The sequence below is a fragment of the Lepisosteus platostomus genome, chromosome 16 (assembly GCF_059453375.1).
Source record: "Lepisosteus platostomus isolate fLepPlt1 chromosome 16, fLepPlt1.hap1, whole genome shotgun sequence".
Lineage (NCBI taxonomy): Eukaryota > Metazoa > Chordata > Actinopteri > Semionotiformes > Lepisosteidae > Lepisosteus > Lepisosteus platostomus.
The window spans coordinates 7,565,254-7,637,342 of NC_142626.1; the positions used below are offsets into that span (position 1 = coordinate 7,565,254).

General features: G+C 39.8%; 1 protein-coding gene across 1 annotated transcript; it reads left to right on the forward strand.

Annotated features, from left to right (window-relative positions):
- Positions 1-4,150: 4,150 nt before the first annotated feature.
- LOC148646791 (cytosolic phospholipase A2 gamma-like) lies at positions 4,151-30,263 on the forward strand. The gene is made up of 12 exons (XM_088609467.1): positions 4,151-4,199; positions 4,781-4,834; positions 5,365-5,396; positions 7,424-7,538; positions 9,300-9,442; positions 9,782-9,980; positions 12,160-12,271; positions 19,993-20,116; positions 23,201-23,370; positions 24,237-24,370; positions 25,043-25,211; positions 28,807-30,263. Exons 2-12 carry the CDS (start codon positions 4,820-4,822, stop codon positions 28,977-28,979), a joined length of 1,386 nt encoding a protein of 461 aa, XP_088465593.1. The 5' UTR covers positions 4,151-4,199; positions 4,781-4,819; the 3' UTR covers positions 28,980-30,263.
- The last annotated feature ends 41,826 nt before the right edge of the window (positions 30,264-72,089 follow it).

Below are 72,089 nucleotides of genomic sequence, written 5' to 3' on the forward strand. Positions count from 1 at the left end.
GCGAAAGAATTTCAAAAATGGAAGACATGTTTTCTCATGAGCAAAACATATTTGGCAGGAACAGGAAAAATAGGTGAAAATTGCATTATCCCATTGAACAAAGCTGGTAGGCACTTATCCAAACCAGATAATAGTAGTTACTGTGGCTAAAGGTGTTTCCACCAAATATTGACTCAGGAGGCTGAATACATATGCACAACATATTTTCACTTTTGCAGAATTTGTCAGTTTGAGTATTCATGGTTTGTTTAAATATATTCACTTTAAAAATGTGTACACATTATCTGTAATTCAACAAAACAGGACATTATAGGAAAGAGATGAATGTTATTTTAAGACACTGCATGCTAGGTTTTCTTAGTTACCAACAACTAAAAGCTCAGTTCTGACAGGTGTACAGTTGCTCTTCTCCGCCTCCATTAAGATTCAATCATGATGGCTTGTGGTTCTGGGAACCATACAGTGCTGCTTCTTACACAAACTCCATTATGCTAAAGACTGTGTTTCTTCCTGTGGGAGAATTCTACTCTGTCTAGATTTCACACAAAGAATGATGACTTTCTGTAACATGTTTAATGTCGCGGAGCCCTGTCACACAATTAAGGGATTTAGTGTGTTCTAAAAATACATTTTTTCTCTCGTAGCGGTCATGTCCTATATTCTAAAAACTAGCCGTGGGGTGGAGGGAATGTTTTGTGGCCTAAAGTTCCATAAAGTAAAGCTGTAGGATTATATTTTAATTTATATTTGTAGTTTTATACTATATTTCTGGTTAATAGTATAGTCTGCCACATCTTTTTTAGGTATATTGCATATTAAAATGTTGACATGTGTTGACATTTCTGGCATAAGACATTTTTACAGGAAGAACAGCCAGCTAGACCTTATGTGCTCCTGTGGCACAGCAAAGCATAATTTTGTTTTTCTCTTAAAGTTCTGCTGTAAGCCCAATGTTATTTTCCTTTTTTCTATCCTTTCACAGCTGCGCGAGACTGCAATTTCGGCGCCTCTATAAGAATTCTTCACTCTGCCACAAGGTGTACATTCGCCCAACCTCACTAAGAGCTCCAGAGCTAAGGCACATTTTTCTCTGCTCTCTCAAAGCGCCTGTAATTCAAACACTCCAAGCATGCATTTTTGTTTCTTCTCTCCCTTTGCTTTGGAGCACATTTATTGCCTACAAAATTGCCAAGCTGATCTCACACCACTACCTCTGTTCTCCTCTCGAGGGCATTGACTCAAGCCGCTGTTCATATTTCTTTTTAAAGAAAACATAACCTGTAAGTGAGATCAAAGAGCAAACAGCTCTTATTTGTCCTGAGGATGTTTATCTTTTGGAATTTTAATTATTCTTCCTGGGAAGTACTGTAGCTCTTTAGCAGTTAGTATTGTTACAAATGGGGAGTTACAAAACTGGTGAAAATCAGCAATTGACCGAGCAGTTTAGTCAATCAGTGAAATAATTATTCATAACCCCCAACTTTTAAGTGATTTCTAGCAATAAACCCAAGTGGCTGGTATAATTAGAGGCACATGAATTATTTGTTCTCCGGCACACCTTTGTTCAGAGGAGTGATAATCCCTGCACACTTGGTTAAAAAAAAATATTTATTATAATTGCAAAATACAAGCTACACTACACAGAACATACAACAAACAAAGTTACTTTATGTACAGTATTTACAAACAAGGCGTTTCAGAGGCCTAACATTCTGGTCACCCAGAAAACCCCAGAATGTTACTATGTATTAAGCAAAAGAGAATCTTCTAATTTTCTTTAAAAATATATTAATTTCAGCATTCTTTGTATTTTTTTATTTACAAAAAGGGTAACTAGAGTAGACTGTTAAGATTAAAAAACACAAAGCCCAATGCATCATGATTTCAATCTTGGACAAAACAAAATGCACAGACTTTGCAATAGGATGAATTATTTTGCAAGGCAAATTTGTACTACAAATAGAAACTGCTTGAAGATAAATATTAAATTAACACACTTATAAATACTATGTTATATAATATATACTACGTTATATTATATATTTAAATGGTTGTTTGAAAATAAATTATACATAAAATCCATTTCTGGATGCACATCCATACTAACAATAAACATCTGCAGAGTTCATTTGGTGTTCTATGTATCTGTGCTTCAGCTAAAAATGGAAAGAAATAAACTGAATAACACTACAGATTTACCTACAATACTATCTATTCTATAGCAGTGTTAGGAAATGTTTACACTATGAGTTGGTTGAGGTGCTCTTTCAATAACTTTTAACCCTACCAGTATGGAATCATTAATGAACTGGATATGTATTACCAAAGTAGGAGAGAACATTGTTAGCCTGAGGACCCCACAATAAACAAATTCAAAATTTTCTAAAATAAATAGGGGACAGGCAGCACTTTGAGTGATGATTTTTCACTGATTTTACTGCCAGGTTTTGGGTACTGCCTGGGGTCACTACTGAACTACTGTGTATAACTAGTCTGACTTAACTCCATCTGCTTATTGAGCACCAGCACCAGGCCATTTAGGATGCCATTTGAGTGTTTACTGAGGAATCCTGGTCACAGCTGGTAATGACACAACTGATCAAGGTCTGAGGAAGTGATATGAGGGGTACAGGGCTCAGTCTGTGCTTTGACAAAATGCCTTTAAAGTTTCAGAAGTTAAAACACATAATGAGATTTTTTTTTCTTTTTATATTGTTGATATTCAGTGAAACTGCCACTGCTGTGATTCTTGTATCTGCAGCAGAAGAACATGAACACTGTGGAACCCCTATGCTGTTTGTTGTCATCCTGTTTGTGAGCCCTAAAGAGACCCAGCCAGCTAATTATCAGAGGGTGAAGTGGATCTGAACAGGCTCTCAGGTGTTTGGGACATTGCAGTGGTCACTGTTGTGTGGACAGCTGAGGACACCACTGGACAGTTTGGAGCTGAAAACATGGCTATTGGTGCGGCCAGTTTTAATCGTATATTATTTTAATTAGCTAACTGCTGTCACAATCAAGTTACTGGCAACGTTTTACTGATATGAACAAAGATTGGGGATATGTGGTCCAAGTCAGAAGACTCAGACTTAATTCCTTTAAAACCTACTGAGTTCTATTTTTTTGTGCCACCTGGGCTCTCAGTTACATATTTGGACTAACTGTTAAATCAACAGCATCATTGTAATACCTACTGTATGTGTACAATTAGGTTGTGTTCTGTTTTATCAGTAACTGTACCTTTAATTAAGTTAATATTTAGAAGAATCATCTGTAAAAGATTTTAAAATACATATTTATCTGGGATAACATTGAGGTTAATCTTTAATTGACAGTTTGTAACAGAGAAAAATAAAAGATGAAACAGGAAATACTTCTCAAACTAGGCTTGTCTTTTTTGTCACATATTTCGGTGGAATCGAGGTTATGTTTCAAATGAAATGCTGGCTTCCAGCCACGGACCTTGGCCTTTTATCTTGCCGTCAACTGTAGACATGAACATTGTATGTAAATATGGAGAGCACTGCAGCCTCCAGATGTATAAATACTCTGTGTGGAACAGTTGGACTAGTATACATCTCCACACTGAGGAACATCTGAGACAGGTGAGTATGTACAGGACACATTACGGTAAACTGCTAGTGTAAAAGGCCTAAATATGAACTAACTTCAACAATATTATTGAGGTTCTAGTGTGTACTAGTATACACTGAGGAGCGGTGGCACTGTGGCTAAGGATCTGTGCCTGTGGCTGGAAGGTTGCTGGTTCAAATCCACAGTTGGCAGAGAAATCCTACTCTGTTGGGCCCCTGAGCAAGGCCCTTAACCCCAACTACTCCAGGGGTGCTGTACTGTACAATGGCTAACCTGGTGCTCTAACCCCAAGCTTCTCTCCCTGTCTGTTTCATGGAGAGCAAGCTGGGGTATGCAAGAAGATGAATTCCTAATGCAGGAAATTGTATATGGCCAATAAAGTGATCTTATCTTATCTATCACTGTATTTGATAATATACACAACTAGACTATCCATACTTATTCTATAAACTTGTGCATGAAACCTTTTTTTTAATATCAGCTACTGTGTTGCATGCAATCGTAATAGAGAATTATAAAAATATTCCTTTGTTTAACCCTTGGATCACATTTCTTCCAGTATTGCACAGGATTTTAGGGAATTCGATTTAGAAGAAATCTTTAAGGTGAGGCTCACATTGCTTTAAAACAGAACAAAAAAATAATGTCTTTAAATATACTAATAATTGATTTAAATGATGGAATTTGTTAACAAACTTGTTAATTGCAGGAAGACATTCCCTTCTATCATTTCTGTGTTATTGTAGATCCAGGTATCGGTTGTGGGAAAATAATATTTTTACAATCTGACTCAGGAAATTAAGCAGTACCTGTACTGTATATTCCAAAAGTGAATGCGTCTGGCGATTTTACATAGTAGTTTTTCGTTATCTGATAATTACACTTTAGAGACATAAAATAATGTCAGTTTTTCATGTGAAAGTAAGACTCAGGCTGCCAGAAGACACTTTTCCTGCTCCAGTGAGCCATCTTGACTGAAAGTTAAAGGACATGACAGGGAAGCCCATCTTGTAAATAACTGGTCCTTGCTCATTTCAGGTGATATGTCAGGATAAACTGGGAACTATGTGGCTGAGAATCACTTTCAGGAGGCCTGTGCCTCTCTTTAGTCTGGACTAGTACAACCTATTCTTGGGTGTCTTCTTAATGTGAAGAGTTTTCTTCTGACATATTGTTTCTTTGACAGATCCACTGAAGCAAGTGAATTCTTCACAAGAAAGACAGCATGGACCCCCACAAGGTAGATGAATCTTAATATTGATAAGTTAGTATTGGAAACCTGATTGCTGTTGAAAAGTGTTGCCTAATAAGCAATGGATCAAATCAGTTTGGAGGCTTAGAAGGTGATAATTAAATTATGACTTGCAGCTTCTGCCTTACACTGGTATATGTTTTACTAGTAATCCCCAGCAGTGCTCTTTAATTATGTGTTGCACTCATGTGTTATTTGTTTTTGAAAATTTAGTATCATGACACAGTTCAAGCCTGCAGGTAAATCAGTGTGTGTAAGTACTCCATCAGAGGACTTTTTATTTTTCAGTAAAAGCAAATGAGCAAGCAATTCTGAAAAGCAGAAGACTACATTCCTAAAACACTCAGACACTGTATTGGGTAGCAGTTTGACATAACATAGGTACCTGTATTCTCATCAGAAGAACATAAAGTTTGAAACTGAGAGGAGTCCATTCAGCCATTCAACATGTTAACGTCTTTTTATGCAGTCATGTTAATAAGTCTTGTCAATGTTTATTTATTTATGTACCTTTACAGCCAAAGAGAAGGAGAACTGAGGAAACTGAAAAGTAAGTTTCTTTAAATCTCTTTATTAAGATATGGGAAACTGTTACCTGGGAATAAGGCACTGTTCCTAAACTTCTTTATTGACACAGCGAACATTGGTATGTCAGGAGGGCTCTCTCTAAATACCTCTACTGAGACCCAGAGAAGTTTTGCCTCTCAGGACAGCTCACTTCAAACATCTATGACATAGATATTTAAAGAGAGCTCTAAATCACACATCGTTATTTAAGGAGTGTTCAAAATCTATGTCTAAATATCTGTGAGATATACATTTTTATTTTTTGACAAACTCTAGATTATCTGGCTGATAGGTGAGCACTGTATCTAAATACCTGTGTTGAGGCACAGAGAACACCAGTGTGACTGAAGGACACTCTTTCAAAATACCCATACTGGAGCACGGATACAACACAGCTGGCTGTGTGACCTCAACCAGTCATGTAGATGGGCTATAAACAATCTGTAGTAGTTCAGGTAGGTAGCTGCGTCAGCATGCTCGGCTGCAAGGGAACAAGTAATAGGTTTATTCCATGCTGCAAAAAAAAGAAGAGAGAAAAAACACAACGTTTCAGCCGTGGAGCCTTCTTCAGGTGTGAATAAACAATCTGTATGAATACTAGAGCACAAAATGACCAGGAATTTCAGAGTTCCTTTTCTAAACACTCCAACAAAAAACAACAAAACTAGCATACTGTAAATCTGGTTACGAAAGATGTAAATTGCATATTTCGGATAATAGCCTTGATACCAAACTGAAAAGAACACAAAAACACCCATAAAACAAAAGCAAAAGAAGAATGGTTTGACACAGACTTCAAAAACACCAGAAAGGCACTGCGAGAACTTTCAAACCAAAGACACAGACAGCCACACAAAGGAAATCTGCACCTTGGATACTGAGAGATGGTACAACACCGCAAACACATGGTTTAGAAGAAATGCCCACAAACATTCTCCTGACTATCCAGTCTTAAAAAGCAATTTCGAACATCTCTACAAGCTGAATTGCTGTATTCCCCTAAAAAACACACACACGAGTTTCTGACCAGGGTAAGAGATACCAAGGAAAAACAGACCCAGATCAAGTACAGGTTTAGTAACCACAGTCAGGCAATAGATACTGGCTGCCAGGAGAGGACAAGCTCCCACTGCCAGCAGGGATAAGCAGAGACAGATGTATTTTCTTCTCTACTGTGAGAAATACTCTCGAATTAGACAAACATTCTTCCATGAAATAACACATCTAAAGCCAGAATTCCCACAGCTGCCAGAAACAGCACAACATCTAAACCTGCTAGGTAGGTAGGTTCTCTTTTCAGGTCACGAAGGCCTACAGGGGAATGGGGAGGTAAGGGCCACCATTTTCTTGACCATCTGACACAGGAGGTGGCCTATTACCTCCTGGTACTCATTTGGAAAGCAGGCTAAGTGGACCTGGGAGCCACCTGGAAGGAATTAGAGCAAGTTACATCGCTTTCCCCTACCTGCGATTGAACCCAGGACCTTCCAGTCAGGAGGGGGACACCCTTGCCGTCTGAGCTACCATGGCTCCAATCCTGTTAGAGGAGGAAATTAAATAGATCCTAGTATGTGATCCTGTCAGACAAGGGATATAATGTCACATACTGTATAGTAAATATATATACTGACACATAGAAGATATGTCTAAGATGAGTGCACTCTTCCTAGATGCCTACACTGCAGCACAGAGAATGTCTATCTGACATTAGATAATTTTAAGCTCCTTTACTGAAAATACCACTGAAATCCCCTGTATTAAAAGAAAAGGTTGTGCCATACAGTTAAGCAGGATCAGTAAAATGAAGCACAGAAAATGACTTTTCAGCATGAAGAATGAGCCAGGTTTGTTGTTATCAATGTGCTATCATGTGTGTGTGTGCAGTACATCAGACTCATGTCACTGTGTGTGTGTGGTATATCACAGTGAAGTGAAGGGAAGTTTGTGTGTTACACATGTGATAGTTAGGCATCCCCAATATCTTCTCAGTCACTTCACTCTTTCTTTCAGGGCTTCTTACATCCGAGTTGCTCACACTCTTTGTGAGGGGGAGAACAAGGACATTCAAAAGAGAAAAATCAAAATTCAGAATGCCCTGAGGAGCCTCCAAATTCCCTGTGATGCGGTACAAGTTCTGATAAAACAATATAATGTGTAAAATTGGAATATCTGATATATACAGTATAGTCTTGCAGTTATTGATATGTGATATAGATAATGAAGTGTAGTGATTTGATATAATCTCTTGGAAACATATTTAGTCTCACAGTATCTTGAAGCCCAACATCAGAAAGGTGTTTTTTTTTTTGTTATTTTCAGTGTGGAATTCATCTCTACTTATACTACAGTATATTCTTATATAGTGGTCAGTTGAAATTAGACAGCCTGACAGATTATATTTGAGTTCATTGTCCTGAAATATGATAGTGAAAATTGTGGCAGTGAAGTAGGTCAGGAAGGATGCAAAAGAATAGCTGTGAATATGCATGTAACATACAGACTGCTAATTTATTTGAATGTGAAATTGCCATTGGACTTAAGAATTTGTGAGAATCATGATGATGAATATACACTTTAATGTCAAAGACCTCAAGGTCTAACAACAGCAATTATATGTAATGCTTTACAGCTACAGCTATAAACCGCAATAATACTACACCAACTTTATTCATATTAGTCCAAATATAATAGGCACTTAATGCAACTACATTCTTTTTTTAATTAAACGGAGCCCAAATAGAATACTACCTTAAATCCACTGACAATCCACATTGCTGCATCTATAAAATACATATACGATTGTAAATAGAAACAAAACACTAGTAAAGACTCGTGGAAATAGCTGTGCTCATTTTTATCATTATCACAGGGATTGGTGTGAGAGTTGTAATTGTGGAAGATTAAAAAATCTTACTACCAGTTTTAATGATTTAATCTGAAATGTCCCAGTGCATACGTCTGCCACATTTGGAATTAATTGGCTAAACAGATTTCAGCAGCAGCTCAGTGGGCATGCTCTCATCCTGGTTTCTAAAGTGTTAAGCAGACGAGAGACCACATGACTCCCCCAGGATGTGATGCTGGTCTGTCACAAGGCATTTCCCCAGCAGTGCTCGTAAGTCTAACTGAACAGGAGCAGTGCTGGTGCCCACTTATACAGTTGGGTGAACCGGAAGAACTGGAGAGATGTACCTCATTCAAGGTGCAACAGCAGTGTCTGCAAGGGGCACTCAAACCCTCTACACTGCACCGCCCCAAGCTGTATGCAGTGATGTAAAGTCCACACTCTAGTCTAACAGCTGCTCAGGCTCAAACTCACGCTGCTGTCCTGACTGATGGAAGGTCTGAAGGTTCTCCTCCTGGACTGGAGGCCAGTCTGCCACAGAGTCACCCTCAGCAATGCTGCATTTGTACAGCTGGGAGGACTGGAGCAGTACAGAGGAAGTGTAGCAGGACAGCACAGCAATGGGACAACGATCCCACAACCCTCTGTTTGCAAGACCAGACACTTTACTGCTGCACACCGTCTGTAAGAGAAATAGACAAAATTATCTTTCAGAACAATATGACTTTAGAAATAATCACAGGTTTTCTCCTGGTAGATGTTTGTTTTACAGAAAAATTACAAATGGTTTTATGGTTCAAAATTAATACTTTAAAATATCAGTATTTAACATAAACCCAGCATCTATGAGCATCACAAGGGAGTCCTTTCAATCAGTAAGTAAGAGCTCCATCCTCTTTGAGACAGAAGGAGAGGAAGATGAAAAGAAGATACTGTAAGGCCAAGTAACTATTAATGGTGTTTCTGAAGTCGCTGGGTCACTAGACCTGGCCTCCATGACCTCTGTGTTAGATTCTGTCTTCTCCTCTCTTCCTCAATCAGGACTGTGTTCCCCCCATCGCTGTGCTGGGCTCTGGGGGGGGTCTGCGCGCCATGGTGGCTCTCATGGGGACTTTAACTGAGCTGGGGGCTCAGAACCTGCTGGACACCATCATGTACCTGTGTGGAGTGTCAGGATCCACCTGGTGAGTCTGAGAGACTGGGCTCCAAGATCAGCTGTGAGCCTGTGAATTCAGTTCCCATTTTGAATAATAATAATAATAATAATAATAATAATAATAATAATAATAATAATAATAATAATATTCATATTAATAACAATAATAATAATTAAAAAACTGTATTTTATAAAGCGCCTTTAAAGGTGACTTCTCAAAGTGCTTGAAAGATTTGAAAGAGCAATAGATCTGTCAGGTGTGCATTGTAACCCTGCAAATTCAGAAGGTTCAGGATTCAAGCTGTGAATTCAGCTGTGCATACACTGGTGAAATGTTTTCTGTGTGTTTGTGTGTCTAACACTGCAGGTGTATGTCCTCTCTGTACCGTGACCCACAGTGGTCCTCTCAAGTGGAGGATGCAGAGACAAAAATGGTGGAAACTCTCAACAATGGAAAATTCAGCTTTAAAAAAAGTTGGCAGAGAATCACGAAGACAATAGAGGATGAGAACTTTTCTTGTACAGATATTTGGGCGGCAATATTTGTTTACATGGTGGTGAAAGAGGTCAGCATTCTTGTCCTTCTTGTATGTGTGTTTGTACAGTATGTAACCAGTTGTATGTGAGTCAAGCTCTCTGTCTCACTCTGCAGTGTCTCTTTCTCCCTGTCTGGGTGTCGGTTTGTGAACTTGTCCTTTTTTCCATAAAATATAGTGTCAGATTCCTCAAAAGTGTCTGCGAAGGGAAAGGACAAATGGCAAGTGACAAAGGATTTCTTTTCATGTTCAGTTATAAATAGGAAAAAAATAAAATATTGGTGTTAATAATACCAATAACAGCAAAAATCATGGTGATTCTATAAAGCCCTCCAGGAGACAATAAAGTAGAAGGTGTTTAGTACGCCTTTGGGAGCAGTTACATTAACTGGCCACTAGAGGTCAGTGTGAGCCACCTCTGTGTAGCATCTATCATTGGCAGTGTTCAACACCTGCACTCTCAATTGCGATTTACAGTAGCTGGGAGGGAAGCTGGACTGACAAATTGCAGCTCTGTGTTACTCATTTTCACCTTAAAGAGGTGACCTAATCCAGAGAGAGGGGTTCTCTCAAGATGAATTTGAAGTGAGAGTCCCAGCTCCCTTACAGATATCAGACATCTTCCATAGAAGATAATCATTCACTGAATCTGTAATGGAAAAGCAGCAAAAAGTTGAGTTTCTCATATAGATATTCTCATGAAAATGCTCATATCTGTTGCCCTAGTACACATAGATTGCAAATTACACAGTTGGAAATAGTGGTAGAAATGCTGAATCCCATTAATGTAGATCAACCATTACAAAGAAATTACAAAACTCAGTCTTTGTTAGAAACACTTATTTGTCAGGAAACTGGTAAATTTGCTAACAATATTAATATTTTAACAAACAACTAATATTTTCAAGCTGTAACATCCATCCATTCATACCACCCATTTTTTATACTTTTTATATTTATGTACATATATCAATATAAAATATATACATACTGTACTTTTTATATTTTATACATGACCAATCAAGTGCTCAACCTTGCTGTCCTCATCCTTCATCTCATTGAATCTGTGCTCAATCCAGGCCGACACCAGCAGCATCATGCTGTGAGAACTGTTTTAAATTTAAAATATGGACTTTCAGTGACAATGCAGAACAGAATGAGACGATTACATACTCAGTGATACAAATGGTGTAAAACAACATTTACTTTTGTGTTGTTTTTAGAACAAAACCTTCTTTAAATCTACACTGCTTTGTGAATACTTTACAGAGCAATAGCAGGATTGTAAAGTATTAATGATTATATTTTTAATAGAAAGACAAGAGTGATTCAATTAACCCATAGACCAATGATTTTATAACAGTTACAAAAACAGATAGACCATTTGATAGTTAGTAACCTAACTTTATGCTGTAAGGCATATCTCTTTCTCCCCCACAAATATCTTGAATGGCTGGATACAAAATTGCACAAAATGCAAGTCGTGAGATTTCTTGAGACTTTTTTTTTCAAATTGAGGCATGTGCAACTGAAGCAGCAGTGATTTTACACTAACCAATTGCTGTATTTGTCATTTGGTGAGTACAGAAACACAGCACAGTATTAGGCAAATGTCATCATGTCATATCATTTTCCAAACCACTTTATACTCTATGGTGTCACAGGAAGCCAGAGCCTACCAGGCAAGCAACAAGCACAAGGCAGGGTACACCCTGGAGGGGGTGCCAGACCATCATACATGGGGACAATTTGGAGGCCACAATAAAGGCTGAGGGGGGAAATTTGTCCCGGACACCAGGATAACTCCAAATCCAATTTTTCACTTTAATGACCACAGAGAGTCCGGACCTCGGTTTAATGTGTCATCTGAAAGACGGCTCCCACTACAGTAAAGCGTCCCCGCCACTATACCGGAGCATTTGGACCCACACAGACCACAGGGTCCAACAAACACCACTTCCAGCAGCAATCATAGCTTCTGTGGCAGTACAGACCACCTCACCCAGCTCACACTTTGCATATCATTCTTCACCTTCATTTGCATATTAGTATTTGTGTCTCCTCTCATCTCTCACAATACAGAAAACGCTCAATTCAGATCTGTTGTGTTTGTCCTCTTTGTGCCTTCAGCCTTTCATCAGAACTGAATGTGTCCCGTGGCTCTTCTCTGGACTTTGATGGTTATTTATACACACTTGGTTCTTTCCAGATGGACGATCGCAAACTTTCGAAGGAGGAAGATGCGGAAATGACCAACCCTTACCCCATCTATGCTGCAGTGAATAAGTCACAGCTGGATGACAAGGAAAAATACAACAAAGGCAAGACTCCCACTTCATATACTGTATTTGCTCTAGAGGCCAACATTATAGGGATGAATTGGCTTAAAAAATATTCTAGGGAATTCTTGTAATATATAATATTACATATTAATGCTCGTAGCAACAACAGCAGTATCTCTCAAAGCAATGGCAGTAGTAGCACTACCAGCAGTTGTAAAAGTATCAACAGCTGCAGCATGAAGCAGAATGAAGTAACAGCTAAATTAAATTACATTCAACATCATTTATCCCTTACATCTTGCACTAATCAGGGCATCTTGCTCAAGCAAGCTGAGTAAATTTCCTTGCTTAAAAGCACAGCTGCTGTGTCTTGACAAGGATCTGAACCCACACCACAATCGTCCACAATGCTGCACCCAGGGCAGCTGTAGTGGTGTTAGTAGCAAGTGCTTCAGAAGCAGCAACAGTAAAATAAGCAGTTCTTGTGCTTGAAAAGATGGTGGGTGTTTGACATTAGAAACCAAACACCATGCAGCTTCTTAAATCAGTGATCGAAGCAGCGAGGTAATTTACATAAAGTGACAATATTGCAGTGGAAGTTGTTGGCTGGCAATGTGCTCTTCTTGATTTATTCAAGATTCTTGAATTCTGTTTCTCTGTCTTCCTTTCCTCCCCATCTCTCCCCTTGCAGGGACGTGGTTTGAAATAACCCGTCATGAAGCAGGATACCCTGAGTATGGAGCCTTCGTAGACACCAGTGCCCTGGGGAGTCAATTCCATGGAGGAAACAAGATAAAACACAAAGATGAGCTGGACATGCTGTACTTGCAAGGTCTATATCCCTTCTTTTAGAAATTCATAGCGGTTTTGTACGTCTTCTATTTTTAGAATGTTATTTTTTCAGAATGGCCAGTATATAATATCTGTGTAATCTGACAATATATTAATAGTTAAAGCTGATATGAACAATATTATTTAAAATTGTATGTCATCAAGGTTATTCTCCTTTAAGGAATGCAGAAAAAAATAATAAATGAAAGAGTAAGTTTTTAATATACTTGAAATCATTTCTTGACCTTTTCTGTTGCATGACCAACCGGAAATCCAGTGATTAATCGATTATTCATTATTTTTTTACTCATCACTTATTGATTTGAAGCAGACTGATGTGTTAATAATTTATTAATTACTTAGTAATTAATAAATGAATAAGTAAACAGCTAATAATAATGAGAAGTGTGAAAAAGCCTTACAAAAGATAATCAAATAACTGGTGACCCTGGGAGATTGCAGGGGTCCCTGTGGGATGAAGAAGGACTCACTGTTTATACTGTAGTTTAGTTCAACAATGAACCAGCTTTCCTGATCAATTCATACTCTTCTGTGTTTCTTCAGGACTGTGTGGAAGTGCCATAGGCGATATGAAGGAGAACAAAAAATTCTTAATAGGTATTTTACCTTTTGTGCAATTTTTAAACAGAATTCAGTATTATTTTTAATTTTTGACCACCTAATTTGTACTTTTCACATATAAGTAAGGCTGACACACTACTACAGCCCTTGTAGCAACCCAGGGGAAACAGGGTGTGGCAGGAGGAGTGGTGCTGCTCTCAATTAAGAGCACATGAACAGTTACAAACCAGAGGGTGAGTACCTGGCCCCTCTTGCCTTTTTGGAAGAAAGTACAGTATTTCACCCAAGGATCCAGCTTCTTCCTGAAAGAAGCCAGACACATGGTGGATTCCAGATGGATCAGTACTGCAGAGCAAACTAAAGATGCCCTGGTACTGTAAAATCACCTAGTGTACCATCCACATTACTAACCAGAGTTGACTGCTTAGCTTCTGATGGCAGATGAGATCAGGTGTTTGTGCAGGCTGGTGTTATAGTAAGTGGGAATTTAATGTCCTTTGGTACAGTATCTCTACTGATTTTCCAGGACTGCTCAAGGAATTCCTGGTCACAGATGGCAGATGACACTGACCTGTTGTAAACTGGCAATACCTGTGCTATAGAGTTAGATCTTGTGCTTTAATTGGAGGCTGTTTTATTTGGTTGGGTTGTCTATGTTTTATAAATATATATTTCAGTATAAAAGCCTAAACTTTCTTCATAAAGTGCAATGAAAGGCACAATTGTCTGAAATGATCCAGGTTGAACTTTGACTTTGAAATGCTCAATGTAGCAAGACTGTAATAATACACTGTAAATTATAGTAAATCAACTCAGTGCTAACGACACTGAAGATGGTGTGTTAGCCATTCCTCTCTCTCTATCACCATTTTTTTCTAAGAAATAAACTCTGGGGCTCCAGATGTCAGGGTAAAGCTTCAGAAATTAATTAACTGTGTCTTGTCTCAAACAATACAGGAACTGAGTCCACAAAGCTGAGTCATACTGTATATGGTTCAAGATTTGGTAGTTAGAAAATTAAAACATTTGTCAATTCCTTTTTTTCTTAAACGTACATGTAGCCATTGTTCTGATTTAAACTCTTTTCATTTCAGAAATGATATACAATTTTTTCCATCGTAAAAGAAATATGAAGTTACATAGAAACCTGCACCAGAGTTCTGGAGGTACAGTAAGAATATTTTCTGATTTTCTTTTCCACAAAATCTGGCGTCTTCTTACTGGAGGTACACAACCTTTTACACATTGAAACAGGTGTGATTATGTGCAGCAAACACTAGTTGCTTGAAAGAATCAATAATGAAATGGTGGTGAATCAATTAAAATTAGAAATGAGAATATAGTTTCTTCTCACTCAGAAGGATCAATTTTGTCATTGTTTTGAGCTGTTTATCCCACTACACTATTTCTTCCTAACTGACAATAATTGACCCAATAATTTGATTCCTCTGGTTGTTAGTGGCTCCTTTGTTTGTTTGAGAAATTTTCATGGACAATTGTATTTCAAAGTGTAAATTATCTTGGAATGAATCCAACATTAACAAAACATTAAAGGGCGTTGTGTCATAGAAATGTTTTAATAAAAGACATAAATGTGGGAAATCTCTTACAGATCTGTGACCAGTTTCTGTATGTATTGTGGATTTACAATATATTTGAAAGATCTATTCAATTTAATTTATAAATCATCACTTAATTCTTTTTATTTTTGTACTTCACCTGATAGGAACTGGAATTGTTAATTTGCTGCTCCATTACATAAAATTACTATAAAGTTGATTGTCGATAGGAGGGTATTTGAACTACTCTATGTGGCCCAATTGGATGCTGAAATTGTATCCTTTTAGTGAATGAAACCACACCTACAGCTTCAATAACATGGTTCCAGGGTTTCACCTTTTAAAGATGTGATTAATCTCTCTGTTGAAGGCTTTGTAATTATGGATTTTTCTTCTACCAGCAGCAAGAACAGGGCAGTCCTGACTCAGATCTACAATATCTGCCTCTTTTCACACTGCAAGCTCTTCCATGACCATACTGAGACACACTGTTGAAATTGAACACAGTGCTCACTGGATTCAGGGCAAGCATAAGGGACCAAGATGTAACAGAAAGCCATGAACTCTTTAGGCCTCCTTTAAATACTGACTGCCAGAGCAGGTATCTGTCCAATGTTTCCATAACAGTCAAGGTCAGGAGGGTGGAAAGGCAGTAAATACCAGGAATGTACTGTAGATTCAGGGCAATCATTTGACAGAAGATATTAAGTGAGAATGACAGAGAAATTAGACAGACAGCCTTCCGCAGAGTCACAAACAGCAAAAATAGAAGCCAGAGTCTTTCACTGGTTTTCAAAAAAAGCAGTTGCACTACTGGTAAAACAAATACCTAAGAAATCTGAAAATCAATATGCCACATTCACAAACATAGGCTTTACTACATTACTGTATATACAACTATAATATAACTATCTATATAATTCTCATGAGCCAATAGCAATGTGAATAAATCATATTAAAGACCCCAAGTCTGACTTTACAACAAAATTAAACAGAGAGAATCACTCTTATTTTCAATCAAAAGGCTGACTAGGGGCACAAAAAATGATTTGAAATCTATTAGAGTTGTAGAAAGTTGCCTTTGACTGAAGGCACAGGAAAAGATAAAAACAAGAACATGAAATTGTCAAGATGTGAAGAGGACATTTGGCTCATCTAGCCCATTTGTTCTTTGTTTAATTGATCTGAGGATGGTATCCAGGCATTTTTCAATGAAACCCATGCTATAGGCTTCAACAACATGGCTGGGCAGCTTGTTCTGATTTTCCACAATATTTTGTGTATAAAAAGTGAATCCTGTTCTCTATTGAATCAGCAGTTCTTTGGTTTGACCTTAATCCTTGAGGCTTCTGAATATTTGAACTTGATCCTCTCCATAGTCTCCCCTGTTCAAGACTTCAAGGGGGTCTAATTCTCAGAGTTTGTGAGAGTAGGAGAATCATTGGAGCCCAGGGACCTGCCCGGTTTATCTTTTATAGATCCCAGAGCAAAAATATATTTTTTTGTAACAGAAGTCTAAATAATATTATACACAAGGTCTTACCAGTTTATTATCCAATTTTAACATAAAACCTCTCTATGATACTGCATTTTGTTTCTTCTTTTTCTAGCTCCCATACATTAGAGGATGTACTGTAGATGATGCACCAAATTATAGACCAAGACATTTGTCATAAATATCTTCACAATTCTCTGTCTCCTATGCACGTGCAACTCTGCAGTTGTTTTCATTCTGTCTAAATGATCATTTCCCTTTCATTTTTTGCACTGTTTGCTAATCTGTTCATAAAGGTATCATGTGCAAATTTCCCTAGAATCCTAATGCTATGCATAAATTTGATTTCCTAGTGCAGTTCCAATTTTCATTTCCATATCCTTACAGGTAGATGTGATAGACTCCAAACCTACTGGTCTGTAAGAACCAATTCACAGACAGACTATTTTTCACTCATTGTCATGTTTTGAAAGGTCTTTGAAAAAGTTTAGTTAACGTCTATGAGTGGCATGTCTTGTGCAGTATCTTTCTGGAGAATAGATTTAATGTTATCAAGACCAACGGGCTTGTTTAACTAAAGTATATCTAGTATCTGTAATAGCTCTGCTCTAATACTAATTAATACAGAACTTAGTTCTTCCTGAGGCATAGAGTTTATTTCTTCCTTTCTAAACACCAGAGTGAAATATTCATTTAACACATGAGTTATTTATTTTTCCTTATTTAAAGGTTTTCCATGTCTCACTCTGATTTTACTCCATCCTTCACAGGACCTTTGTTGTTGTAAAACTGTAAAACAAAACTTATTTACCCATGCTTTTTCCTTATATTTCACTTAACAAATTTATTAAACTATTTAATTACTGTTTTCTAGGCTTTGATTAACTCGCTTTTAGGATGATCTGTCTTTAAACTGTTTTCATCCTTTCTGCACCGATTCCATGCCTATGCTTCTCCATTCTGCTTCTCTTCAACTCTTTTTCCTTCAATGTCTGCTTTATTGAAATGGAACTTTAATCTGGAATCTACCTGTATAATTTCAAGGCATATAACACTTAAGGACAACACCAGATTATGATCATTTTTCTTTAATGATTTTCTCATCCTGTTTTCTCACTCTGTCCTAACTTCTTTGAAAATACCCAATTAATCAAATATCTGCTCTAAGTAAGGAAGTAGTCATTAAGCATTAAGCATGTCTACCATCCCAGGGTCAGCTTCTGACATTCCTACTGTTTTTCCAAATCTGCATGAGGAGAGGTCTAATCTCCAACAATATCCAGTAGAAGTATAATCCTTTTCTGAATTTGGTGGTCTGTAACATCATGCACTGTGATTTTATGTTTCAGCCATACAGGTTCTGAGACCTTGACTTTATCTGGCTTGAATTCTGTGCCAGAATGTTGTTTTTGAAGTTTAGAGTTAGTCCTTCTCCTCTCCCATCTTCCCATCCCTCCTCAATGCAGTGTCCACATGAATATCCCCTTTGTTTTGCATTTCTCTGTTTTGCATTTTTGCATTTCTCTGTAAATCCTTGTCATAAGCATATTGATATGACAACCTCATATAACCACATTTGGAAATAAACTCACAGTGGGTTATCAATAAATCAGAAGGTATCTCTGTCAGAATGAAACCACAGAATAACTGTCCCTCTCTTCTGTTCACAGGGAGACCCCCCTCTGAAGATGTGTTCTCTTTTTACAATGATGTGGAGGAAGATGAGGAAGACCTCAGTTTAGGTAACAGTAAAGCTAGTTGAGTCACATGCATTCAGTGTAGGTTTAAGAGTTTATGGGTAGTCTTAATATACCCACAATAATCCATCGCCGGGTAACTGTCTTTCAAGCCAAGACTTCCAAGCGGGTGCTCCCACTGGCCTGTTTTACAGGTGACAATATGAGTCAGTAATGACTGAATACCAAGACTGGTACAAGAAATATCACACCTGAAGACTCTGTACATCCCCCACTGTCAGATCCAGGCAATCCAATGTTGACTGTATCTTGTTCAAACTAAGGTTCACTCAATCACTGATCAGGAGATGAGTTCTAAGTTCTCATTCAGTGTTCCCTTTTCTCTGTTTTTCTCCCACATTGCCTGAGGTCTTCACTGCTGGATCAGCTACTGATCTAACCTGCTAGTGTGGAGAACAAGACCCTATAATTACAGTACATTGTTAGACTAGGAAGAATAGCAGTCTAAGACTGAAATATATTATTAAGGCTATTCTGCATCATAGCCGTAGAACATTGGGGCTCTGTTCTCTTTCTGCAGTCCTGGAGTGTAGAAAATGCATTTGGTGATGCGGTGATATGTGGGGTATTTAGAATAATTTGCTGTGTTTTCTTTCCTCTGACCAACTGGGGCCAACATGATAACTACACAAAGGTACACAAAGAGCTCAAGTAGCTTTCACTGTCAAAACTAGCAACTTACAAGTTTCCACAGTTACCACAGTTCTTTAGCTGAAACTTTTTTTAGAAAAGGCAGGTTTGATCTTTTTAGAAAGCACTCTACTGGAAAATAAGCCAATGTAGGGGTTCACAGAGGCCTGGTATTCTCTAAACACCCCAGTATATCTGTGAACACATTAATATAATCTTTTCTCTGGGATATGTCTGTACGTCATAACTTCCAGACCCTTACCTGTTCCAAACTCTTTGCAGTTATTTTTCCATTTCAAGGCTAATTTAGTTTAGAACTTTTCTGCTGTGTTTGGGAGTATCCCTATTAGGACTGTAGTTCTCTTGAAATGACAATTTCAGCCTGCCTACTGTACGCAGGCTCCTGCTTAGCTGAGTTAATGGCAAATCTGAATTTATAAACTTCAATAATGAACTGACAGATTTATTAATGTATTAATTTTCTATTATATTGCTTATGCTTTACATTATTAGCTATTGAATTAGGCCTAGATGCAGGATTCATATAGCACACTGCCCTTTTTTATAGCTATTCACTCTTTAGCTTTCCAGTAAGGGAAACAAAATGTTTCCATATCTGATTTCTTTCTAAACTTGTACTCGAAGTGTGGGTCTAATTCACAGGTGATGAATATGAAAAGAGTGCTATCTTTTGGCTGCTTGACCTCCATCGGAACTTCCTCTGGGGCAAAGACTGCAAACACATCCTCAAATCTATGAATAACATTGTCAAAGGTATGCTTCTCTTACATGTGAATTAAATTTACTTCAGAATGCAAGGAGGATTACAACTGGAAGGAAACCTTTTCCCCCATCTGTAACTTACCATGTGTGAGACTCTTTTATCCTGTTTTCTCTGTCCACCAGATGAAAAGGTGATATACGAGTTGGTCTCCCTGATGTATGATACGTGGGACATCGTCGGCAAGGACAGCCAGCACAGGATGATATCAGCTCTTTCCGAAGCTGTCTTTTACCATTTTGAAGGCAAGTGTGTCTCACCTGTGTCATGTTCGTAAACCCCTCCTCTTAAGGACGCTCCAGAACCTTCCTTGTTTTCCACTCATCGCCCGCACCTGCTCCCTGTTCCTACCCCTTTTCAGTTCTCCTTAAAAGCCAGGCACTCACTCTATTCAGGGCTCTGCTCTGGTTTCCGCACCAGGCGAGTCCGGGACCTGGAAGCACCTGGTCCCGTTAAGGTTTAATTTCCTGTTCCCGTTTCCCCTGCCGGTTCCGACCCGGTTCCTGTTTTTAATCTCCTGTTTTGGATGGATCACCTGGCCTTGGACTTTTGCCTCCTTTTGGATTCTCGTTTGGACTTCTTCCTGGATTGTTTTCCTCGGCCACACCTCCCCCGAACACCAGCGCACCAAGGACACGCCCCCTGTTTTCATCCCCGTATCCTGCATGACTTTTTCCCCCTGTGTTTTCTTCACTTTTCCCTGGATCATTTTGTCTGCATAGGGTCCGGATAGAACTGTTCATTACAACCTGAAATAAGAGAGTTAGTGATGCTGTAAGAATCTGGCAATCACAATGTTTTACAGAGATTGCTCATAAGTCATGACAAAAACCCTTTCACACTGCATCCATAAAGCATCAGCAGCACTTACCAAACCTCAGCCAACAGAAAAATCAACTGAATCATGAAATAGAACAAGCCTGGAAGCTGTTACCAGAAGACAAAAAAAATTGCTTCACATTAAACAAAAATGTGTAAAAATAAATAAAAACATTCCCTTCCAATTCCTATACAGTAATGCATTTTAATTTAATTAAAATGTATTACTGTATATTTATTTAAAATAAGTTCTTATTTCATTATTTTAACATTTCCTATTGTAGACAATTGGTCTATTTTCACTTGTGTAAAGACAGCAACAGGATCTCTAGCATATGATTCAGTACACAGCAGCCCTTCTCACTGTCTGCTGAGTGTCAGAAGTCACACGTAAGGAAATTGTCACTATCTTGTCTCTATGAAGAAGAAAGAAAACAAAATTCACAAATATGACGACAACAATGTAGTGGTGGTTTGAATTTTTATGCTTACATTCTTGTGAGAATCAAATAAATGCAGAAACAATACTAAACATGGTACTTCTTTGTGCTCTAAAATTCAAGTTACTACATTGCTTAACTGTTGAATTTCATAGAAATATATTCTGGTCTTTTAAAGTACTATTTTACCACTAATACAGACTTCGTAACAATCTCGCTGCTACATCAGATGCCCACATAATTTAATACAAGTGGAATTTGTTTGGCAGCCTTTAAAAATACTTGCATTTCTAATTTAATGTTTGGTTTCACGTTCATTTCAGAAGAAAATGAACAGCTCATGGTCACTACGCAAGCAACAGAGAATGGAGGTAAGTAGGTTTTGGAAAATATACAGTTCTATGATTTAGATGTACAGGCACCCCTCACTTCACATGATAGCTTTTACACACCTGAAGCACTAGCCAGCCAAACACAATCATACTACATACATACTAATCAAACTAATCAATACTACAGTATAACTATGGTTATAATACCATAATAGATTATGGATAATTAATACATGAATTATTTCTGGGGGGGAAACACAACAGATACAGAAGCACAGAGAGAGACTGGGGCAGTTAATATCGAATTGATTGCTCTTAATGTCATATAAAAATAGTTATAAGACAGTAGAAGTCATTGGGCCCACCTATACAGATTGATAGATAAATAGCATATAGTTTCATGAATCCAGAGAAGGAGGAGAGGAACACAAATGCCACTGACACAAATACAACTGGGTTTTCACTATTGATTCTGCAGACAAATACTGGGCTAGTTCTTTGAAGGAAAGCCTTTGAGGGCTTTGGAGTATCAGGTTTCTTCACAGTTGTCTCTTCTCAAGATGACATAAAGCCATGTCCTTTAGTATATCAGTGCAGGACATTCTTATAAGCCTTGGAGTGTATCTGGTTGATCTTATCTGGCCTGATTCCAGAGCAGCAATCTTTTGTAGTGTCGTTCATTTCAGAACATCTCTAGTTTGCTTGTTTAAATCTTGCTTGTCTAAGCTTGCTTCTTAGTCTTCACTGATTTCAGTCTCCAACAAACACTTCTGGGTCAGCCTGTTTAGTTATTTTGTGAAAACCCTAGCTCATTGTTCATGTGTTGGCACATACAGTCTGGTGTGTACAGCTGGCTACAAATTGTAATCATGAAAACAAATTCATTAATTTGGTACATTAATTTGTTAAATCGAATAACTAAACATGAAAATTTTGAATTTGATTTGTGCAAAAAGTACTGACTGTTCACTTGCATTTTTGCTAAATCAACTTTCAGTTACATTGTATCAAGTGTATGAGTACTTTTGGAGAAAACTGTTCTGTATGCACACACAGACCTTCTGTAGTGACGATAGCATCTCAGTGAATTAGTTTGGATTAAAATACTGGATTTTTAGCTTGGCTAAATTTTTCAATTGGTGTCTTAAATGCATTTCCAGAATAAAAAAACAACAATTTTATTCCTTCGTCCTCTTTTTCTAGCAGCCACTGATACAGAATTGAAGGACTGAGTTCTGACAAGTACAGTATTTCCACTGGACATTTTATCATGTCTAAACTAAAGTGTAATGGAATTTCGTCAGTGTGCATCACTATATTTAGAGGATCAGGCTGGCAATAATGTTCTGATGATATTGATTTGGCACAATGGCAATTACTGTAAACAACAAGTTTAAACAGCAAGATAGAATGCCATCATGTTGATTTTAATTTATGCGTATGTGGCATTTTGAGAGGTAGAATATACACATTAAATTACCTTAAATGGTGAATCCTGTGTTTTTTGTTCAGAAAAGAAATGACTGAAGGTTAAAGGTCATTGTTCTTCTTGGTTAGATGAACCTACTGTACCATAACAGCAAAATATGGCTATAATGTCAACACCAAAAGAATCCAATTAATACAAGAACTCTGTCCAAGAATGTAATCTTTGGGAATAGTAATTGCTCAATAGAATCATATTGTCTACTGGATTGTACCAGTCTTACATGCTTGAAAATGTTTGAACTTTTCCTGCCCAGAAACAACAGGTCATGTTTATCTATTTTTTCAGCTTCCTATGGGTATGTGACGAGAAATTGTGCCAAATTTGCTGTGTGCCCATTCATCATTCCCTACAAGCTTTTAAAAATATTTAGCTCCTGGATGTGGGGAACCAAGTACAACTTCCTGCATGAATACCCCAACACAGGTGAGACTCCAATATAGTGCAGCTGCACAGAAAATAACGTATAACAGTGCTTAGGACTGGTTCCAACACTGAAACAGGTCTCCAATCTACTAGTCAGCTTTTCAGGACTAGGCCAGCTGTAACTGGGCTTTCCCCAAGTAGCTGCACACAACTGGCCAAACACCCATAAAGTTAGATGGATTTAGCTGGTCTGGGTCCTCATTTGACTTGACCTGCAAGGCACCTCACAGAGAGACACCCCACACCTCCCATCAGCACAAACTCTCTTGTAAAGCACTATAACAAATTAGTGAATGTCCCTGAGAGATGGACAAGTTAAAAAAGCTTGTCCACAGGTCTTTATTCTTCTCATTTGTAGGTGAGCCAGCAGCTGAAATCTTGAAGTGATGATGTAATAATCTGAATATACTGTATTTTAGTATTGTATCCCATAACACAATACAGCATTATGCTTACTGTGGTGAATTATGAGAACCTAGTAAGATGGTGCCTTTATCCAGGACTACTGTCATTCTGATACTGAACTGAACCTTAAAAATTAATCAAGGAAACACTTACATTACACATTGGAATGGTATATAAAAAATAACTCAAAGAGCAAAGCAATTTCACAGTACTTAAAAAATTGGAGAACCATAGCAGGATGAACTTGTAAAAGTTTAAGACCAACCTTTAACACTGACTTTTATTTCTTAAAATATTGCTGTTAGCCACCTTTTTCAATTTTTAAACTGTGAATCCATGGATTTCATGGATTTGCTGTGTCATAAGATCAGATCTCCTAGAACAGTTCCTAGTACAGTGGCTTCTTGCCATTTCCTGAATACACCTCTGAACTCTTTCTCTTGTGTTTACACAATCCCTAGATAACAGTGAGGACAAAATCTACCTCATAGATGCTGGTCTGTCCATCAACAGTGCCTACCCACTGGTCCTGAGGAGAGACAGGGGAGTGCAGCTCATTCTGTCCTTTGATTTCAGCGATGGAGACCCATTCATGGTAAAGTACATCATACTAGGTGACGTCAAGTTCTGCTGTCTTGAGTTCACACTTCAGTGGCCCAGGCTCAGGCTGTAGTAGGAGCTCCTGTAGTCTAGGTGATTATTCCCTCAGTTACAGTGTAGGTGTGCCAATGTCAGATTTCTATTTCAAACTGCTCTACCATAAAGCTGGCCTTCGACAAGCTGGTAGCCAAATATTGGCCTAATTCTGGGTTTCTGTGAAGATGCTGAAGTACTGTACCTACTGTATCTCTAAGGTTTCACCAGGTACAGTACACATTTAAACATCAGTGCCTCTTAATTTTACTTTCTGGATTAAAGATCCATAAGTGTATAATTTGCCCATATTTTTTCTAGTTTAAATCAGATTAGTTATGCAAAGGGCTTTCCTATTAATAATAGGAATAGAATAGAATACTATAGGAACAGAATAATAATATTAATATTCCTAATAATAAATAAAGTTATTGGATATTCAGTCTGTGCACTCAAACTGTAGTTTCTTATAACCAAATAATATATCCACAGTTTGCCTGGATAAAAAAAATTATCTATGTTTTTGTTTTTCTGCAATTGTTTATTTTTCATTTTATTACAATGTAATGACCGAATGACTGATCAGTTGATGACAGTGAGGGTGGACAGTCTCTGTGTTTTTTCTTCCTTTCAGACTGTCACCGAGGCAGCTCAATACTGTGATAAGAACAAAATTCCCTTCCCAACCATTCCAGCAATGAGTGAGGAGGAGAAGAAGTGTCCTTCAAGCGTCTACATCTTCAAGGGTGAAAACACCCCCACTGTGATGCACTTCCCTCTCTTCAACAAGGACAACTGTGGAGGCAAGTGAAGCAGTAGGCATTTTAGATTTCAGCTATAGGATTCATGTCACTGCTGTGAGAAATTCACCACTGGTTGGTGAAAGACAAGACTTATGGTTGCAAGGCAGCCCAGTGTTAATTTAGTCATTAATATTTGATATATGTAATGTCTTACTTAAGTTGAATAAAATGTCTATAAGATATAATTGTATTTTAGTCATACTTGTAATTTTGGTTCGGTCAACTAAAAATTAACTAAAATCACTTACTTTTAGCCAACAAACTGAATTAGTTTCAGTCACATTTCATTCATGCAGTTAAAAATGTTTTACTCTAATTCATTAGTCTTTGGAATATTACGTTTTTTAGCAAGGTGGCATGGGCAGCATGGTGGCTGAGTGGTTAGCATTGCTGCCTTGCAAGTTACAGTACTGGGGCACTCTTCAATTCCAGACCTGGAGTTCTACTGTATCTGTGTGGAGTTTCCCTCCCACAGTCCAAAGGCATACAGTAGTGGTAGGTTCATTGGCTTCGGAGAAAACTGGCCCTAGGTGTACAGATAAGTGTATGTCTGCTGTGATGAACAGGCGTCCCATCCAGGGTGTACCCCATCTTGTGTCTGCTGCTTCCTGGGATAGGCTTTGGTTCGCGTGTTACCCTGAATTGGAAAAAGCAGATTGAAAATAGACGGATTAAGTTTGTTCAATTGTACTTTAGAATTAAGATCATTAACTAATTTACATTTACAATGCAGACAAAAAATCAATCTTAAAAATAGAATTTGAGGCATTTATATTCACTCTGTAGTGGTCTACTATGCAGCAGAAAATTTGTTCTGTATTGCAGCAATCATAAATGGATGAAATGTGATGCTGTACTGAGTAGATTGAATATTGAGTTCAGCAGAGAGACGCCATTCTTTGGAAGACCAAAGAAAAACTACAGTACTGTAAATCTGAAAATGATCACAAAAAGATAAAAATCATATTAGGCTATTACATAATAAGGAACAAGTAATAGGTTTACTGTATTCCATGCTGAAAAGAAGAAGAAAGAAAACACAAAGTTTAGGCCGCAGAGCCTTCTTCAGGTGTGGAAGTGGCAAGAAAGGACACCTTAAGAAGGCTCCATGGCCGAAACGCTGTGTTTTCTTTCTTCTTTTTTTCAGTATGGAATAAACCTATTACTTGTTCCTTTGCAGCCTACGCATGCTGATGCAGCTACCCGTTACATAATAATGCCAGTTTCATGAAAACCTTTGTACTTTCACTGTTGCAATGCAAAAAGTGATTCTTACACGATTTCATGTAATTGATAACATTCTACTAAAAAGCAAGAGTCTTTGTGTCTCCTGCCTTGAGCTCGTTGCTTGCTGGGACGAGCTACCCCACATCCCTGTGGTGGATAGAATGGTTGGAAACTGGATGAATGGATACATTTTCAGTTACTGTACATTGCTTCACTGGCATGAATATTTTTTTGGGAAACTATACAGCCATTCAAAATGTGCATCAAAATTCATTGTCATGGAAAGCTGGCTGCACCATGCAGCAAGCTCAATCATCCTGCCCAAGGAATCTTGACTGTCCAAAATAGATCGATAAGTGGTGTGTTAGATATTAATGAAAACATTGGCTCGATATAGTCTGTTGTCCTACAGTATGCCTTTAAATCCTCTTAATATGGATTATTAATATGGAATCATAACTAAAGCCTAGCTAAAGGGAAATGTTGATAGCTGAAAAATATATTTTCTTGGTAGTGGTACAAGTAGATGAAAATAAAAAAGTGAGGTACACTACAGTGTTCTACCTTTTATAAAAAATAATCAATCCACCACAAGTGCCATCTATCAAATGACCAATGAAAATTCTCTGGGCTGTGTGATGTATCATTATGTAGCATTATGTAGCAATATGTACTGTAGCTTTATGTACAGTAGCTTTATGACAGAGTCATTTTACTGTGGTATTGAGTTTTGATGTGCAATCTGAGTGGCTGCCTCAGTAATTATACAGCTAAACGAACAGCATCCAGCCTTTTGGGTTTCACTTCCTGGTTTAGTTGCCAAGGAAACAAAGCCTCTGCAGTAAGTTGACTATTGGAGGTTTCTACATAGAATCAGAGCTCCCATGGGTACTACTTAGTTCTGTTTTTCATCATTCACTAAAACGAACAATAGCAAATTGACAAATATTTTCTTCTTCATTTTGACAACTGAATTAACACTACAATGTGCTCCATGACTTTAAAGTGCTTTCAAACAGCAATGCTGCCCAAATTTCTTTGAAATGACTGAAGAACTATTATGTGCTGACACACAGAGTCATTTTAAACCCAGTGGATCAGAAGTCATTCTCTGCAGGCTCTTAGGCACCCTCCTCCTGTTTCACCAAAACTCTATATACTTTACCCATATACTCCAGTCTAATCAAACTGGAAAGCACTAAGTCTTTTGAGACTACCCGCCAAACTTGTCCACTTATCAGAGAGCATGCAATACAATAACACAATGCAAAATTCCCAGGGAACAGCTTTGAACAGAACATAGTACTCTAAGAGTCAAACATTTGCAAGCAAAAACAAAATAAAAATAATACAGCATTACCATGTCTTTACTAATGTTGTGTTGTATTTCACAACATTAATACTACAAAAGACACACATGCAGTATAAAACCCAAATTTTTTATTTTGTCTTAATAACCTCCCATTGTTGTAGGAACAGCTTTACAGAGTTTAGACTTTAATTATTCATGCAATGTTCAGATATTCTCAATATTTTCTGTATTTTGTGGCCGCCATTTTCTGCCAGACTCATCCCAGAAATGTACATTCGCATATAGAAACTTAGTTTCTTGTTACAATGAAGTACAGACTTCAGAGAAAACAAGTACAGCAATGTAGCTGAGTCCCCACCAGGGTGCAGTCCTGTCTTGCACCCTGTGCTCATGGGTCAGGCTTTGGGTTGATGTACCTGTAGCCCTTACCAGGAATAACTGGCTTTCTAGTAATGGATGAAAAGGATGGAATGTTTTAAAAATGCTAAAATCTGTTTTCTGGAGAATTGTATAGAGCAGTATTTTGAAAAAAAAAAGAATATTGATTGGGAGCCTTTTAGTAGTTTTTATGTCCAGTAGTAATATAAAAAACAATCATTTAATCCTGAATGATTTGTGCTATTGAAATCTATTTGTTCGTTAAGGGATTACCAGGAAGTGCTGTCCGTATTTCTCTAGATCTGCTGCTGGTCAGAATGGCTGCTTCAGGTGAGCAGTTCACTGGTGGATAAACAGCATCTCCACCTACTAATATAAAGTACTTTGGTATCTTTCTGATTAATAACTACCAAGAAACAAGCTGATTAAATAACCATGGACAATAAATAACAAAGTAAAACAGAGTTAAGGTTTATTTTCAGGTAGACCTTGAAGGGGAGCAGCCACCGAGCTGGAGAAGCAGGGAAACAAACTTGTCAGAACTAACCTTCTGATGGACTCAAATTATTCTGAAATTGGTCACAATAACAATGAGCACAACAGGCCAGTGAGGTCCATTCTTAAATTCTGGATCAAAATCCAACATCCTTCCACTGACCATCATCATTCTTTCCTCAGGTGAAGAAAAGATTGAAGCGATGAGGAAGACCTACTCAACTTTCAACATGTCCTACAGTGAAAATGAGCTTCAGGATCTCCTGAAAGCAGCTAAGAAGAATGTCGAGATCAATAGAAATAATATCTTCACTGAGATTAAAAATGCCGTGGAGAAAGAAACATCAGTAGAATAAAAATATGACAACAGAAGAGTTCAGTGATTCACTTGAGTCAGTAGTATAGAGGAGCCGAGGGGCTGCGGGTGTTCAGTGTTTCTTTTGTGTCCTAACTGGTTGATCACTCAACTTTTTAAAGATTTTTATACTTTTCCCAGCCATAAATATAATGGTGTCAGAACAAAGCAAATCGTGTTTCAGCAACTGCAATATACTGTGGTATAATGGACAGTTTATTCACTTGTAAAGTAGGTTAAAAGTGATTCCATCAGTAAGTCTGCATTATAGTGATTGAGGATAATTTAATCTCCTTTAATAAGTTCAGGCCAGTGTTTTTTAGACAATGCCATCTGCTCAATATTTTAAAACTTTTGATTCATTTTTAATCACTATCGCTTTCAGAGTCTCTGCTCTGCACAGTGTTAAACCACAGTTTAAAAAAAAAAAAAAAGTTCAGATTTTTATAAGAAGAAAGGTAAGTGGACCTGCGCTGGAGGAAGGTCCTGGCTGTTACTCTTTTTGTTTCTAATCTGAGCAGTCAATTAAACAATTAACCTCATTATTTTATCCCTCAGACATATGTAGGATGTTACTTATGTTTTTTTTTACACTTAACTCAACACAGTGACTTCTGAAACACCTCAGAGGCAAGTTAAAAGTAATATACTTAATGAGTCTTATTATTTAACTCACCATGTTACTGCAAGCTCAGGCTGGAACAGAAAGCAGAGGACACTGGGGCTGCAGGGACCAAGACAGTCACCACTATTTCACAGCCACTGTCACAAGTGCAGTTTATCCCCAGCTGAGCTTCACTCTCCCACCTCTCAGACCATGAAGTCACACAGTATATAGTCCAGTGAACTAATCCGGCAGGCAGAAAGAACAATCATATGACCATGCAAATGTTTACAGGCTCTTTAGTTCTAGAGGGTAATGTCCACATAATAATCTCATACAAATAGCCCCAATAAGCTTTTATTTCTTTAGCTTGCAAATATAGAGAACAATCTTAAAATCGATATGATACATAACCTTTGAAGATAATCTAACCCATGAAGAAAGTTATGTTTTTGGACAAAACTTTAAAGGTATTATCAGTCACCTGTACATTGAGAACAATGTATGTCTGTATATTGTTTAATTTAATGAATTACACAAAGGGAAAGGTATAACTGTCCTTGAGGAGTGAATTTGCAAAATGCTGTATAATTAACTTAGAGTAACAATCACCTGTTTAATGATGACCTGATCAGGAAATTTTGAAAATAAACATTGAAAATAAAGAACTTATGACTATAAGCATTATTAAGTGTTAATTATGTTGTCTTAGATTGAATTTTATGTTTTAAGTGCAATGGGGCTTGTGAAAAACTTTAGAATAATGCATCTTTATGGGCAGAATCACCTTCTTTAACAGAAGAAATAATATCCTTCAAAATATTGTAAAGTATAAGAACTGACTGTACAGTATGTTTCACAAAATGGAGAGTAACTAAGAAACTAAAAAATGGCAACGCTAATGTAATAGATGGAATTGAAACAATTAAATGAAATTTCCAGGACCTCCTCATGCTGTTGCTGTGCAGTCCTGTTGAGGGAGGTTTTTGTAAGGGTGTGTAGCACAGTGTGTGTACCCACAGACTTTTGGGCAAGTGTAAACTTGCCTGGATTCTTGTAATGGTCAGAGTTTTAGTCAGTCCCAGATCTACTGTCACTAAAATGCTTAGGGATCCTAGTCTCATGGGTACTTTCCTGATAGATCAGGAGTTTAGGAGCTTCTCCAGCCTTTGTTTGGCGCCAGTGCTTAGAGCCATCAGTGTGCACTGCAAGACTGGCCTTATAGCTCACAGTGACTGTCCTGGAGCAGCATATTTCACTCAATTCTGAAAATGAAAAGAAAAATAATACGTCAGAAAAATATTGAAAACACAAATTCATTAATTAATTTGATTTCAATATATTTTCTATAAATATATTTTCACATGAAATAAAACTAAAATATTTCAGTCCCATTCCTAATGTTATGCTGTGGGGCCGCGATTAGTGAAGGGATGGACCCTATGCGGGCAGGATATCACAAAACACTGAAGCAACAGGGAAATCCAAGGTCATGGTCAAAGACTAGGAAAAGGGTCAAGTAGCCAAAAAACTAGAAAAACTTGGCAAAGGGGTTCCAAGACGAATCCCAAAAATCATGGTCAAAAGGGTAACCAAAAGTCCAAAAACCAAGAAGGATTCCAGAGAAGGTAACGCAGTAGAAGGTCTGAAGCTCAAGAGGTCTGAACCAATACTGTGCATTAAATGAACAGGGTGCAAGGTTTAAATAGGCTGGAGGAGAGGCACAGTGATGGGTTAATGAGTTGTGGTTAACCTAAGCCTCCCCCGAGTGGATGAAGTACTTGGTTGGGGTGTCCTCTAGTGGCGGGATGCTGGAACTATAACATTAACCCCCCCCCCCCTTAGGGGAGGTTCCTGACACCCTCCTGGGATGGTTTGGGAATCAGCGATGCAAATCATGAAATAATGTCTTTTTCGTATACCATGAACGCTCCTCCAGTCCATAGTCTTCCCAGTGAACTAGATATTGCAATCTCCCACGATGCCAGCTGGATTCCAGGATTTCATTTACTGTGTAGGCTGGTATATCATCAATGATGCAAGTTGGGGGTGGACGAGGCTGAGGTCGCAACCATGGAGATTTACGGTAGTGTTTGTGAAAGGCAGGGTGAATCCTGCGAGCGGGTGGAATGGCCAAACTGTAGGTGACTGCCGTGACTTGGGAAATGACGCAGAAGGGTCTGATGTATCTATGACCCAATTTCCCGGAACACTGCTGAAGTGATTAATTACGGGTAGATAACCACACAAATTGTCCATGTCTGAGCTGGGGTACCGCACAATGATAGTGGTAGATGGTTTGCTTTTGCTGGTCCACCATACGCAAGAGGGTAGTTTTTGCCAATTTCCAAATATTCTGCAAGTTGGATATACTGTATACTCCTGGACTGAAGGGACAGGTGATTCTGGGGAGGATTCTGGTATGAGAGATGGTTGATATCCCAAAGAGCATTGAAACAGACATACCTGTTGAGGATGTTGAGAGGGAATTGAGTGCGTATTCAGCCCAAGGTAGGAGACCCAGTACCCAGTCATCCTGAGATGATGACACATACTGTAAGCCCGTAAGTACAGTATGTCTGCAGTTCCCGGTTTATGCGTTCTGATTGACCATTGGACTGTGGGTGGTAACAGATGTTAAAGAAACCGATTCCCCCAAGGAATCATGTCAAGCACCTTTCTGCTTAATTGATTAACAATTATTCCTGGAGTAAAACATAATGAACAATGATACACAACAGACTTCAGGTCCACACACAGATCTCATTTCTGCTTTTACCTGTTGTAAATTGGTATTGGAGGTGTGAATACAGTTTACACTGATTGATGACTGCTAGTCGTTTGAAGGCCACATTGTCTCACAAATACCACAAAACATGCAATTTGTAGGCAGAAATGATTACAGTAATTAGATATATACTTCCAGTACAGTCTACACTTATTAAAACCTAAAAAAAATAATTGCTTAATTTAAACCTTCTGTCATCTACAGTTTCCATGCCAAGAAGAGCATCCTGGAAACACTCCTACAGTCAAAGTGCATCTGTGGTACCAGCCACAAATTTCAGATACTGAATGAGAAGGTTAAACACCTGTTAAATGACACAACCAGGGTTCAGGGCAGTAGTCATGAAAACACAGAGACACAGGCTGAGTGGAGCTGGTCCCAGGTGGTGAAAAAAAATAAATGTCAACACTCCCATCCGAGCAATTCCTCCCAACAGCAATCAATGACAGATTTGTCTCACTCCTCTCTCTAAAATCAGATCTGTGAGCTCAAGGCTAGGGCATATGCAGTGCTGATCTGAAAACTATACTGTGCAACCTAGTATAATGGAACCATGCCTGTTCTTTATATCTGGAACATCTGTTTTCAAATACTGTGGAATCCTAAACCTAAAAAAACTTGGTAAAGCTTTTATTGTCTAGATTCTAGGGGCAGAATTCTAACCTTTTCTATTCAGAATTCTGACAGGGGTTCCTGTCTTTTTGTTTACATATAGAAATGTTTAGCGTACTCAAAAAAAGAGTACAGCAGAAGAGTACAGTAGCTTTCAAAGACTAGAGAATGAGTGTGAAAGAATGGAAGAGAGCTTTGAGGCTGACATGGTTCTAGCTCAGTGGTTCTCAAACTTTGTGGACCAAGTACCACCCCTGATCAAACCAAAGCATACAAGTACCACCTACAAGTCGTCCTCTCATAGGAACCACAGAAAATCTCAATGACCAACATGAGCATGCGCGCACACACACTCACACACACATACTGTATAATAATAATATATATAATAATAATATAATAATAATAAACTTTATTTGATAAAGGGCCTTTAAAGTTGGCTTCTCAAAGTGCTTTACAGAATGGCAACAGGAACAACAACAATTAAAAATAAACAATAAAAAAGCACTTACTGTACCATTTGAGAGGGGTAAGCCTGTTTCGTCGAGCAAAGCAGATGTGAATTCATTGGTCGAGCCTTGATACAATTCACAACTTTGACAGCAGATTTTAGCTGTCTAGCAGATTTTAAATCCTCAGGCATTTTCTTGAGGGCCAAGGCCTGCATGCTTTACCTCTAATTTGTGCAACTACACCGCTGTGTCGGCTTGTCATCGCTCTAGCACCGTCTGTACAAACTCCGTCACATTTTACCCAGTTGATGCCATTCTCTTTGATAAATTCATTCAGAAGCTGAGATATGTGCTCTCCTGTAGTTCTTGTTGGTAGCGGCTTGCAGAACAGAACAGAAAGTCCTCATGGGACATGCCCTCAAACTCATACAGTATCTAACGTAAACGAGTAAATTGGCCAAATCAACGACATCTACAGACTCATCTAATTGCAGTGAAAAACATCTGCTCATCTTAACGTGCTCTATCAGCGTACTTTTGACATCTGCTATATCAATAATTCTACGAGTGACTGTGTCATTCGAAAGAGGCAGCAGGTCGAGCTGTTTAGCAGCTTTTTCTCCACACAAAATACGTGTCAGTTCTTTCGCCAACGGTAAACAAAGTTCTTCACAAATAGTGTGGGGCTTACCTGCTTTAGCAATCCACAAGCTTGCATTTTTCCCTGTTTCTGTTTCAGGAGTCAGTCTCAGAAGTTAAAAGAAGTTTTTATTTTATGCGCATGGGAGTGAAACACAAAGACCCTCGGTGTATTTTTCTTAAACATAGAACAATCAAATTTTCTGTTATCTATTATCTTTCCTCTGTTCACAAGATTGCCATTGTTCCAAATCCATGCACATTCTCCTACTTCCCTATTTGCTGAAGAAAACTTTTTTTTAAATTCAATTGGCCACTTGCATTCGTAGCACGCATTCCTATACAATGGTATAGAATTACAAAGTAGTTCCCGTGTCCACTCAAGTATTAGTGCACGCAGCGTATTTGACACATAAACTAATTTTATTAAAATAGAAAATATGAAAACCTGTCCAAAATTTTCAGTGCCCACAACATACTTCCAGAGTCATCTGGCACACCACCTGGGGGTGCTCCGCCGTACCATAGTTTCAGAACCACGGCTCTTGCTGTTAGAATTGAAGAGAGAAATGAGAAGGTATTACAGTGAGTGTGGTTAGTGAAAAGATAAAGCTGTTAGGCAAATATGACTAAGTTGCAAAGCTGATTAAAGGTGCTAGAATTATTTATCCAGTAAATTGGAGAAATTTTTTGCCTATAGGTATACAGTAGTTATACTGTTCCTAGTATATTTTAGTGTTCCAGTTGTGGGGTTGTAAAACTCTACAGTAATTCATGCTAAAGTATATCTTCAGCACTCATTGACGAGTCAGGATAGAGGTGACCATGCAGAACCCAGCTTCACACCAGCAGCTTGCTAATGGCCAAATACCACCTCTGCAAAGAAACCTCTTTCTTTAGTCACCCGACAGGGACGATGTCTCTGATTCTGAGGAGCATCCCAACACTTTTATTCTCAGCCCCAGTGTTCTTTTGCCAACCAGTTTGACCAGCATACTGGACTAAGCGGAAGACTGTGAGTGGCCTTGTTCAATGCCAGACCGGAGCAGGACATAAATAAATTGTCTGCATCAATATGATTTGTTCAGCCCTCTTTTGATTTGGAATGGGGGAGTGGGTACAGACTTGAATTTAAAAAAAAATCAATATCAACTCGAAATCGAACTTCCAGTATAAAGTTTCCAAGGCTGGAGACCTGACTGTACAGAAGTCGTTCTATCTTTAGGGATTTTTAAGCATTTTGTTATGATGCGTAGTTCAGGACCCTACAGATGCAGCCATTCAAAGTGCGTGGCACAGACACGTACCGGAGGTAATTGGCTACGGCCTCGCGCATCGTGACGCGTGTTGACGCAAAATACCCCGGTAGGTGATTGGTTGACTGACAGGGGCACTCGTGGTCCGTTGGTTGGTCGTAGAAAGATTTAAATGTCTTTACTGTGCCCGTTTTAGTATTGAATATTTATATGGAATTTTACCACTGAAGGGAAATCTTAGTAGCTGAGCATAAAAAGAATAGGAGCATACTGCAACACGTGTGAAGGCCATAAACGATATTAATTTTGGAACATAAACATACAGTATATGGCTGGTCTTGGTACTTTAAAGAAAAAATACACACCAGTATTCCATCTCTCCCTAAACATTTTAAGCATCGAAGTCTTTAACTAACGTGATACCGGAGTCAACAAGCATACTTTTAGAATTTGATTAAAAGGGAATATAATATGGAATCACGTATCTAAAGAAATTTATAACGATATAAATATATTCATGTACCGCAACACAAGAATAGTACACGCTGTACATTGTCTGTTGATAATGTTTCTGTAGTGCTTTTTCAGCACTCTCTATGTGACCTTGCCGGTGGTGCTGTGGGTTAGGTGCCTGACTCCCATGTCACATAGTGAGTGTTTGAATCCAACTGAAGCCATTACTTTTTTTTAACACATTTCTTTGAAAAAATAAAACTTTTCTCTGGGTCAGAGATTAAATAAAACCTCACTCGCACCAAACAAATTTATATTTCTAAATATCACAACATGATCGAATTTAAGTCATTTTAATAACAATGAATAGTCACCTATACGTTACAATATAAACATTTATATTGATTTAAATCGCAAACGCATGTTTAAATATATGTGTTTTTTGATTCACAATCAGACAAATGCAACATAAATTGATATCTTTGTCTTCTAAGTATCTTAATAAACTTTCAGCATAGCTTTCTCCCCGTTTAGATTTATTTTTCTTGGGATCTTGGGATCAAACGTGGAAAGATTAGATTGTAATCGTTTTTATTTTTAAAATACATTTTAGAAAAGTTTAATCTATACTAAAAAGCTGTACACCACCTGCTATAAAGATACATATTGTAATACTTCTGGGTTCGGATAGGACAGACACAAGAACTCAGACTTGCGGAGTTAAAGCAAGTTAAAGCCTTGATTTTATATATCACCTTTAAAAGTGGCATCTCAAAGCAAAGTAAATACCCAACACTGATTGTACCCATCTGTCATGCTAATAAAGCACCTTGAATTGAATTGAATTGAGAGAGAGAGGGGGAGGGCGAGCGAGAGAGCACAGCCAGGACAGACAGGCAAATAAGATACACTCCACAGACATTCACAACAGCGACATATCATAAAATGTTTGCACATATAGTTAAATTATTACTTGTTTTTCAAGAAGTTAAAAAAACACTTGAATTACTTATCCAGTCTCTCGAAATAAAATTATTTTTCAAGCAACGCAACTAACGTCGGGCAACGTGTTTTTTTTAATCCAACATTGACAGCCACATCTTAAATCTTGTCAGTCAGCTCTTTTTTCTCTATTTGAATTGTGGCGATTCAAACAACCTGGGATAACAAGTGGTCTCGAAGTCACCGAGCTCACAGAACTTCGTCAACAGATGACAATCCCCTTAGTCCTTCCTTAGTCTTCCTGAAATTGTCAGATTATGAGTGAATAAAAGCATTTTATTAAAAACACGTTTGCATTTGTTTCTGAGCTATATTATGTTTTTTTCATATGTAAGATATAATGATGTGTTCCCGCTTACACATCGCTCAACTTTAAAAGCTAGAAAAACAGGTTTCGATTCACTGGCGAGGCTTGTTTTGTCAAAGGACAGTACAAAAAAAACAGACAATACACGGGGGAAGGGGGAGGGCAAGCGAGAGAGAGAGTTTTTTGCCCTCTGTCAAAAAACCCCAAATCACCTGGGGCACAGACTCTGGGGTGATCATTGTGTGGTACAGAGCGGAGCTCAGTCACTCCAAACAAGTAGTAAAGAGAGAAGAGTCAACAATTGATTTAAGGACGATCTGTCAAAGTGCAATGAAATACAATATTGTTGTTGTTGTTGTTGTTATTGTTGTTTTTATCCTGTAAAGCGTTTTGAGAAGCCACCTTTAAAGGCAATATATAAAAGCGCTGATTCTTATGAAATGTGTTTTCTTTCTTCTTTTTTTCAGCATGGAATAAACCTATTACTTGATTCTTATGGATGCCCGGATTTTTTTTAAATCACGTATCTAAGGAAATAGCAGTATAACCTTGTTCATGCACAAACAGTGGCATGCTACATTATTAATTTGGGTGTCTCCTCTTGCCAGAAAGCTCTAAATTGCATTTTGAGTGTGGTTTTTGACTTTTTTAAAATTGCAACCCATAAATAAAGCTGATACTGTTTAGACTTTTAATTATTTTAAACTGTATTACAGCAGCACAATGGACAATGCAACGTAAATTGCAAAAATGCACTTGGAATCTGTCCAAGCCCTACTTTGTCAGGCATTTTCTTTTACTGTAATGGACATAAAAACAGGGTGAAATGAAAGAGCAGCACTGATCTCACACACTGAGACAAGTGTCACAGTAAGAGGAGAAGAGCAGTGTTTTTTGGGGAAAGACTGAGACTCTCAATTCAGTGTTCAGTGCTGCCCTCTAGTGTCAGTAATATGGCAATTACACGGAGACAAGAGTCACATCAGCAAGAAGAGCAGCAGCGTTTGCTAGCAGAGACTGAGACTCTAAATTCAGTTTTCAGTGCTGCCTTCTGTTGACTAATAATACAGTAATCCCTGTGCAGCCTTTTACAAAACAAATATTCATTATACAGAACAGTATAAGTGTAAGCAATTATAATAATTATTAAAAGCTTTTAGACTACAGTATGCTGACATCAAATGAATTTGAATTTGGATTTACACAGCAAAATGCAGGAAAAGTGCATTTTGATGGGAGAAGAAACAGTATTTGTGTGTCTGTTTGCACGGATATGCATGTGTACAGAGACAGGGTGATGCCCTGTCCTTGAAAAAGAAGAATTCCAGGACGGCACACAACCTGTATTACAGCTTGCACATGGTTGGCGTTCCGTTTACTGTTACCAGGGATAACACTTGGCATACTGTAAGTCTTACTATTAAGTCAATTGAACGTATTGCGTTCAATGTTTAAAGATAAGGCAATGTACAACCTATGTACAGGACGTGTTTCGCAGCTTCACATCAAGAAGAACATACTGAAAGTTTGGAAAGCCGTGACGTCTGTTCTCACTGAAACGGCGAAAACGATAAGCGTTTAACCTGGGAATGCTTACTTACGGAAGCGCATTGCTGCCACCAAGGAAAACAAAATCCTGGATAAGGAATTTTCTCGTACAAGATAGTAATTCTCGCGTACTTCATGTGATAATGCGACAGCACGATCGTCATATAATACCTCTATCGCTCCATGCGGACTTACAGTTTAAAGCAGTGGAGCTGATTGCACGTATAACTGTTCATAACGGAGCCATCATTGCTTTGATCTCTAAATCCCACACAACTGGTCGTCATGCTTATAATGATTCTGTTCATATTTGCTCAAAATCGCAAGACTTCATTATGACTTAACCCCAGTCAAAAGTAAATCTGTACAAATTCTGCAGCGCTAGACATTGACACGATCATTAAACTGAAAGTCCCAGCCAAGCTCACGGTGGCTTCTACATGCGTTCAGTGCACAACACAACAGGTTTTGTATACACTCAAGTAATCATTGCTATCTTGTAATCGCGCAAAAAGGGCGATTATTTTACCCTTGGTGGCAGCAATGCGCTTCCGTATTTACTGACACGGCGTTGTACTTCATGTATACAAAAGACAGAACACGTGTTACTTTATTATTATTTTTTTCCCGAAAAGAGGAGAGTGGAAATGTGATTAATACAGAATACAACAGCAGTAATATAAATTAGAAATATAACAACTGTAATGTTCAGTAGAATTCAGACAGCAGCAGAGAGGAAAAGCCTAGCAGAGGCTGTGCTGTGAGTTCAGTGCAGCAACAGTGGGGTATGAGTGGGGGGTGGAGGGTTAAAGGTTGGGGTTTAGGAGTCTAATGGCTGTGGCAAATATTTATTTTAATACTGTAAATACTTCCATTTTAAAATAAAATTCAACAAAATTTATTCAACATTAACATTCCACTGTGCAATTACAATAAACATGTCCAAGAATATATAGAGAAATATCTAGAAGCCTTCAACAGGTTACTGTTTCCCTGGGATATAAAAAGGAGGCAACATACAGGAAACACTCATTGCATTATCACAGTGAAGAGCAGAGAGCTTCTTCAACACTGCAGGAAGATGGTAGTTAATGCCACAGGGTGAGGGAATGGCTGTAAAAAATATCTACTTGTGACAGATAGCCTAAATACCTGTGGATCATGCTGCCTCAGCAAATTAAAACTTGCAACTGTAGAATAATTATAGTGCAAGGATTTTTTATTAAAGCAAAACTTTCCTCTGGAGGCTCTTCAAAACCCAACACCAACCTCCACCTTGAATTCCCTGTATATAACAAAACCACTTCATCACCCTCCAGCAAGTGGAAAGAACAGCCCCTCAGTGTAGCTCCCTCTGTTGTCAACTGGAGGCTACAAGTCCCTGCTCTCTTCTATAGGGAGCTGCTATCCCCTGGAGGCTGAGAGCAGGCTGTGTGAGAAATTCCTCCTCCTGGGTTGAGATCGTGAGGAGAGCAGGGTTGTAATGGTAATGCTCTCCCCACAGTTCCCAGTAGAGGAAGATGTTGTACAGAGTGAGATGATGTGATCTCTCCCTGTCCCTCACCTACTGGGGTCTCCTGTTGCTCAATTTCTCTTTTAAATTCAGTCAGGGATCAGACAGAAAGCCCCTCTCTCTCATCTTTCAAAAAAAATGTGACTAATGAATGATGCAGAACAGAGGAAAACTATCCATCCATTTTCAAGTCCTACCTCTGCTCACTGCTCAGATCAAAATGTCAGGTCTGGCACAGGATTTATATAAAGGAGAATAAAGTGCTTTGCATACCAGAGCTACACTATTTTAATTAACAACTACAACAGCTGCTCTTCTCCATTTTCTACAGACACAGAAAGACAATTTGCATAGAAGAGACACTTTGCATTGGCAGCACATGCTTCAGTGCTCTGGGAGTATTTATAGCCCTGTGAGTTTAACACTTCATGACTGAGAGCTGCCCTTCATGGCAACAGAACCCACAGCAACAATGACCTTCAGCACCATCTTCATCTGGACTCTTCTCATCTTTGTTCAGAGTATAATTTAATACTTGGCTAGTTGTTGTCTTAAACATATTTTTAATTTGTGATGGAAGATATGGCTATTAACATATTATGTACAAGCTTTACAGAAATGTAAAAATAGCTAAAATAAATTAAAGCATTCTAGTTCTTGAATTCCTGCTTTTCCTTTGTTTTTTCTTGTTTTCAGAATCCAGTGGACAGATTACTGTGACTCAGACTCCAGCAGTGAAATCTGTTCTCTCTGGACAGACAGTCATTGTGAGTTGTAAGACCAGTCCTGCAGTGCATGGTAATGTATACCTAGCCTGGTACCAACAGAAAGCTGGAGAAGCTCCTAAACTCCTGATCTATCTTGCAACTACCCGTCAGAGTGGGATCCCAGAACGTTTCAGTGGCAGTGGATCTGGGACTGACTTCACTCTGACCATCACTGGAGTCCAGGCTGAAGATGCAGCAGATTATTACTGTCAGAGTTTACATTACCCCAACAGTAACTGGGTGTTCACACAGTGTTACACAGCCGTACAAAAAATCTCCCTCAGCAGCACTGTACAGTGACTGCACTGCTGCAGCTGAGACCTACAGTACTGCAGGTGGACTTACATGTTGATTTTAGTACTATAAGAGATCTTTTCACAAAGTTACAGTATTACAGTTACAGTACACCCAGGGAATTGAATCCAGTGCCCCAGCGCTGCCAGGCAGCAATGCCAGAACTCAAGAAATCATTGCTACAAACTGTATTTTTAATCACACTGCTCACAGAATGACATGTGAGCTCAATACCAGATTGTAGTGTTTTTTTGGGATTTTTTTTATATTTCTTTAAAGTTTTTATCCTCCTCTGTTTACAGTTGAATACTTCAAAGATACATTGTAAGTGTAAGATTATATCTCTTGGTACTAATGAAACACCACTGGTCTGTTTTAAAGATAGTTGGATTTGGATAGTTTTTATTTCTTAAACTTTAGAAGAAACTAAAGAAATTCTCCTGCAGTTTAATCAGCTCAGGAACACTGTGATGTCTGGGTCTGGCTGCTAGTACAATGTACCAGTTGTCTCTCCTGTCCTCGCGGGGGCGCTATGGAGTTGGCTAGTTCTGGTTGCTGTGGAAACGCAGTCACACAGGAAGCTGGCTTCACCTGTGGATCACCACGTCCTCCCCGTCTCCTGGTGAAGCAGGCTGTTTAAGGTCTGACTGAGCTCTGTTTAGGGCTCCAGTATAGAGCTTCAGCTCTGAGCCACTGCCTTGTTCCTGGCTGTGTCTGTGTTTCTCCTTGGACTATCGACCTGATTTGTCTCAACTCTGGCTTTGCATTTTCCTTGAGTTTCACTTAACTGTGGACCTGGACCTCTCTAGTCCTAAACCATCAGATGTTTCCTTGTTCCTTTGATGTGTCTCTCCAGCTCAGAGCTGCAATTGTATCCTGACTTCAGTTCTGGTCTGTGCTTTGACTGTTTGCTGCTCCTGCCTGCTGCTCACCAGCTGCCCTGTTCCAGCTCTAGGGTTCATCTTATCACTTCAGGCCACTTGTCACGATTGTAATCCCTCCCCCTTAAGGGCGCTCCGGCTCTTTCACATTTTAGTTGATCTTGTGCACCTGCTCCCTGTTCCAGCCCTTCCCTACAAAAGCCAGACACTCACTCTGTTCCTGGCTCTGCATTGGAACATGTAGCCTGGTGGCCCACCTACCACCAAGTTGCCCTATGTCCACGGCTTGAGGGTATAGGCCTCCTATCGGCGTCCTGAACCAGCCGAGTCCAGGACTTGGAGCACCTGGTCCTGTTAATCATTTTTATTCCCTATCCTTGCACCAGATCTTGTTCCGGCTTTTTTGTTTTCATCTCCTCCTGGATTTCACGGCTTTTGGACCTTTGGTCTTTGCCCCGGTTTTCTCCCTATGGGCTTCCTCGGATTTGTTCACTTGGACCCCCTCCCCCGACCACCAGTGCACACTCGTCACGCCCCCCTGTTTGTCTACCAGCCCAGTTCCTTGTCTCCTCCCTGTGTTTGTTTCACTCACTTCCGAATTCTGCTGTCTGCATAGGGTCCTGAAAAACGCTTCGTAACACCACTGTTACAGTTCCACCTTAAACAGCCTCATTACACCCATAAGTCTTGTTTCTCTTAGTGTGGATTCCATGTCATAGTTATGGGACCCTCATACAAGTCAGATTTAACCCCCCGCTGCCCCTGCAAAAGAGAGAGGGCCTGCGGAGTGTCCACTACGACAGCTGGACTGAACTCTTCCTGGTCTTGAAGGAACGGTTCTAGGAGAAGGAAGGGATCCGCGGACAAGTCTGTCATGGATCGCCTGTCGATCTTTATTTACTACCCGAGCGAAGTACTCGAGAGCGGGGACAGGCTGGTCTGGCATCTCACAGCTGGTCGGACGAGTCCCTGTTCTTCCTGGGGAGGAGCGACGAGGCCTGCCAGGAGCTGGTGGTGAGCGACCGGGCCGCCATCCATAGCGAGGGCACCTGCGCTCTGTACGAAGGTGGGCTGTTGAAGAAGTGGAGCCTGGATGAGTCCAGCCTGGGTGTCTTTTCGCTCTTCACGCCCTTCCAGCTGACGGATTATCACCAGGACCTGCTCGTGCCCTTTCAGAGAGTCTGCTTCACGGGGGAGCATACTGCCCTGCAGTGTTACGTCCCAGTGTGTGGTCCATGTGTGTTTTGTTGCTATGTTCCACACTTCCTGACCTTGATTGTTCTCCCTCCCCCTTTGGTCCATCATTACACCATTGTTTCCGTATGACGTCATCAATAATAAGCTTCTCGGCCAATCAGAGTGCAGCTTATTTAGTATATAACTTGGAGGTTTTCTGAATGAATGGGCCTTTTGTTTGACTTAGGTCCCGCTTTGTTTTTGGTTTTGCTTCGGCTTCGTTTCGCCTCATATATGTGTGTGTTTTCGTATAGCTTCGGCTTTTGTTGGTTTGTATTCGTCTTTTTGTACTTTCGTTTGTTTGTGTGTTTATCCTGTATTTAGCCATTACCTTGTCCAGACATATTGTATCAACCTCTGTGTTCTTTTTTACTGTGTTATTTGTGTCTACTCTCGTTTGTATTTGTAGTTCACTTGTGTACAGATGCAGCCATTCAAAGTGCGCGGTACAGACACGTACCGGAGGTAATTGGCTACGGCGTCGTGCATCGTGACGCGCGATGACGCAAAATACCGCGGTACGTGATTGGTTGACCGACAGGGGCACTCGTGGTCCGTTGGTCTGTCGTAGAAAGACTTACTGTAAACGTCTTTACTGTGCCCGTTGTAGATATTGAATTTTACCACTGAAGGGAAATCTTAGTAGCTGAGCATAAAAAGAATAGGAGCATACTGTAACGCGTGTGAAGGCCATAAACGATATTAATTTTGGAACATAAACATACAGTATATAGCTGGTCTTGGTACTTTAAAGAAAAAATACACACCAGTATTCCATTTCTCCCTAAACATTTTAAGCTTCGAAGTCTTTAACTAACGTGATACCGGAGTCAACAAGCATACTTTTAGAATTTGATTAAAAGGGAATATAATATGGAATCGCGTATCTCAAGAATTTAATAACGGTGTGCCCCTGTCGGTCAACCAATCACGCACCGCGGTATCGCGTGTCATCTTACCTGCGGTATCTGTACTGCGGTGTCTGTACCGCGCACTTTGAATGGCTGCATCTGTAATACCAATCAAAAACATAGATAACAACCACAATACAAAATCAAATAATCAAACCATTTTACTCTTGCAAAGTCCTCCAATTATCATAATCCCGCCCCTTATGCAAAACCAAACCTTCCTCCCATCCCAGTTTATCCTGTTTATCATAAACAAAATCCACCTCAATTTTCAACATAAAGCATTACACAAAATCAATACCTCAACACTCCATACTCAACAACGATAATTCACAAACAGCCAGAACATGTAACTACACATTCCCAAACAGACCTAATTTCCTAAGCGCCGCCCCTTATGCAAAACCAACATCCCTCCCCTGTTCTCTCTCTCCCCTGGCGGTTGTAATTGTTTTTATTTTCAAATAAATTTTAGCAAAGTCATGTATTTTAAAAATCTTAAGATTTTTATATTTATGTCTTTATTTAGTGGTTTCATTAGTGACAAAGGCTAAACTTTCTTGGAAAAATGTCTTTTATGTAAACCATGTTTGCTATTAATTCATTCAGGGCTAAAATATGTTCATTGTCTTCTAATGAAAGAAGGGTTCCTTTCGCCGTAGTCGGGAGCCTAGCCTTTAACTAGTAAGTACTGTACTTACTGGGTTTTTGAGGGGGGGGGGGTGTCTTTCGCTGGAAATCTCGCCTCCTACTTTGAAAATACCCGTGAAACCGGTTCAATTCGTCACAGCCAGCACTCCTGCAGAGAGGGGGGTTGTACTTGCAGTGTATACAGTACACGCGTTATGCTCTTCGTTAATGTCTGTGAAGTTTTATTTAATCTCTGAGCCATACTGATTCTTCTGGAAGCCAGTTTCCGCCAGGGAGTAAAAAAAAAAAACACACTATGGTATTCTCTCAACTGCAGTGCAGTTAAAAACATACCTCTGATGCTGCTCCTAAATAAAGATTGTTTATGACCATCAGAAGCTTTATGCTCCTTTTCTTTTTTTCCAGTGGATTGAACAGGGAGAGGCATTTCATGATGTACTTTTCACTGATGAAACAACAGTGGCTCTGGAACAGTTTTCAACCAAGTCGTTTTATAAAAAGGGGAGATATGTATACGTTACTGAAGATAAAAGCTTAGCCTTTGTCACTAATGTAACCACTAAATAAAGACATATAGAAATCCCTACGTTACAGACTGTATATGGCTGGTATTGGTAGTTTAAAGAAAAAATACACACCAGTATTCCACTTTCTCCCTAAACATTTTAAGCATCAGAGTCTTACATGTGGTTATTTCGGAAACGTTTGTACGTGCTCCTTCTGACCATGTTACTATTTACTGTTACTGACCATATTAAATTTAACTGCCTGTGGGCACTTTTCCTGTCCGTGGGGGGTGGACCGTCTTTCATTAGAAGGTTAGTCTGTTCTACTCTGAGAATGTAGAGGGGGTGGAAAGTGCCCGCGGCCATTTAATTAGTATTAAAAATCACACTGATTCCCTTGCGAAGATACGGACATAGGAATATTCATGCGTGGTCAAAAAATGGCATAAAAACGACAAAGTGAAGGCTGTGAAAACATTCACAATGTACTTTATACACAAAGCAAATATACTTTGAGATGCCACTTTTAAAGGTGATATATAAAATCAAGGCTTTAACTTGCTTTAACTCCGCAAGTCTGAGTTCTTGTGTCTGTCCTATCCGAACCCAAAAGTATTACAATATGTATCTTTATAGCAGGTGGTGTACAGCTTTTTAGTATAGATTAAACTTTTCTAAAATGTATTTAAAAAATAAAAACGATTACAATCTAATCTTTCCACGTTTGATCCCAAAATAAATCTAAACGGGGAGAAAGCTATGCTGAAAGTTTATTAAGATACTTAGAAGACAAAGATATCAATTTATGTTGCATTTGTCTGATTGTGAATCAAAAAACACATATATTTAAACCCGCATTTGCGATTTAAATCAAAACGTTATTTAAATCAATATAAATGTTTATATTGTAACGCCTAGGTGACTATTCATTGTTATTAAAATGACTTAAATTCGATCATGTTATGATATTTAGAAATATAAATTTGTTTGGTGCGAGTGAGGTTTTATTTAATCTCTGACTCAGTGATGGCCTGGCATGGTGAGGTGCGCTGGCAGCTATGTGGTGTTACGCAGTGGTGGCCTGACACAGTGAGGTGCCCTGGCAGCTGTGTGTTGTGACGCAGTGGTGGCCTGGGACGGTGAGGTGCGCTGGCAGCTGTGTGATGCAGTGGTGGCCTGGCACGGTGAGGTGCGCTGACAGCTGTGTGGTGTGGCGCAGTTGTGGCCTGGCACGGTGAAGTGCGCTGGCAGCTGTGTGATGCAGTGGTGGCCGGGCACGGTGAGGTGCGCTGGCAGGTGGGTGATGCAGTGGTGGCCTGGCACCGTGAGGTGCGCTGGCAGCTGTGTGGTGTGACGCAGTGGTGGCCTGGCATGGTGAAGTGCGCTGGCAGCTGTGTGGTGTGACGCAGTGGTGGCCTGGCACGGTGAGGTGCGCTAGCAGCTGTGTGATGCAGTGGTGGTCGGGTATGTAGAGGTGCACTGGCAGCTGTGTGTTGTGACGCAGTGGTGGCCTGGCACGGTGAGGTGCGCTGGCATATAATGAATATATTCATGTGCATCCAACACACAGTTCAACGCTAGCAACTACACAAAATCTAAAATATGAGCTCTACTTGCCACTTACAATACCAACAGTACCAGCTAACTTTAGTAGTGACATTTTCATGGATCTTTTTAACAATAAAATTTACAACATCAGACTTCAGACACAATTAAACAGGCCTCAAAAAAGTCTGGTACAAACATTTTCAGCATGGTGAAACATGGTGAACATTTCCACCACTGCGTCACACAACACAGCTGCCAGCGCCCCTCACCGTGCCAGGCCACCACTGCATCACACAGCTGCCAGCGCACCTCACCGTGCCAGGCCACCACAGCGTCACACCACACAGCTGCCAGTGCACCTCTACATACCCGACCACCACTGCATCACACAGCTGCCAGCGCACCTCACCGTGCCAGGCCACCACAGCGTCACACCACACAGCTGCCAGTGCACCTCTACATACCCGACCACCACTACATCACACAGCTGCCAGCGCACCTCACCGTGCCAGGCCACCACTGCATCACACAGATGCCAGCGCACCTCACCGTGCCATGCCACCAGCTGCGTCAAACCACACAGCTGCCAGCATAACTCACCGTGCCCGGCCACCACTGCATCACACAGCTGCCAGCGCACCTCACCGTGCCAGGCCACCACAGCGTCACACCACACAGCTGTCAGCGCACCTCACCGTGCAAGGCCACCACTGAATCACACAGCTGCCAGTGCACCTCACCGTGCCAGGCCACCACTGCGTCACAACACACAGCTGCCAGTGCACCTCTACATACCCGACCACCACTGCATCACACAGCTGCCAGCGCACCTCACCGTGCCAGGCCACCACTGCGTCACATAGCTGCAAGCGCACCTCACCGTGCCAGGCCACCACTGCATCATACAGCTGCCAGGGCACCTCACCGTGTCAGGCCACCACTGCGTCACACATATTTCAGCGCCATATATTTCATGGATATTATGGAATATAATGGATGGATATCTTAGTTATCTTTCTAGTTCACAGGTTTGCATGCATAATTTAATTTTGAAAGCCACTGAGACATCAGGTACTACTGTTGTATTTATGAAAAAGAAACAAAACAAAAAACATACTAACAACTGTGCCATCCTACTCCTTAGTTAATACATTTTATTATTCATAAACAGTTAACATTGTTAGCAAAATATTTTGAATTATATTTAACCCTATTTTTTCTTTAGTTTTGTATTTAACTTATTATATGATAGTCAGACTTAATGTATATTTGAACAATGAAAATATATTTTTACAAGATTTTACATTAAGCACTTAAAATTAATATGGTTAATAATAGTAAACTGTAACATGCTGTAACAAGATCAGTTAAACTGCGAAGAAAATGCTTTCAGAGAAAATGTTTCAGGTGTGAAGAACACCTGAAAGATCTCCAATGCAATTTCAACCAAACCTGTTTCCACACACCCTGCCCCCACTACCATTAGAATATACACAAACATTTTAGCATTTCATTCTGAGCAGAAGACCCTCACACCTGAAGAGTGCTGGCTGTGACAAATTAAACCGGTTTTACAGGTTTCAATCACAGACCATGTGACATGGGAGTCAGTAAACTAACACACAGCGCCACCGGATTTGATAACGCTATAAAAACGCTATAAAATAATGTGACTTGGCACAGAACAAGTTTACAGCACAGTACAAAAATAAATGCTGACCATGACTTTAGAAGCATAAATTGCCTTACACTCAATTTAAACACAAGCTGTTTTTAGCCCTCTAAGCTGGTTCATACAGAAATGTAGAGATCCAGTCTCAGAACACACAGCTTCATTAGCGAATACATATGCAGGACAACTAGAGAAGACGTTTTACAAAGGATGGATTTTTAGAAACATCCCATCAGTGACATCACTGAAGTCAACTCCTAGGTACTGTAACTGTCGTGTGGATAGTTTCACAAGAATCAAAGGTTTAAGCATCGCTTGTTCTAGATAAAACTGCAAAAAAAAACAACAACCAATAATGTACTTCTTTGCGGCTGTTTGCCCAAATCATATATTCACAACGTGAAATCTAGAAAATAATATTACGTAACCAAAATCCCCAATATGGAAACAGAACCTGTGTAATTGTTGATAGATGATGTACTCGTAACATTTTTTCAAGATGAACTACAACATTTAAAAAATGACTTGTATGTACTTGATATCTCTAATCAATCCACGGGTCCCAGCACAAAACAAAACTAAAACGCATACCGTTTCGCGCTTCTTTTTAGTTGCTCAAAAGTAATTTGACCGTATGAAATGCATAATATAAACCTAGAAACATATACGTGAGCAGTACTTAAGCACTGTAGTATCGGTGTTAAGACATACCTCTCAAATACTGTAAATCAAGTTAAAAATATCTCAAGACCGATTCTGGTCATAATGAAACCATGTTTCGTGTATGTTTTCTTTAAAGTACCGAGACCAGCCATATACTGTATGTTTATGTTCCAAAATTAATATCGTTTATGGCCTTCACACGCGTTACAGTATGCTCCTATTTTTTTATGCTCAGCTACTAAGATTTCCCTTCAGTGGTAAAATTAGATATGAATATTCAATACTTAAACGGGCACAGTTAAGACATTAAATATACATATACATACTGTTTGCATACGGTAATATGTTTATGTTACGCGATTAAAAAATAAATAAATAAAAATGAAAAGTCCAGCACCAGCTGGATTCGAACACACAACCTGCCAGTTGGTAGTCACGCACCTAGACCAGTAGGCTACAAGACAGCTCACATGAACAAGCAGGCGAAACAGCCCTACACAGCCCTGCCGCAGTACACGGATATAATCATACCGTTATTAAATTCTTGAGATACGCGATTCCATATTATATTCCCTTTTAATCAAATTCTAAAAGTATGCTTGTTGAGCTTACAATGTTTAGGGAGAAATGGAATACTGGTATGTATTTTTTTCTTTAAAGTGCCGATTCCTGGAACACCCCTCTGAAGTGGTTCCATAAGAAAAGAAAGCGTTGATAAATACAAGTGTCTTTTAATACACTCTTTGCTGTGCTCTTGAGGATCCTTGTGATATTTTAAGCTCTAGTTGAATGATAGGTGTCGCATTTTAAATCATTTTCGTAGTTAGAAATTATGAAACGCCCTGTAAAAAGCAAGGAAGTTTTTATGCCCGTAGAAGTAAAACAAAATGCCTGACAAAGTATGGCTTGGACAGATTCCAAGTGCTTGTTCAATTGTGCTAAATAAATTATACTTTGAGTATACAGCTTGTCCAAAGTCATCCACTATTAATACTATTAGTAATATCTTCAGTAAAGGCTTTGATGCATAAATATTTCTGATAAAGGTAGGTTGTGTACTTTTGTCCAACTGAGCAATCTTGCTTTCATAAAATATACCAACATTTTAATGACTGATGATTAACATGCTGTAATACACAGTTCAAAATTAAAGGCTCAAATGCTGTACATGAGAGGTTAAGCTCCCCCTGGCGGTTTTACAAGGCGATGCTGGATAGTTAGTCACCCATTTTGAATGGCTGCATCTGTAAGAGATAAGGGTAAGATTCAAGTGGAAAATGGAGGCTGGCACTCCTATAGCAAAAGAGGAATCTAAAAATATTCAAACCTGCATAAATGCAATAATTCACCTTCCTGGAGAGAATCAATAGAAACTGGTTAAACCTGCACAGACCTAGTGATCAAATCTGCAAGGACTATATGATTGAAATTTCTAGAAGAAAATTACCTACAGAATTAAAAATCAACAACATAATAATAATAATGGTTCTTTATTAGCCCTATACAATTTCTTGCATTAGGAATTCATCTTTTCACATACCCCAGCTTTATCTCCATGGAGACACAGACAGGGAGAGAAGCTTGGGGGCAGAGCGCAGGGTCTGCCATTGTATGGCACCCCTGGAGCAGTTAGGGTTAAGGGCCTTGCTCAGGGGCCCAACAGAGTAGGATTCCCCTGCCAGCTGCGAGATTTGAACCAGCAACTTTCCAGTCACAGGCACAGATCCTTAACCACAGAGCCACCTCTGCGCCCAATTAACAAATATACAGTACATATTTTAAAAAAATGGGAAAGGTTGTGTTTTTACCATCTTAGTAATCAGATGTTTACAAAGAGCCCAAAGACAAGAACTTGTATAAAATTAGACAAAAAAACTTACTCTAGTTTTGTTAATTTACAGTTGGGATCCCTCTGAGCTGCAGACAGCAGTTCCACTCCTGAATCCCCCAGGTTATTGCCACTCAGATCCAGTTCTGTCAGACTGGAGTGTTGAGACTGAAGAGCAGAGGCCAGATCTTCACAACATCTCTCTGTTAGTTTACACCATGACATCCTGCAGACAAAAAGACAAGAGCACAGCTCAACATCTGCACAGCTCATCCACATCTTTCTGTTTAAGTCTTCACTACAACACCCAGCTCAGCAGTAATATACAACATCATGTCATTATCATCTCAGAGTGTCCATGGAGGAGGATGATGAAGATAACTGCTGCTTCAAATTTTGGGTTCCAGAAGAAAGAAGAAAGATTAGAAAAAAACTGTCAGGAAGGGAGACAGTGGGAAACAGGAAGACACACGGAGCTACAAAGGTTGGAACAGGGAAATAGAATAAAAGAGACTTTGACTTTTAGCCATAATAGAAATTGCTTCACATTTAATGGCGTTTTTGTTAAAGTTATAGCTTTGGTTGTTATTCTTCACATGGTTGAATTCATACAAAATGTAAATTAACAACACTAGAGAAAGAGAACTGGAGATTTTGATTGTTATTTGTAGATGTGTTGAGGAAAACAACATTCTCTTTTGAAGAAAATAAACAATTTAAACAAAAACAAGCAAGGTTATAACTATAACAACACATAATCAAAATGTGAAGCAATAAACAATCTCAATCATAATTTGGCAGAGGAATCGACCGTGTGACTGCATCCACATTGTACGAGTCAGAAAAGAGCGAGCAAGTCTATATGAACCAGAATTCTGCCTCAGACTTTGTCTGCCACAGGGGAAATCTTTAGACTTGGGATCCATCTGTACATTTCACTTGAATACCATTAATATTAATACAGTTGGACTCCATTTTCAATAGAGTACTGCACATTAGTTCTGTTAAAATTACTATTATAATGTGTGAGGGGGAAGCAATTATGTTTGAGAAAACAAATAAACTGTATTATACCAAAAAACACAGGGAGGCAGAGGTGCAAATTTGTATTCCAATTAGGAGGGGAAAGACAAAGTAAAGACCCCCCCCCGACAAACTAACTGACTAAAAAAACAACTAGACAGGCTAGAACCGGAAAGGTGGTCGCGCCTAACAATGAGGTCATACCAAAACAAAGTCTCTCAGTATTACCGCTTTTGAATGCTTGTCCCTCATTTGCTTAATACAGTATCTTAATTGGCAGCACCCAGAGAAAAAGGAGAAAACAATTAGGGAAAAAATAATAACTCTCCAACTGAGGACCATAACAACCACTGATATAGATTCCAGGTTAGTAAGAAAACTAACCACATTTCTCCATGATACTGTGATGTCACAGTGGTAGTGACCCCAACAAACAGGCGTGTCCACCACTCCAGACACATCCCTCACAGCCTGCTGGAGAACGTTTTCACATTTTTTGCAACCACTCTCCTTCAAGAATGGTGATGTGCTCACTCCCTCATCATGGCACCAGAGCATGGGGCACACATCCTCAGAGACCTCTGGGTCCCTGTCTCACAGACTCTCAGGCCCTGAGTCTCCAGCTCACTGACTCCACTGGCCTTTCTATCTGATGTCCTCTGAGATCATGATGTAGGTCCCTCACCGAGCCAAGCCCTTCTGTCGCAGATTCCTTGACTCACTGAGCCTCACCTCTCACACGCCCTCCGGCTGGTCCCTTTCAGGGAGATGGCACCCTCTGCTCCGAGTCACCACAAGCAGCTTCCTGCTCTTTCCCTGATCTGGAGCCTCCTGCTCCCACATGACAGTCACTGGTCCCCTCATGGCCAGTCAGCACTCCGACTTCCAGGTCCACCTCCAGCCTCTGACATCCTCACTTGAAGCCACCAGACTAAGTCTCACACATACAGTCTCCAGAGACTCACTCCCACACTCAGACCTCTCACATTAACAGCCCCGAGTCTCTCTTCATCACATCCCACTCGTGCTGAGACTCGACACACTTTCCGTTATAAAAATCAAATACACAACCTCCCTGGCTCCTCACTCTGATGCCACTCTGTGTATACGCTGCACAGGTCTGGCTTGTCAGTGTCACTCCCAGTAGCTCACCGATAATAATAATGGACATTTTCATAATTTTATTTTAATTTTATTTTTTATTTTGAAAGGCTAAGAAAACCTTGTCAGTTCAGTAACATCACCAACTGTACTGATGGAAATACAAATCAAGGCTACAGTACTAAGTTTACAGAAAAAGTGAGAGAGGTGTGTGACAGCTGTGGTGTATGAAATGAGGGTGTGTGTTATGCCTACTTATTGCTCATACATGTCAGGCACCTCAAACCTCTCAAAAAAGCCACATATTGGAAGAAATTGTGGACTACAAAGAAAAAAGTGGATGGCAAACTCTGATCTTTAAGAAATTTATAACTGAGCTGCCAGAAGATAACATCTCTTTTACTATTTGCTTATAAAACTATGACTGTGTGTCTAATACTGCCCATAAGTATCTGTATAATTTTAGATTTTGAAAAGGTTTTGAGACCCATGGACCTGGCTTTATATAACCTTCATGCAGAATGTGCTGTCTTTGTTCCCCAGTTTCAGTAGAAGACACTGGAGTAGCACTGGAAAAAAAATCTGGGTATTTTCATGAGCTACAACTTTAAAAAATTGACTTTTAAAGAATGACAATTAAACCCCATTGTTTTGTACCCATTTACACTGTGGTGCCTAGTGGAAAGACATATTAAAATCAGACTACATGGGGTTCACACTGCCCAGTCTTTCATCAAAACTTGTATTATATCTGATGGATGCCCGTTTCTTTTTCTTCAATTGTTGAATAAGGGAAATAACATTTGCATCTGCCATTGTTAGGGATAATATACAAAGTTTTTCATTCTTTGTTTCTTCCCTCTGCTATGTGTTTTTACGGGGTTACCTGGGACATGGAACTCTGGATCACCCCTAAAGTAAGATAATAGATGCAGGAGACACAGCTTAGTGAATAGTGTTCTAATGTTACTCGTTGTTACTTAGATCATGATATAAATCCTTAAGGATCTATAACAGCTGGAAATTGACCTGTCTGTCATGGATACACTTCTCATTGGACTATTTGGAGTGATCTGAAATTTGCTTTGAGAAATCCTAATCACCAGCTGATCCATTTGAACTAAATTCCTAGGACACATCTATTGTCTCAGAGTCAGTTTCAATGCATATTATTGATTCCCCAAAGTGCACACTGCGTTCCCAGGGAGCCACAGACACAGTATCTACTGTAGTTTGGGAACACACAGATGTTAGAGTTAGAGTCTTCTATACTGACTGAGCAGCACTACAGAAAAGGGTCTGGCTGGCAATACTGCTGTGAAGACAATGATTGAGACAGATGGAGAACAGACAAGAGGATGAAAGGCACAAAGTAAAACAAGGAAGTGAGTGAGGAGCAGGTTTAAACCTGTGAGACATGGAAATGAGAGGGGAAGCTTTTCTTACAAGATCAGGTACCTTACATTTCTCATCACAGTTTTATTACGGGGAAGGTGAAACACAGTGGGATGAAGAAGACTGTAGAAAGATGTGTCTGAATGTGGAGCCCTTAGTGGAACTTTTCTTTCTATTTAATTCCCACTTGCTCCCAATCAAAATCATGACCCCACCTGCAATATTGATCCACACCTCACTCAGATCTAATAGGGGAACTGAAGTCCCAAGTTCTCAGACAGGGTTTTAACTCTTGGTATCAAAATAAATTGACAGTATTGTAAAATTCTACACATTTCAGTTCAAAATAATGAATTTTGTGAAAGTACTGCATGGTTGCCATGTTGGTGAAGGAAGACGAGAATCTGCTGGTCTCACCACTGGCGAGAGTAAGAGTTTGTGAGGATTGTGATATAAAACTGGCCCTTCCTGCTCACTAGTCTCTGTAAGCCAGAACTTGATAATGAATATGAGTATGTTTTAGTTGGTTGACAGATTGTTCTTTTTTGCAATACATAAAAGAATTTAAAAAAAATGTGCACCTTTTGTGAAAATATTTTAAATTAATATGGTAGCAAAATTTGCTTGCTCTAAAGCATGTTTACAATGTAACTGGAACACTTTTTCATCATTGAAAAAGCTGTTGCCTCATTCTGAATCACAGACAATGATGGCAATATGGCACTATGCATACATTGAAACTTAATCTCTTTTGCAATATAAATTGGAAGTTATGTTATGGCACATGATATTGTGTACTTGGTAGCTTTTCTGTGTTTGAAATGTACTCATCATTGCAGAATCATTATAAAACTGAAATGTAAAAATAGCATTGCAGTTCCCCTTTAATATAGGATAATATTTCATATGTCAATATTTGAGCTAATGCATATTTAAACATTCACAGTTTTAACAGTCTATTACAGGTCTCAAAAGACCTTCAGGTTAATGCATTAAATGAAACCCCTAAACCAGTCGTTGACTTACAGTACAGCATGCATGACATTACTGGCACACAAAGGGATTTTTAACAGCATGTGCAAAGAAAATGGCATGTGTAATAAAAGTCTAATGGGCAGCAAAGATATTAAGTTCAGAAACAATTAAATCTGTGCTCGACTGTAATTCCCTGCAACATAACAGGGAAACGTCATGCAGGAAAACGGGGCTGAAGACAAGAGGGCGTGTCCAAGGTGCGCTGGTGCATGGAGGAGGTGTGGCCGAGGCGAACAATCCGAGAGTAATCCTTAGGGAAAATCCAAAACGCAAGGGTAAGTCCAAAACCAGGAGATCCATCAGAGGAAGGAATTAAAAACCACGAAGGCCGGGTCGGAACCGGCGGACGGGGAACGGGAACCGAGGTTAAAACCTTAACGGGACCAGGCGCTTCCTGGTCCCGGACTCGCACGATATGGAAATCAGAGCAGAGCCCGGATGAGCGTCAGCGCCTGGCTTTTAAGGTGGGCTGGGAAAAGGAAACAGGTGCAGAGAATGAAGTCTAAAGTGAAAGGGCTGGAGCACCCTTAAGGAGGGGGGACTATAATCGTGACAATATCCTGATTAAAGTTCTTTGCCACAGAAAAAAAAAATGATTCACTTGGTTTATTTATTGCATTATTTGTAGTGGAGTTAGGAAATTGTTTTCACAGCAAAGCTCACAATCTGTGCCGCTGATAACATCAGACTTAAGTGTTAATGCAAACATTTTGCACAAAATGACAGTTGCAAAAAGAAATCTAAGTCAGATGTTTGCGTATTTGGAGAGAAGAATATGGATTTGTTCAACATAACGACCATATTGTTTGTGCTCTAGAATGTGAGAGCATCGTTTGTCAAACATCAAATTTTCAGCAACATTTTCAGACAAAACAGGACAAACACTTCAAGGATGAGTTGGACAAGGTTGAGTCTATCAAACGGGCCACAGCAAGGTACAAAAAATAAAGCAACACCTTTAAAATTATAATGTCAGACAAAGTGTTGTGAAACATGGAAAATCATTTACAGATGGGGCAAATATAATAGAGCTTTTCTTATATGTTCTGATGTTTAATTACAATGCCTAACAAGGAGATGATCATCTCTAGAATTAAGGGTTCACCTGTGTCTGCTAGATCAATGAAGAAACAAATAAGTGAAATGTCTGAAAATGTTAACAAACAACAGACATTGGCATTAAAAATATAAAAGTATTTTGTGTTGCACTTGATGAGTGTGTGAATATAAACAATGAAACGACATTATCAAATATTGTTAGATACTGTGACTAAGATGGAATTTGAGAAGAGCTGAAGATACAGCTCAGAAGGTTATTAATCATTTTGATGAAAGAGGGAATGATATGAAGGAAATATTTTCTTTGACGGCTGCCATGGTAAGAAAACTGAGGAGACTCGTTAAGATCATTGCGGATCACATTGGCCACCCCACGGTAGATTTTCATTGTATTACACATCAGGAAAATCATTGTGCCAAGATTTTGAATTACTAGCTTAATAATGTGATGATTACGGAGGTGAAAATAGTTTATTTTCTTATTGCTCGATCTCCCTTGACTCAGTTTTAATCTGTTCTTCATGAGATGGACAGTGTGTGCAAGGACATTCCTCAATACCAGCAGCCACATTACCCTGCAGCTCACGGCTTGCAGCCCACTGAAGCTCAACAGGTGTGAGCCTGGTCAGTACCTGGAGGGGAGACTCCTGGAAAAATCCAAGGCTGCTGCTGGAAGAGGTGTATGATATCTGTGTGGGTCCTAATGTCCAAGTATAGTGACGGGAACACTATACTGTAAAACAGGTACCATCCTTTGGATGAGACGTAAAACCAAGGTCCTGACTCTCTGTGGTAATTAAAAATCCCAGGGCATTTCTTAAAAAGAGTAGGGGTGTTACCCTGGCATCCTTTGGCCTTTACCAACGATGGCCTCCTAATAATCTCTATGAATTGGCTACATCACTCTGCTCTCCTCAGCACTGAGAGCTGGTGTATGGGGAGTGTACTGGTGCACTATGGCGGCTGGTGCATCAAAGAGCTTTGAGTGGAGTGTCCAGAGAACAGCAATATACAGTAAGTGTAAGCAATTATTATTATCATACAGCAGAGTTTGTTGGCTAAGCCATGGCAAGGATTTGGCAGGCATGCTTTCATGTAATCAAGATCATTTTGTCACAAAAAAGGCAAAAACTAAAAACCTGAACTGCATGATATAAAATGGGTTACAAAACTAATGTTTCTAGGTGACATTAGGACACAAATGAATGATCCGTCTGCAGGGTGCAGATCAAACTGTTATGGGTTTTTTTGAAAGTTGGAAAGCATGTCTTGCAAAAGTTGCCATTTTATCTTGGGACATTTTTCCATTCAGCAGTGTGTTATTGGATGTGACCCACTTGTCTAGCTGCTTATCCACCATGTACATGAACATACTGTATCACCTTGAATACTGATCCAATGGGACAGCCTGGGACAGCCCAACATCATGTTGTCCAGAGTGTCACAATCTATGTCCAGAGTCCAGAGTGTCACTAAGGACAGTCTTTTGGGTGGACATCTGGAGGAGGAATAGATATGGAGAAACCCCACCTTCTTGGGGCACAACAAACATTACCTCTGACCAGAGGCTAAAAGAGTCATTAGCTGTAACTTCCTGCTTTCTTCCAATGACAGCTATGTAACCAGGTGAGTAGCCTGGGACATCATTTATTATCAACTGGATGCTGCAGGAGCCTAGAAAGATCCACTCGTTCAAAGGCTTTGGACAGGTCGGCTAGCAGCACTCTCACCACTGTTGGTTATTTGGCATCTGTAGCTGTTAGTCAGGAGTGTGTGGCTCATACAGGGGCAGATGTAGTGTAGTGAATTTAGGCAGATAAGAAGACTGATGTTTGCATTGGATATAACTACAGTCATGAGTTTATTCACAACAAATAAGTCAAGTCACTCAGCACTGAGATTTGAGCCTCTAGGTATAGGAAATGTACCTGAATTAAATGTGTTCCAGGGACAGTCCTGCATGCTTAATAATCTAAAATATGTAATTTCTGTCAATTTAACTGAGGTTATATTTCAGGAAGTTTATAATGTTAATGCTATGGTGTAATATCAGCCATATCACCCTGCAACTCACAGCTGGTAACCCACTGAAGCTAAGCAGGTGTGAGCCTGGTCAGTATCTGGATGGGAGACCTCCTGGGAAAAACTAAGGTTGCTGCTGGAAGAGGTGTTAGTAGGGCCAGCAGGGGGCGATCACTCTGCAGTCCATGTGGGTCCTAATGCCCCAGTATAGTGATAGGGACACTATACTGTAAACGGGTGCCGTCCTTCGGATGAGATGTAAAACCGAGGTCCTGACTCTCATTAAAAATCCCAGGGTGCTTCTTGAAAAGAGTAGGGGTGTAACCCCGGTGTCCTGGCCAAAATTTCCAATTGGCCCTTACCAATCATGGCCTCCTAATAATCGCCCTCTATGAATTGGCTACATTACTCTGCTCTCTGATGTGCGGTGAGTGTTCTGGTGCACTATGGCTGCCGTCGCATCATCCAGGTCGATCCTGCACAGTGGTGGTGGAGGGAATCCCCATTACCTGTAAAGTGCTTTGAGTGGAGTGTCCAGAAAAGTGCTATATAAGTATAAGCAATTATTAATTATTATTATTATTAATATAGTTGTACAGTAGATTGAAGCTATTTGGGAAAAAGTTGAGGAAAAAATTTAAAAGGCTTCATCAAGTCTAAGCCTCCCCAGGTTATAAAAGGCAAGGCTGGTGACAATGAACTAAACAAAAATAAAATAGAACAAACATAATAAGTAAAATAGTAGATGGAATTGAACTATAAAATTAAATTATACGATATAAATGCTCATAATAGTCCAATCAAGACAATAGAGTGCTTTAAAAACTAAAAATGACAAAGGTGATAGTGTTTAAACAAGAAATACACCAGACAGACAATGACTGTTACTTCCCTGTACGTGTTTGTGTGTGTATTTGTTTCTTTCTCTTTTCGTCTCTCTCTCCCCTTCACTTTCTCTGTACAGGTACCCTGTTCATCATTGGTACATCTTTCTGCCATTCTTTATTAGCAATGCCTTCACCACCTTACCCCCGGGCAATCGGAACCACGACCACAAGTTTAAAAACAGAAGTTTTGACCCCCCCCTTGTCTACTTCTCTTCATTTCTTGTTTTTTTTTCACCAATTATAGCTTTTTCCTAATAATTGGCTAGTTTGTTTGAATGTCAGTGGGTTTCCAGTTTTCCCCATCACTGTTAATATTAGTCACCTGTCAATTTGCTGCTGATATGCATTTGTTGTTGATTGTGATTTTGTGTCTCCTGCGGGGAAAAAGTGAACGGGTAAGAACATCACGTGACATACACTTTGCACACACGTAGGTTTGGTTTCGACTGTCTAGACACACAAGATTTAGGGCAAGTGCCACCCTTGTATTTAGGTTTTGCTAGTTAGTGTAGGTTAGTTAGGGCATCCTTAGATTCTGAAGACCATTTTGTTTGTGTTTTGTTTGGGTTAGATAGGTTAGACCGCACTATATTAGTTAGATTAGTTTGGTTTTTATATTTTCTTTTCTTTGGCACCGCTCATGTTCCTTTTCCCCGTGTTGTCTTCGTGAGTTTGTACAGTATGAAAATATTGTAAACAGTCTTATATTTCACGTACTCACTTATGTTTAGTAAATCAAGCTTCCACCTGATTTTCTTGTTTTGTCGTTATTGTGTACTGTTGAAAAAAAAACTCCAGTCTCCAAATAGTTTTAACGTTACACCCCTATATCCTGGGATAACCTGGAGTCATAACAATGACCATAACAAACTAGTAAAACTGGCATCATCACAAGTATTCTACCCCTCTTACAAGTCATCAAAGAGAGGGGTGACTGATGAATAGTGAGGTAAATAAGGATGGATGATATGTCCTTGGAATGATTGGACAAGCTGACATAACACTCATGAAGGTGTACATACTGCATACACATTTCGCCTTAAATTTAATACCTTTTCTTTTGACTCTGATACCACCCAGAGTAACACTCAGAGACTTCTAAAACTATTTTCTAGGAAACTAATGCTCTCTACCATTTTCTCCCTCAAAAAACAGATTATCCTTTCCGACAACAACATCAAAGAGGCTAAGGAATTTCTATGGCTGACAGCTCCACATCATATTCCCTTCATAACCAACCTCATTAGATCTCTCAACTCTAAACTCTACCAGTTTCTCACTACAGAGAAGGACAAAAAACTCAGTAATCTTCTACAGAAGAAAACCATCAACACCCTTACCAACCCTAAATTTGTTGTCACCATACCTTCTGACCTTTCCCTTTCACAGGATGAGCGATCCCTCCTCAGCAAAGGGCTCAGTTTTGTACCAGTTCCCAGGAAGCTGGACATCCCCCAGACCAATGTCGACCTCAACCACTTTTACCGCAGGATCCATCTCAGAGCACATTTTGCCGACAATTCCTCTTCACAGGCACCTGATAACAACCCGATTATTGATGTCATTAACAACATTAATCCCAAACAGAGCTGTTGGACTCCCCCCTCTGGCCGTTTTCCACCAGTTGATTATTTCATCAACCAATGCACTAATCAAGCTCCCAAGGCACTCTCTATACCCAGTAAACATAGGTCTAACCTCACCCAAGGAGAAAATCTGGCACTCCAGTCTCTCCGCAACAGGGATGATATCGTCATCAAACCAGCGGACAAAGGAGGCGCTGTTGTGGTGTGGCGTAAGGATCTATATATCTTTGAAGCCTCTAGACAACTAACTGACACTTCTGCCTACCTCCCTCTCCAACAGGACCCTACCACTGACTACCAAAAGGAAGTGGTATCCACCATTTCTCTTCTTATCAGCAGTAATGAGCTCCCCCAGGAGGTGAACCGGCTCATCATGGAACATCCGCAGGTATCTCAATTTTACCTCCTCCCCAAAATCCACAAACCGGACACCCCTGGATGCCCCATCGTATCAGCATGTAACTGTCCAACTACTTACATCTCAGCCTTTCTCGACAGCCTCATGAGACCGCTGATTGAAGATCTTCCCTCATACATCAAAGACACCAACCACACGCTCCAACTTTTTAATGATTTCCAATTTCAGGGTTCTGTCATGGAAATATAACTATCAAGGAAGCCACAAGAGAGAGTTCTCACCTGAGTAAGGTCTTTATTTCAATATTGCAATATTGGGAGCCCTGCTGCCACTTACAAAGTGCATCAGAGACTCAATTTGTTACAAGCAGTACAGGGTTTTTATAAGATGTTGCGCTGTAAGAGAAAGCTCAGCACTTTGTCTCTTCTAACATTTCCCCTTTCCCTAAGACAAAACAAATTATATCATAAAACGAAAGAAGAAGCACCACTAGATTCGTTATTCAAAGCTTATCAGTTACTTTCGGCTAATCTAACGACCCAGACAGCATATATTGTTTTCGTACATTGTCTTCTAAAGTTACCTAAACAGTGTACTTTGACGCACTGTTTTCTAAAAATCTGCACGTACTGTAGCACAGCAGTTACATCCTTAAAATATATTTTCTAAAAGCACCAATATATTTTTTGCATAGCTCTCTACATTTTAAGAATCAATTTACTTATTAGATTTCCATTTCAAATGGTAAACTATTTAGTCCTGACTGCAACAAATATTGCCCTTTGAGAATATATTGTCCCAAGTTGTGTACTGAAATTCCCTATTACAATAAACTGTTGAATAGTTATTATACTACTTCTAATTAGTTGAAAAAAGCCAGCATTCCAACTCCCTTCTTATACTCTGAGTACTTGAAGACTAGATAGATAGATACTTTATTGATCCCGTGAGGGAAATTGCAGTGCAACAGCAGCTTAACACACACAACACAGCCACAGTGTAACGAATTATATAATAATAGTACAATACATACAATACAATACAAGAGTTACTCACAGTCCGGACACACAAGAGGAAACTAGAACAGAACAGTACACAGAAAATCGTATCACACGTATGAATATAAATATAGATGTGACTACCAGGGTAAGACAGTGTTAAGACACAATTATTGAGGACATACAGTTCACAAACTCATCTCCATTTGTTTTGAACTGAATGTCATGTCATGTCATTTACTAAACTGCTTTATACCATATGGTGTCGTGGGAACCCAGAGTCTACCTGGAAAGCAACAAGCACAAGGCAGGGTACTCCCTGGACAGGGCGTCAGTCCACCGCAGGGCAAGTGCAAGCCAATCACACATGGGGATAATTTGGAGGCCACGGTAAAGGCAGAGGAGGAAAATTTGGACCGGACACCAAGATAACTCCCTACTCTTGTGAGAAATGCCCAGGGATTTTTAATGACCACTGAGAGTCAGGACCTTGGCTTATCATCTCTTTCCGAACCTCAGTCTTACTGAGTGTAAAAGAAAAAATGCATTTAAAATTGAGCAAAGGAAGCAATTCTTTGTCAATTTGTCTACTCAATTTGTACTCAATTTGAACGGCTGACTACCTCATTGCAGATGGGCTGGACGGCCTTCTCTCTTTTCTAACTTTTCTGATGACCCTGTGTCAGTGAAAAACTCTCTGCTCCTCTAACTGGCACCAACCTGTAAGGGTGGCAGGGTCAAAAAAGACACTTGGCAAGCAGACAGGTCAGAGAAGTGTCTGCAGGTTCTCCTTCTCCCAGTGAGGAACAGGGGCTGAATCACAAGCGTCAGAAGTACTGGCAAACCACAATGGAGAACTGCAGAAAACTGAAAAAACAGCAATTTCATTTTGTTAAAAAAGTGCATTGAAGGAAAATCTAAACATTCTTATTCTTGTGATGAAACTAATCCAAGTACTGTATCTTCAACAAAATAATGCCAAAATAGTAGAACTGACAGTGACAGCAATCAAATCTATTTGAACAAGAAATCATGTTTTTCCATCAGTAAGTTGCATTTTACTTTTCATATTTGAGGGAATTAACTAAAAGTTTGTATTATATCTTGTTAACTGTGTATCTTTTTACTTAGATTTGACTAAATCCGTTCCAGTATGTCTGGTCTCAAAAGATAAGATAGTCACATGGGGTCTTTACGCATAGCTTGCGTAGTTCTCAGGGAAATGACCAGTGACCTTTCCTGAAACAAATGGTCCATTCAGCAGAAGGGGATGCTTGCCATGCAAGCTGGCATTAAAGAAAATAAATGTCCTGGTCAGCTTTCTAGAATGACCATACATAGCCACAGTGCAAGTAGAGAGTCATGTGGGAGTGTATCTTGTATCGTTTGTTTCACTGTATAAAAGAGCACTGTAAGCATTATCTTTAAGTCTTGTGCCTAAAAGCAAGACTTCCATATGCATATGAAATAAAGACGACTTTTAGCACACAAACTCTCAGCTGATGCCCTTTGTTTGGCACAACATATTTAAAATAAAAAAAATCCAAACACTCTATTGTAATGTATATTTTAGAATAGTAAGGAAGATGGATTTAGGACTCAATGTTTTTGGCATCATTTTGGTTAATTGTGTCACATACCTCGAAGCAACAGAAGGTAGGACCCTGTGCCTGGCTGTGCTGGAAATCCCTTGTGGTTCAGTGCCAAATCTAGGGACAAAGTCGTCGTCTTGGACAATAGCTAGAGGTCAACAGCCAGGACGGTTCCGAGGAGGCGAAGTACAAAGGCTGTAGGCGAAGTCGTCTTGGACGAAAGCTTGGGGTCAGGAAGGTTTCATGGAGGCGAAATACATTAATGAGAGGCAAGGATGAGAGCTAGGAGTCGAATACCGGGAGAGTAGTAATTTGGAAATCGCAGGGAAAGTAACAGGGTACTGAGCTCAGGGAGGAAACCTCAATAGTGAGCGAGGAAAAGGAGATGTGTGAGGGTTTAAATAGTGTGGATTTAATTGGTGCGTGGGCGTTTAGGGAGAGTAGAGCTCGTGGAAATGCAGGAGCTCTTGCACGCTTGAGTGTGGTTTATGACAAATTGATTTTGACATGAGTCTTGTTGTGTTAAATGATATTAAAGGACTTCTTTTGGGGGGGTATGATTGGGATGAGATGAGGAGTGTTTTTCCACTGCTGAATATCAATCCTAGTATAAATCAAGTGTAAATCTTACATATTTAACTGAAGTCCATTCACAGTTCCACTGTTATCATCAACTCCACCCATGTCACCTGTTGCTCTACATCTGCACCACGTTCCTTACCCTGGAGTTCGCCATCTTGCTTCCCTGCATAACCACACAGCAAAAATAATATTTCCAATCAACATTTACTCTAAACAACACATCCTTACCCAGTGTGGCTTCTACACTGGCTTAACTAATTACTTTCTAATTACTTCCACACCTCAAACGTAACACCGCATTTCCTTATCACTGCCACTGCCAAATGCCATCTACAGGATGAACTTTTAAACAGCATATAAACTTGTTCTCAAACCAGATTTTTCATGGTGTGTATTATCTTCAAGAAAAATAAAAAAAAAAATACTAAATTTTAACAAGCAAAAAAAAAGAGGGGTGCATCTAATTTCGAGCCCACTACACTGTAGCGGCGAGGCTTATTAATCAGAAAGAATTAAGTGTTCTGAGCTTTCCCAAATGAGGCCCATCTCTGTTCATCTCTGTGGTGCAGCCACAGAGAAACTATTCATGCAGGCTGATTTAAGGTTTCCTTTGATAAGGGACAGGTCCCAAAGGCGGATGCACTTAGCTAAGCCTGGCTATCATGATCAATGGTCATCCATGCTTGGTCATTACTGTCTGTATGTGTGTAACTGTCTGTATGTTCTCTTTCTATGTGGCTGGTTGTGTCTGTGAACCTGTTTTGCAGAAGTCTTTGGGTAACACAGCCTTTGTAGGAATCTATTACCCATCTCTACTTTATTATCAATACTTTTTTTCTCCTGAAGAAAAAGGGCCATATTTCAAAATGAGAAGGGGAGATCTTGACTCAATATTTAATTTCAATTTCATGTCTTTAGAGATAAAATTAGCTAAATAAAAATTGTTATTAATAATACTATATAACACAAAAAACATGATTTTATAAAGCACTCCAGCAAAGTAAGACAGATTGGGACAGTGAGGGAAAGGGTGTTTAGTACAAATGAGTGCAGTTACCTCAGATGGCCACTAGAGGACACAAAGATCCACATCTGCAAGCTCAGACACTGGTCACCCGATTCGTCAGTGTTAAACACCAGCACTCTCCAGAGGGATTTAGCTGTCAGGGAAGCTGTACTGATACAGTACACTGCAACTCTGTGTTCTTCTTTTACACCTTCAACAGGTGACTTAGTTCTGACAAGCTGAATTTGAAGTATGAGAATCCTGGCTACCCTACAGATATGAGAAATCTTCCACAGCAGATAATTATCCACTGATTTTCAAAAGTAACAGTGAAGTTAGGTTTCCCATACCAATACTATCTGCTGCAGTAGTAGGTATTGATCACAAAATACACGACTGGGAATACTGGTAAAAATGTATATTCTTATTAATGCAGGTCAACAAAAAAGAAGAAATTACAAAATTCAGCGTTTGTTAAACACATTTATTGAAACTGCTAAAGATTTCAACAATATTATATTAAGAAACACAATTTTTTAATTGTGTTAAATCACATATTTATAAGCTGTAACATTCAATAATTCTTACTGTTCATATTGAGCTGCATTTCTTGTAATTACTGCAATTAACATGTTAAGATTCTCTTCAACCTCACTGTCCTTCTTCTTCACCTCATTGAATCTGTGCCTAGTCCAGGCCTACACCTGCAGCACCGTGCTGTGAAACTCAGTTTCAATAGAGGGAGATGAGGACATGACCAACCCTTACCCCATCTGCACGGTTATTGACCAATCACAGTGAAAAAGGAAAAACACAACAAAGGAAAGACTCTCATTTCAGATGTTTGCTGTAGAGACCATAATTATATAATCTGATTATTGTATTACAAGATGTATAAGCAGATATCAAAGCAACAATAATAGCAGCAAGAAGTAACAGCAATAGTACATTAATTGAGTTGTTGATCCATAAAATGTTGTCCTAATACAGCAGGCGATTTAAATGAACTGAAGCAAACTGAGTAAATCATCTCACTTAAGGGCAAACTGTAGCTGCAGTGACTCAACTACTGTAGGATCTGAACTCCCACTCTCCCTTAAAGAATTCCAGAGCCCTAACCACTGCAGCAACTAGCGCTTCAGAAGCAGTTCTTTTGTTTGGGAAACAAGGTGGATAGTTTTGATTAAGCAACCAAATAGCCAACAGATTTCTTAGATCAGCGATCAGAGGCAGTGACACGACTTTCCATTGAGTGAGAAGATTGCAGAGCAAGTTGTTTTGACTTGACTGGTGACATTACCTCTTGAATTGTTCTTATTTTGTCTGGCCAGCTGCACCAGCAGAGCGTGTTACTGTACATCTACAGTACAGCGATCATCGGCCACACCTCCACTTTGATTGGATCGCTGAAGAGACAGGAAACTGCATAGCACCTGGCTATAGTGAGAAGACACACTGCAGCAGGTTCTCTGGGATATTTAAGACCTAGTCAGTCTCTACTCGTGACATTGATATATATGCCACTTCACTCCTGGTTTGTACCGCACACTTTGAATGACTGCATCTCTATAAATTCTGAGACATATAATTTAAATTGAGAACTTGCGAGTCAAATATATGGCAATCGGACGTTTTATTTCACATACTGTACAATATATCAATAGGTCATTCATTATATTCCTTATATTTGAAATAAACAGTACTACTGCTTCGGATGTCATTCTGTGTTATGGTAAAGAGGGGGGGTCATGGTATCTGGCCAGTTAAGAGACCCTGGCCAAATGGTCAGTTTAAGATTACGCCCACAGGGGGTTCCTAGCTCGCATCTGGAATCCTTATCAGTTAACTCCCTTTCCTTATAAGTTAACCCCTGTTGCTTAGAAGTCTAATTTTCAGGCAGAACTGACTTAAGTTAACCCTTTTTACATCGTGTGTCTTACTTCAAGAGCAACTGAATACATGAGGAATGACAGCAGCCGAAGACTGAGAGAAAATAGGATGTTTTGAGAGATGTGAAGACATGGCTTCAAAAACTCCATTCCGAGGCTTAAAGCAATGTCCTACACCGACAGGCTGAAGAAACTGAACTTTTAAGCCTTGGACAAACAAGAATATGGAGGGGATCTGATACAAGTATTCAAACAATCAAATGCATTGAAAAAGCCAACAGTTGGACCCAACTAGAGGACACGAGTGGAAACTATGTCGAAGAACTCTTACAACTGTAAAAGCTGTGAACAGGAGGCACATCTTTATCCAAAAGGATTGTGAAAGTATGGAATAAGCTACCCAACCACTTTGTTGAAGCTGGTATTTAAAACTAACAACCTAAATAATACCCCTGAATCAATTCTCAACATATGGTTTAGATGTGCTATAAATGACCTCTGATCATTTGTAATATTTATGGTAACCTACTACAGTTTACTTTTTAATTTGTGTAGCTTCATATTCATCTGATACTCAAAAGGCCAAATAACTATCAGTTATGTGGGTGTGGATTAACATGGATACAGCAGGGAGCAGACTGCGGTAACCTTTTTGTTCAAGGTAATTCATCTGTCACACACCCATACTGTTACAAAAGTATTCCTACTCAACACTTCCATGGAAATGTTCCTAATCTTCATGTGATTTGGCAATCTTCCAAAGTTCAACAGGAACACAAACTCTCAGTCAACACAATTACTTGAAACTCCTTTGACTCTGGTCAACTGGAGCAATACAGAGATCTGTCCAAGAATCCTTGCATTTCTTAATTTCTGTCAATGATCAAGATTCACTAGTTAATCTAGTTAAACTAGGCTTGTTTAAAAGGCTTAAAAGACTTAAAAGACTTCCGGCGCCGGAAAGATGGCGACGGTTTACAGAAAGCTCTCTCGTTGTGTGTCTGTTTTAATGTTTATTTATACGTTAATACTCTTGTTTTGTGTTGGACGCTCAATGTCTGCCATTACTTATGATAGACAAACGCTTTTAAACCTGAGGATAGACTCCTTAATGTCATCAAACAACTTTTTTCACGTACTGGACCCCACCTGCTGGATCGGACAAAGATGCGGCGAACAACAACAACAGGTGGGCAGCAGACGCCGGGGAAGACGAGGCGGCGTACTAGCGCGACTACGAAGGCGTCCGCACAGACCACCGCTGCCGTCTATTTTGTTAGCTAATGTTCAGTCACTGGACAATAAGATAGATGAGCTACATTGTCGGATCAACGCGGAAAGGGACCTGAGGGATTGCTGTGTTTATGCCTTCACTGAAACCTGGCTGAATGCATGCGTCCCGGACACCGCCATCCAGCCAAAGGGGTTCACCGTTTACCGCATGGACAGAAACCACCAAGCAACCGGCAAACACAAAGGCGGAGGCGTTTGCTTCCTGGTCAACAGCAAGTGGTGCACCGACGTGAAGGTAATCTCTAAATCCTGCTCGCCGAATCTAGAACACCTGACCATAAAATGTCGACCCTTTTATTTGCCGAGGGAGTTTTCCGCCACTATTATCACAATCGTTTACATTCAACCTCAAGCCTGCGTGGAAGCAGCACATAGCGAACTCCACGACATTATCAACAAGCACGAAAACTCCCACCCAGAAGCCGTCTCAATTGTAGTTGGGGACTTCAACCACTGCAATCTGAGGAAAGTTCTGCAAAAATACATTCAGCATGTCACTGTACCGACAAGAGGAGGCAATATTTTAGACCACTGCTACACAACAATAAAAGGGGCATACAAAGCGCTTCCCAAACCGAGTTTCGGTAAGTCGGACCACATCGCTCTCCTGTTGCTTCCTGAGTACAAACAGAAGCTGAAGACCTCCCCCATTGCGAACAGGTCAGTGCGTTGTTGGTCTGAGGAGGCGGAAAGCAAGTTAATAGACTGCTTTGATAGTACAGACTGGGACGCATTCAGAGCTCCCGACACAGATTTAAATGAGTATACGGACGCGGTCACCAGCTATATTAAATACTGCACCGACGTTTGTGTACCAGAAATGAAAATGAGGTCATTTCCCAATCAGAAACCGTGGTTCAACCACGACATTCGCAATAAAATAAAAAGTAGATCCACCGCGTTCAAATCGGGGGACAAAGAGCTGTACAAGAAATCACGGTATGCATTAGAAGAAGCCATAAAACGCGCCAAACGGAGCTACAGAGTGCGGCTTGAAATGCAGTGCGCTGACACCCGGAGGCTGTGGCAGGGATTACAGTCAATTACAGGCTACAAGGGCTGCAGCCAGGAGATTGACACGAACAACACATCCCTGCCTGACGAGCTGAACCACTTCTATGCCCGCTTTGATGCTCTGAACACGGGCACTGCCGAGAAGACCCCAAGCGTGCAGGGCGAGTTTGTTCTGAAACTCTCAGAGCAGGACGTGCAGAAGACTCTGAGCAGGGTGAAAATCCGTAAGGCTGCAGGGCCTGATGGGATACCACCTCGCGTCCTGAGGACATGTGCAGCCCAGCTGACCACAGTGTTTACAGACATCTTTAACTCCTCCCTGTCACAGTCCATGGTCCCCACCTGCTTTAAAAAAACCACTATTGTTCCAACCCCCAAAAAGACAAAAGTGACATGCCTGAATGATTACCGCCCAGTAGCATTAACATCTGTGGTGATGAAATGCCTGGAGAAGCTGGTGTTGTCACACATCAACTCCTCCATCACAGAGTCCCTGGACCCCCTGCAGTTCGCCTACCAGAACAACAGATCAGTGGATGATGCTGTCTCCCTGGCTCTGCATACAGCCTTGGAACACCTGGACACTAAGAACTCGTATGTGAGAGTGCTGTTTGTGGACTACAGTTCAGCATTTAATTCCATCATACCCTGTCAACTGGTGACAAAGCTCAGGGGATTAGGTCTGTGCAACTCTGTCTGCAACTGGCTGCTGGACTTTCTTATCGAGAGACCACAGGTGGTGCGGATAGGCAATAAAACATCAACACCACTCACCCTAAGCACTGGAACCCCACAAGGCTGCTGTCTGAGTCCAAGGTTGTACTCCCTATTTACTCACGACTGCACAGCAAGACACAGCAATAACCGCATCATTAAGTTTGCCGATGACACCACTATAATAGGACTGATCAGTGATGATGACGAGTCCACTTACAGGGATGAAGTTGTACAGCTGCTTAGGTGGTGTCATAGCAATAACCTGGACTTGAACATAAAGAAAACGAAAGAGCTAATAGTGGACTTTCGGAGACACAGGCCACACACTCACAGCCCACTCAGTATTGATGGAACGGAAGTGGAAACAGTCACCAGCTTTAGGTTTTTGGGAATTCACATCTCTAAAGATCTAACCTGGACTGTGAACACTGACTCTATCATGAAGAAGGCTCAGCAGCGCCTTTATTTCTTGAGGTGCCTCAAGCGATGGGGGATGCCAACACATGTGTTGGTGAACTTCTACCGCTGCACTATCGAGAGCGTCCTCACCAACGGGATCACCATGTGGTATGGCAACACCTCTTCGCGAGAAAGAAAGGCACTGCAGAGAATGGTCAATATGGCCCAGAAGATCATCGGCTGCGGTCTCACCGAGATTAAACAGCTCTATGAGGACCGCTGCCGTGGTAGAATTCTGGCCATCACAGAGGACAGTCACCACCCCGGGCATGAGCTCTTCACCCCACTGCCCTCAGGCAAGAGATATAAGAGCATACGGACACTTACCACTAGATTCTTCAATAGCTTCTATCCACAAGCAGTGAGACTGGCGAACACATTTAGCCATCCCCCTCGGACCACACCTACACCATCACCATCTACCTCATTGTAATTTATTAATTGTACGTCTCCAGTCATTGTTTACACGTCTGTATTGTTTACAGTCAAACTGTCTGCATGTTTACTTGCACATTGTCTATTGTTTGTTTGTACATTGTCTTGATGCACTGTTTGCACTTTGTTTTGTTTTTTACACTTGTTTTATAATCGAGAGACTTTCTGTAAGTAAGAATTCCATTGTACCAGTACCGGTTACATATGGCAATAAAGTTCAAGTTCAAGTTCAAGTTTGCATATGATATCCAATCAGTAAGATTAACAAATACTCCATAATCAGCAAATAAAAAGATTAGTTTGATAAAATTTGAGACTGTAAACGCGGGGCAGGGGAAGTTTAATATCGATACGTGCAGGGTTTCACATCCTGTACACATAGTAACACAAAAAAGGGAGCACTGACATACAAGAGTCTAGTGACCAAAAAAGAATTGGGTGTTTCTTTTGACACATTATTTATGTTTTCTAGACAACGTGGGGAAGCAGCAGTATAGGCAAACTTCAAGATCTTCAATGGTTGGTGCCC

Bases quoted from the DNA above. Each gene is read 5' to 3' on its own strand.
- LOC148646791 (XM_088609467.1), top strand. The intron at 5,397-7,423 runs GTAAGTTTCTTT...TCTTTCTTTCAG, and splicing joins AGAACTGAGGAAACTGAAAA to GGCTTCTTACATCCGAGTTG. The intron at 9,981-12,159 runs GTCAGCATTCTT...GGTTCTTTCCAG, and splicing joins TTTACATGGTGGTGAAAGAG to ATGGACGATCGCAAACTTTC.